General features: G+C 53.4%; 2 protein-coding genes across 5 annotated transcripts in view; both read left to right on the plus strand.

Annotated features, from left to right (window-relative positions):
* The first annotated feature begins 7,110 nt into the window (after positions 1-7,110).
* Positions 7,111-39,569, plus strand: CATSPER4 (cation channel sperm associated 4). Of its 4 annotated transcripts, none has more exons than XM_054012101.1 (12): positions 7,111-7,333; positions 15,552-15,613; positions 22,241-22,324; positions 24,164-24,307; positions 26,809-26,910; positions 28,754-28,851; positions 32,445-32,565; positions 33,438-33,571; positions 34,319-34,511; positions 36,254-36,468; positions 37,790-37,952; positions 38,242-39,569. In XM_054012101.1, exons 3-12 carry the CDS (start codon positions 22,256-22,258, stop codon positions 38,356-38,358), a joined length of 1,356 nt encoding a protein of 451 aa, XP_053868076.1. In that variant the 5' UTR covers positions 7,111-7,333; positions 15,552-15,613; positions 22,241-22,255; the 3' UTR covers positions 38,359-39,569. The 4 variants fall into 4 exon arrangements, with proteins under 4 accessions (XP_053868076.1, XP_053868075.1, XP_053868078.1 ...); XM_054012100.1 differs by lacking the exon at positions 7,111-7,333 and adding an exon at positions 7,356-7,779; XM_054012102.1 differs by lacking the exon at positions 7,111-7,333 and adding an exon at positions 12,212-12,248.
* Positions 39,570-47,338: 7,769 nt separating this feature from the next.
* E2F2 (E2F transcription factor 2) overlaps positions 47,339-69,732 on the plus strand; it is a 24,986-nt gene continuing 2,592 nt past the window's right edge. The window contains exons 1-5 of the mRNA XM_054011503.1: positions 47,339-48,287; positions 64,749-64,854; positions 65,520-65,739; positions 66,994-67,152; positions 67,891-68,005. Coding sequence (XP_053867478.1) covers positions 47,997-48,287; positions 64,749-64,854; positions 65,520-65,739; positions 66,994-67,152; positions 67,891-68,005 — 891 coding nt within the window. The 5' untranslated portion in view covers positions 47,339-47,996. The remainder of the gene's footprint in view (positions 48,288-64,748; positions 64,855-65,519; positions 65,740-66,993; positions 67,153-67,890; positions 68,006-69,732) is intronic.

The following is a 69,732-nucleotide window of genomic DNA, read 5'->3' on the forward strand; positions in this document are numbered from 1 at the left end:
TGATCTCTCAGATAAAACTAAACCATTTAGGGCAGTGTAACTGGAGATTTTGCTTTTCCTTACCTGACCACAGCTGTGTGCATGTACGGACTTAATGTGACTCCCTCGTCCCTGGTGTAACTCCATTGAAGTCAGGGTGCTGCAGTGGGTAGGGGATTGGACTTGGGTGCTAGCCTTGGCTTTACCACTAATGTGCTGGCCAGGTGCTTTTCTGTCTCAGTTTTACCCTCTATAAAATGGGTAGAATGACACTTACTGCCCTTTAGAAAGCACATTGCGATCCTCTGAGGAAAAGAGTATTATGGCATCAACGATGAGTTTTGCCTCACGATTGGTAACGTAAGCTCCATTTTCCGGGAGGGGCCGTTTAAATTGACACGTACCATCGCCTCACTGATGTTGCTACCAGGAACGTGTGTGTGTGTGAATACAAGCCCTAATAAATAGTGATGACGGGCTCCTTCCTGAGTGATTTATCATCACTTTAGGCTCCAATGGGCAGCATGGATTTCCTGCAGTCATACCAGGGACAGAGTAAGGCTTGGTTAAAAATTAGACCTATCTATGTCGCTCAGGGCTGTGAAAAATGTAACCCCCTGTGCGCTGTAGTTAGGTCGACCTAATCCCCAGGGGAGATGCAGCTAAGTGCACGGAAGAATTCTTCCATTGATCTCTACCAGCTGCCGCTCGGAGAGGTGGATTAATGGCAATAGCAAAATCCCTTTTGTCGAGGTAGGAACATGGCTGTAGCGACATGCTCTAAGACTGCGTATGGCCTGGATTGGTCAAAGAAGCCAGAGTTCTGTATCTGCTTGTGTGTTTCCTTTCTGCTTGAACCCAGAGTCTCCAGTCCTGGCATCCTAGTTCAGGGCTGCTTTATGCTACAAAGTTAGTCTGGCTTAACTGCCTTGCTGTGGAAAACCGGCATGCCCTGTGCGACGGAAGTAAGCCACCCCAAGCCCCAGAATTCTTCTGTCGACGTAGAGGTGGATTTACTCCAGTAACAGTGTGATACATGTCTACACTGCAGCGGTGCTGCTGTAGCAGTTCTAGTGTAGCCGTAGGCTCGGAGCATGACCGGGGTGTCCCTGTTACCAGTTCAACACATCCTCCTTATGAGCCACTCTACACGTGTACAGCATGTGCTCTGCATGGGCCAGGCGGTGAACCCTTCCCCCTGTCTCTGAGTCCCTGCTCTGCTCCTGTGAGTGACTTCTCACTAACGTGATGAAGAGGTTCGTGCTCTGTTTCTCTGTCTTTAAAGCATGCAATCACGGTGCCTGGCCAAAGGGAACATCCTGATGTTCAAAATGCACTTAAGGATCACTTCACCCACCACTGAAATGCAGCCACCTCCGGGTGGAACACAGCAGCTGCGGCAACCTCTAAGCAGCGACAGGAAGTGAAGAGACATCCAATTGAAACTGCCAGGGCAGAATTTTAGGGGGGCCTCATGTAACTCACTCTTGTGCTCTGGCCACATTCAAGCATCAAGTCTCCGGAGATCTTTAGTAAACGGGCCCAGTCTAAAGTATCTGAGCAGTGAGCTCCTTTGTTGTCTGTAACAGGGCTCCTCTATACTATGGTACTTCCCACAGCCCTAGCTCTGTGCTGGGGGACTAGCCCAGTACTTCTCAGAGGGAAGAATGCCACCTACTGAATGACCACAAGCCTTTTTTAGGAGGAGTGAGTGAGTGACTCTCTTGGTGAGTTTTGCACAAATCCTGCAGCCGGTCCAAGGTCATCCTTGGGGGTACATCACCCAGTATTCCCAGGATTTCCCTGCCGTGAGCAACGTGGGAGAACATGTGTTCTTGCATCAACGTGCTCTGACACACATCTCGCCCTGCACCTCCACTTCTCTGCGTCTTTGTGGCTTTCCCTCCCACGCCTTGGTTGCTATTGGCCTGAGTCACATGGGGAAGGCTGGGGGTGGGGTGGGGCTGGAAGAGGTTATGCACTGTTCCCTGTGCTGTGATGTCAGAGTCACAGTGGATGTAGTTGAAAGTGAGCTGCCCTCAGCTAATGCTAGGTTATTCGGTTGGTGGGAGTGTTGTGGTTAGAGCAGGATTCCTGGGTTCTAAGCCCAGTTCTGCCCTGAACTTGTTGTGTGACATTGGGCAAATTGTGTAGGTCAAATTCGGTGGCTAAGTTAGGGCACTGAAGGAGCAGCCATGTTTCCGGAAGGGCTGAAGACCTGCAGCTCCCATTGGCTTCAATGGGAAAAATCAGGGTTGTCCCGTATTGGTGCCGAATCTGGATTCAAGTGTCTGACTTCAGGCTGAACTGAACATTTTCTGCCATTACCTCTCTGTGCAGCAGGTTTCCCCCCATCTGTAAACCAGGAACCTTCCTGCTGACTGTGCCGCACAGAGCGCTGGGTGCGGGTTAATGTCATGGTTGTAAAGCCCATGGAAGGCACTAGAGAAATGGAAAGTGTTGTTTACACACAAAACACCCTTGTCTTCATTCTGATCAAAGTTACTGGCCCAAACTGCTCCGGCTCCTTTAGAATGAGGTTATGGTCATGAAAAATAAGCCTCTTCTTACATAGCACGTCTGCCCTGTGTGTCTTGGGAGGGGTGGCAAAGGTCCTAGCAATTCCTCAGTAGAATCAGACTCGTATCTGCTGATCTTCCGGGATGTCCGTAAATGGTTGCTCCTGTGATCCCCGCAGACCTAATACAGCTATAGGGAAGTGAGGGTGGGGTGGGGTGGGGGTCTAATCGACCACATCAGCACAGCCAGCTTCTGAGTACTGCCCCGGAGAGTCTTCATCCCCAGTGACCAAGCGAGAGCCAGGAAGAACCCAGATGGATTTCAGATCCTAGCCTTGAGTTTGTGGCACCCACAGGTGGAAAATCTTTTGACTTATAAAGTTATCGTGGCTGCTATGGAATTATTGCCCGAGAAGCAGTACAGAGACCAGGGTTGTCCTTTTATAGAGAGTTACTTAATAGCACTGTAACTGATATTTTTTAAAGCACTGGAGAGGGGGTGGGATGGGGTTAGAAAGGGAAGGGAGGATGGGGCTGGGAAAGACGTTGGAATTTCAGTTTCTCTGGCAATGCCAGGAGCCAGTCAGAATGGAGGAATCAGAGCCACGTGGTGATAGGGCCCAATCACACTGGCGGACAAAGGTGCCTACCAGCGAATTCATGGTCATGTCCATGTTACAGAAGGGTTTAATCTTGCTCTTTGGAGGGGCGCACAAGGACGTGAGTCCAAACTGCACCCTGTGTTGTTATTAATCATGTTTGTTATGCTAGTGCCTAAGAGCCAACCAAAATCAGGGCCCCGTTGTGCTCGGCAGTGTACAAACACAGGGCAGGTCTTCACTACGGGGGGGGGTCGATTTAAGATACGCAAATTCAGCTACGCAAATAGCGTAGCTGAATTGGACGTATCGGAGCCGACTTACCCCGCTGTGAGGACGGTGGCAAAATCGACCTCCGCGGCTCCCTGTCGACGGCGCTTACTCCTACCTCCGCTGGTGGAGTAGAAGCGTCGATTCGGGGATCGATTGTAGCATCCCGACGAGACGTGATAATTCGATCCCCGAGAGAGCGATTTCTACCCGCCGATTCAGGCGGGTAGTGTAGACCTAGCCACAGAGTAGGAGACAGTCCCTGTCCCCAAGAGCTGACCGTCTGACTAGCCAATGTAGATAGATGCAAACTCTTCTTTACCGTTATAACTAAACGGGCGGTGCCCAGGACGGAGAAAGCAGCCGTCTCTTCAGGACAGACTAGTGATTTGAAAGCACCTTGAGTTTTGCGCGTCGGACACAAGACACCTTAAAGGGGGGCTGATTTTTCAGCCAGGCCAGAGCACCCGCCCTCTGAAAATCAGGCTCCTGGGAGGTGTTTCAGATTGAACGCTGAGCCCCTCACCCCCCAAGCACTGGTCACTTTTGAACATCCCTGTGATAGGAAGCAAACCCTTCAAAGAACAACAAGCTCAGCAGATTTGGACCTGCAGATCCCAGGTCAGGTCAGAATTGGACCTGCAGATCCCAGGTCAGAATCCACAGAACAGACTTGGCCCCAGGACCTTGAACCCAGCTTCACTTTCCCCCCGGCTTGTTTTGCAGCTTCTTGTCTCCCAGGCAGCGAGTACTTTGGACCTGCAGAGGGAGCGACGGAAGGTGGGGTTAATTTACAAACTGGCTGGTAAGCTAGAGGGACAGCAGCCCTGTGGGTAAAGCCTCGGCTCTCTGCTCTGCCCCAGACGCTCCCTGGGTCCTGGGACATGGCCCTGAACGTCTTTAAGCCTCAGTTCTCCAGCCGCAAAACTGGGAATCCATCTCTTCTCTCTTGCCTGTTTAGGCCGTCAGCTCTTCCGGGCAGGGGCTGGATCTCACTCTGTGCTTGTACCCTGCCCTGCACAAGGGGGCCTGATCCCTGTCAGGACTTCTAGGGGGCACCGGAATGAAACTAACAATAATGTCCTGAACACAACAATCACTGTCAAATTGGTTTCTCCCCCTTGTTCTCAGGCCCACTGACACTGCTTGGACCAGATCCCAGGAACCAAGTGTCTGGTATTGGATTGAACTGGTGTTGCTGGCCCGTGGTGGTGGTCTTAGCATCTTGTCATGGAAAGGCTCAGAATGATAGGTGTGAATATAGGAGGGGCGGGAATTATTGCAATAGAAAAGACTGAGTTGAAGCAGTTGAAGTTGAAGGTCCTATTAAATCCAGAGACGTCTAGCAATGCAAGGTCAGGTCTGCATTCCCTATGCACCCATATCTCGTATTAAAGCCAGTGGGAGTTTTGGGGGTGGAAGGGATCTGGGATCTGGCTGTGTCTCCATTGATAACACTAGCTACTGGATGGCCACCGAATTCTAGCAGCCCAAGCTTCCTCTGAGCAGTGCCTGGACAGAGACAGGCGAAGCAATGCGGGTTAAGATTCCTCAGTGCTTCCCTTCTCCCTCTCGACTTCTGTTGGAGTGGGCTTGGTTTCCATGTTGCTCCTGCCATAAATATAAGGAATCCAGCTTCTCCTGGACACCCCCCAAGCTCCAGGTGCTGATCTGTGTGTGGAAACTGACTGTCACAGCAATTGTAGAACAACCTATTCCACAACAGCTACTCTGGAATAGCTCCCCATGTGGACACTCTGTTCTGGAATAATTCCTCCACTTTGGAAAGCCAAAAAGAGCCCCCGCCATTATTCCAAACGAGAGTCTCCACACAGGGGCTAAATCCGGTGGAATTAATTCATTTTAAATTCGCACCTTTAGTTCGTCTAGATCGAGTTACCTGTGCAGACAAGCCCTAAACCAACGGGGGTGAGGAATCTATCGGGGTGTCTCTGAAATCCTCGCATCCCACCGAAGAGGAGGCTGGCCCAGTGTGGGAGAAATGAACAGGCCCAAGAAGAAGGAGCTGGAGTGATGTGTTGGAGGAAATATGAGCAACAATCTTTTCAGGGCAATAACCGATCCCACACCTCCGTGTAAACAGCCCGTGGAGTGGCAGTGGGTTAAGCGGGTGATCGATGGCAACCGGTGGGAACGCTTCCTTCCAACCAGCTGCCAGGTGTGGGTCTAGCCAGTTTGCCAACCCGGGCAGAAAACATTTTCGGTGCCGCCTCTCAGTGGCCAAGCGAAGGCCAACAAAAAAACAGCCAATCAGTGATGCAAAAAACCTCAAACACAAAAACGCAGGGGCCCGGCGGCTCGGCGCTCCTGGAGGCACAGGGGCCCAGCGGTGTGGTACGGCGCTCCTGGAGGCGCAGGGGCCTGGTGGACCTCGCTGCATGCCGGCCACCTGGCTGGAAAGGCAAATTCCAGGTGCATCCAGGACACGGGGCCCAAGGCGTGAATTACCTTGGAGGGACAGACAGAAATGGCAGGTCAGTGTGGTTGTCTCTAGCCCTGGTGAGCTGAGGTGGGGAAGGGAAGCCAACAAGAGAGACCTCACCATGATATTGACCAGGCCTGCTGCTCTTTTCGCTGATGTAACTGCCCTGACATCCGCGGTGCAAGAGCAGACGTGGGCTAGGCCCTCGTCACCGGGTTTGATCCTCACTGCGCCCCTCGGAGGGCGGGGCATGCTGCTGCCCCAGACTGGGGACCTGAGGCACAGGGTGGATGAAGTATCTTGCCCAATGTCAGACAGGGAGCCAGAGCCAGACACTGACCCCAAGTCTCTTGAGTCCCCATCTCGTGCGGATCCACCCAGGCCCACTTGATCCCATGCCTCACAGCTCAGCCCTAACTCTTAGCTGATCGAGCTGCTTCTCCCCCATCCTGCCAAGCCCCCAGGTGCCGGGATTACACCACCTTGCAGACCAATTCAAGGCAGAGGCCGTGTGACACCCGACGAAGCCGCAACAGGCCGGAGTGCTGGATGTTCCCTGCTTGCCTGCAGCCCCCCCAGGTCAGCCTCCTCCGGCATTATCTCAGCCGGGGCGAGGCAGGACGTGACCCAGCTGCCTCCCGAACAGAGAGGAGAGGAGATTCCAGCCGGGGACAGCAGCTGAGAAGAACCAGATCCCAGAGGCGTGAGTGCAAAGAACAAAAGAAGCAGAGCTTCCACCGTTTATCCCTGCGTTGCCCCTGCTGCAATCATTCGTCCTGGGCCACATCACCCCTCCCTGGGACCGAAAGATGGGGCAGCCAGTGCTTCCAGACCAGGAACCCAGCGTTAGGGGCTGAGCCCTCCAGGCCAGGTTAGCGGAGAGCAGGCACCAGTAGGGACAGTTGCTGAATGCCTGAGGCATGAGTCAGGCTGGCAGAAATGTACCAGAGGGAGCTTGGGAGAGGAGGGGAGGAGAGGTCGGGGCTTTTAGGGCTAATGGGGAGCGGGGCGGGTGTTTAACAGGATATCGGGACGCAGCTGGAAAGCATTAAGCGAGGACTGGCAGAGAGCAACCAGCCAGGACTGCACCGTGCTCTCCCCCTGTGGCGCACAATGTCCTGCGTGTTGGCACACGGCTGTGCTGGCAGCTGGGCAGGGTCCCGATGGCGACACTGAGGGGTGAAGAGAGCAGCGGGCCCTGGCCATAGGTAGCAGACTGTGTGTGGTTCTGCCACAGGAGGCAGGATTGGTGGGGTTGGGGCCAGCTCCCCGTGGGACACAGGAAGGGAGAGACATCCACCACAGCCTCCCACACAGCACGTGGTGCCAGCCCTGCGTCCTGCCGCTGGCTTGGCACCCACAGACTTCTGCTGAGCCAGTGGCAGTGGGGCTATGGGATAGGTATTCAGCCCCGAGAAGTGCCCTGTGGGGGTGGTAGTGATGGACTCCTCCCCGCTCACTCCAGACCAGGGAGCCCCGTGGCCACGTGAGCTCCATTGTTAGCTGCTGGCAAACATTCCCAGGTAAATAACCTCTCGCCAGGCTGGCAGAGCCTCATAACTGGCCTCACAAGGCTGTTTGGGAAAGGGGCATCAGCGATCGTTCCACGGTGCCAGGAGGGCGTGCTCCCCGGCTGATTCCCAAAGCACTTGGCTAGCTAGGGACGATGCAGGCCCCCAAAGGAGGGGCCTGAGTGTGGGGATCCCAGCACCCGCTGCTCCTGACTGACTTGGGGGCGCTCAACACTGCTGAAGATCAGCTACTGCTGAGGTGGCCAAAATGTGGGTTTAGCTTCCTACCGTTAGGCCCCCAAGCGTTGTGGAACGTTGCTGATGCCTGTGAAAGAATCCGTTCATCCGCCAGTGAAGTGCAGTTGCGTCAGGGGTGGAACATGTTGGCTGTTTGGAACAGGAAGGAGGCCATACCCAGTGGGAACGGCGAGGGATTACCGATCCGCTTGTCGATGCAGGTGAGGCATTCCTAATGCACCGGGTACCACATCTACATTGGGGTTAGGTCGGAATAGCTCTGGCGCTCAGGGGTGTGGATTTTTCACTCCCCCCCCCGGTCGATTTAATGTTAAGTGTAGGCTGTCCAGGCTGGAGTATCCAGACACTAGATAGACTGAGCACAAAGAGCATTTATCACCTCCCACCCTGCACCCAGAGGGAACCCAGCCCTCCTCTGGTGCCCTCGGAGGTTCTGTTCTCGTTGGTTTTTCCATCGGTGTAGGAGCACCGTTTTCCCAAGCGACAGTAGCTTGGGCAACAGAAGTTGTGTCTATGCGAGGGGTTAGGTTGCTGTAGCTCCACTGCTCAGGAACAGGTGATTTGTCGCACTCCTGAGTGACGCAGCTCTGTCGGCCTAAATTTTAAGTGTAGACTAGGGCTGGCTTACTGTGTGACCTTAGGCAAGTCATTGCCCTCCATCCCCCTTGTCTGCGCCTCAGTTTCCCCATCTATAAAAAATAGACACGTACCTCACAGGTGCATTGTGAGAATTACGGTTTGTAAAGCACTTTGCGAGCCTCATTTGAAAGGCCCAATGTGAGAGCAACCTGCAGAAGGGTTATTATTTGACATGTGAGTTTCCTGGCTTCTGTCAGTTTACAGCACTTCCCGTGTCTGTAGCACCCTGACGGATCCCAACGAGCTTTGTAAACTATATACACGCACTACTGAAATGCAGCCACCTCTGGGGTGGAGAACATTAGCCCACCAACAGTGCACAGGATGCCACACAACGCTGGGGGTTGGGGAAGCCGAGTCCTTGTTTACGCCATGCACAGCAGCCAGGATCTAAAATATTCAGGACACCCAAGAATAAAAATTGGACGGCTTTTGGAACAATTTGTATAGTGGGGGTGCAGAGAGCCAATGAACCAAACTGCAAACCCTTATGTGATAGAAACCACTTGGAGCCTGGGGGTGCCGCAGCACCCCCAGTTCTAGAACCTATGGCTTTTGGAGGGGCACATTCTGTGTCCCTGCCACGGCCCCAGGGCCGGACGAGCTCGCTCTCACCCCACCGTCCTGGAGCTGGAGGAACTCATTCTCCCCGCCGAAGCCCTGGAGCTGGAGTTCTGTGCCCCTGCCAATTCCTGGGGGAGCCTGTGCCCCTGATTGTGCCCCCTTGTGCACACCCCTGAGGAATCCCTAAAGTGTCCCCCCCCCCCCCAGAGCAAATTGTAGTGGGATTAAGTGCGGTCACCTCTGGGGTGGCACATGGCAGCTGCTTAACAGCGCCACACAACAATTTAGGACTGGACACTGAAGAGGGATAGTCACTTGATGGGGGATATTCAATTGAAAATACTGTGGGGATGTTATTAACCAACCTGGAATTGGGACTCACATGGGAGGGATAGCCCAGCTAAGAGGGGACACGGGGGATTGAAAGATCACATTCCAATTGTGGAATAAACCCTAAGAGACAATTCTGGGTCCAAGCCCTAAAATCAGAACCCGGAGCTCAAATATTTGGGGGTGCCCACATCTTGGGGCAGTGGATTAAGACTCTTGTATGGGAATCACGCACTCCCAGGCAGACTTTCTGCAGGCCCTGTCTCCCGATCCACACACAGGGGAGAAGTCAGACCCCCAGAAAGAGGGCGCCCCCCCAAATTTGTCCCTTTCGGGGCGCTGGGTGTGTGGCCTGATGGGATCAAAGAAAAATTCTCCAGCTAGTGACTGTTTGAAAGTTCTTTGGAACAGAGCAACACAGAGATGATCCCCGTAAAAAAAAAATCCCTTTGTCCCCCTCCCCTTAAAAACCAGGAATTTGCCCCGGATTGCATTTCAAGCGTAATTGATGGGGCTTGGAGCAGGGCTGGAAAGTGTTACTCGTTGCTCTCGGGCCCTGGGCTTGTTTGCAGACGTGTGAATGGGAGAGGGAGGCGCTGAATGGACTTGGGATTGGAGGCGAGCCAGGGAGCAGGAGGGGGCGGGGTGGAGGGGAAGGAGCAGGGCCGGGGAGCTCAGACAACCCGGCGCCAGCAAACACCTGCAAGCAGCTAACAGGAACACAATGGCAAACACAGGTGGGGGAGTGCTGTCGTCCCCAGCCGCTCCCCTCTGTTAATCACAGCTGATTGCATCAGTTTCCAGGCCCTGCCAAGACCCACCACCAGCAGCAGGAGCACAGCCGCTGTTGTAGCCAGGCCGGGGTTATTCTCTGTGTCAGGAGTTTGCTAATTTAAAGCAACTTTGCATTACTTCCCCCCCAGCCCCCCTCCCGCAACACAAAGGGGAGTTAAAAACGGGGGGAGGCTAGAGCCAAGCCGCGCTTCACAGCCCAGATGGGCCTGGTGAGTGGGTTTTGCCCAGCCCCAGCGCCTAGGGAAATGCAATGGGGGAGCAAAATGCCAGGCCAGAAAAAGTCCAGGGCCTGATTCTGCTCCCGTGCTGGCGTAAATCCGGAGCAGCGCTATTGTTGTCCAGTCGGGCCCAGCGTAAGGGAGCGTAGGATCATGGCTCAGCGTTTCTGCCGTACCAGGGTCCAGGATTTTTTTTTTTTTTAAACGCGGAGTCCCCTGGTGTGTGCTAACCCCCACTCTCCTGAGGTGCGTGTGGGGCAGAGAGGAGCCATGAGGGACTGGGGAGTCGAACCGCTTGTTTTCCCATCGCCCAGTCCGAGGAGGAGGCAGCAGACGCAAATCAAAGCTGCACATGGCTGGAAAGATTTTCCATTTGTTCCGGGAAACTTTCTGGAGTCCCGATGACACAGAGGAAGAAGAGAGACAGGCTTCTGCCCTGGGACACTTAAGAGTACTTTACAGAGGATGAAGCAGGCTCCGTTCCAAAGGTTTGCTCTTCTGACCCAAGTACTGAGCCGTAGGGATCCAACACCCCTGGCTGGGATCGGTTAGGAGCCAAAAAAGGGTGACGCCCCGGCCGCAGATTGGAGTTCAGTCTACCCCAGCAGTGGGGTGGTATCACGGACCTGCCGTTGCTGAGCGAATGCCGTATTGGTAACGGTCACTTTTGCAGAATAGTCTCAGTTTCATCACCCTAACAATCTTGCATTTGTATAGGGGATCTTTTTAAATATGGCGGAGAGGCTGTTTCACCTACCGCTGAAATGCAGCCAACTCTGGAGTGGAGCATGGTCGCTGTTTAACAGCGCGACACAACAGGAAGTGAACAGGTGTGCTGTATCTAACTGAAAAAAACAGCAGGAGGGAACGTTGCTCTTAACCAAACTGGAATTTGGCCCCATTCTGGGGAGATCACCACAACTCTTGCAAAAGGAGCCTTGTGGTTTTGGAAAGACCCTCTGCGGTCAGGCCCTTGGTTTGATGTCTCACTGTATCCTCTGTGACCAGGCTGGGGCCCTTGGGCCGATCATTTTTCAGAGGGAAGAGTAACCTCTTCTCAGCCATTGTCTGCTGCTGGATTGGGTTTTATCTCAACCCACCAATATTGCTTAAGCTTATGAGATCTGACGAGATCACGGCCGGGGGCGGTACCAGTGCGGGAGCCAATAATTGTCATTTATGCCCCGTTTGATACAAAGGAAAGAAATGTCTCAGACAGCCTTTCCCACCCCCACAGTAGGCACAGGGAGTGGCTAGGGGTGTTTATAAAGCACACAATCGCTGGGTTGTTTATCTCTGCACAATCCTTCTGATTAAACACCTGGGCCCAAGGCTACATGGCTCTCCTCAATTCTAAGCAGTTCAGTCTCGGCAAGCCTGGATTTCCAAGCTCAAGAATAATTCTGGCTCCTTTCATGGGGGATCTCAAAGCACTTTTCAAGTACTAACGAGTATCACAACCGCCGTGTTGCGCTAGGTGGCGTTAGCCCCCTTTAACACATGGGGAAACTGAGGCACAGAAGTGGCCTGGCATGCCTGGAGACACCTATTAAGAATGGATTTTTGCGCGAGCTAGAGAAATGACCCATTGTTGAGCGGTGGGCAGCATGCCCGCCCCTTTCACCTGGTGTTCAAAGTGGTTGGGTTGATACTGCGGACGGGCCCCAGTTGTTTTCGGTGCAAACGCCAGGTGATCAGAGGTCCCTTTCCTGCTGCCCTCAATGCTGAAAACGCAGCTCAGACTGCGTCGCTGCTGTCGGGGCCCCAAGAGAGCCTGGGTTACTGGATAGCAGCTCCCGGGAGCTCCCGGATCAGGTCCCCATTGTGTAGCCACGTAGGAATAGCACCCCCAGTCTCCGCCCCAGAGGGCTTACAATATAACATGGGCTCACACTCTGTTGTGTTTATAGTGATTTCTGCCCTCCTGATTCTTTTTGGTTACATATATACACACACACGGTGCTTGCACATGGACGTCCCTCCCTAGATCAAAGGTTGTTACTGGATGGACTTGCCAGCCACTCAGGATAATTAAACTGGATTCTTTAGTCAGGCAAACTCAAATGCTGTCATCATGTCTTTCTCCTCCCTTCCCACTTTTGGGGGCCGTATAGTGTTGGCAGGTATGTACTGCATCCAGTCACCTCTCTATTCTATTATTATTTGATCCAAACCCCAGACATTTTAAGGCTCAGAAAGATATTTTTTGCAGCAGCTTTTGCCTTCTGGCCAGAACAGGCACAAGGGCTGAGATGTAATAATTACCTCTGATCAGCCACCTTGCTCAAAGCAATTTACGTAGGGAGGCGAGTATCATGACAGTATTCTGATTTTTGCAGATGGGGAAACTGAGGCAGGTACGGGTGGGGAAGCGATTTGCCCAAGGCAAGTGGCAGAGGGGGGGAATGGAACCCAGGTCTCTCAACTCGCAGGCCTGTGCCCCACCCACTAGACCACATTGCCTTTCAATACAGACAGGTATGGAGGAAAAGGGTGGTCTTTTCCTGGCCCTGCCCCTCTGTTGGTTCCTGTAATTCACCCTTCTGACCCTGTCACCGTGGCCTCCACCTACCGTTGCTAGACCCCACCTTAATGAGGAGCATCCCTGACTCACCAGCTGTCAAGCCCCCTTGCTACACTTGCCTCCATGTGCCATGCAGGCTACAGATTTCTTCCCCGGTCTCCTACACGCTGTAGTGCACGGCGTGTGTGGCCCTGGCTGTTTCCATCACGTGCGGCCCACGATCCATGCACAGCCGGGCCCCCGTGTGCGATGCTGGGCCAGAGCTGACAACGTGCAGTCACTGGCCTCCTGGGTGTTTCCTCTGTAACTCTAGATGAGAGCGAGTTTGAGCCCCTTGTGAAGTATTCCTGGGGGCAGGGAGTGTCCTCGCTCTGCCTGGGGTTACGGGCTAGTGAGCTGGTCCCGTCTCGCCCCCGGATCCCGTTTCCTAGCTCAGCAAGGCAGGAAACGCCAAGCTGGGTTTGGGCCACGGTCAGCCGGGGGCCTCGAGTGGATCCCAGGAGACGGCTGACTCGCCATTCTGTGCACATCCACCAGCTCTGAGCGGGGCTGGGGCGAGGGGGGTGATGGTTTCCATCCACTTGGCGCGGACACTTAGCCAGAGCTGGCCCCCTAGACAGGCTCCAGGACAGCCCATCTGCCTGCTTTATTCGTTCGGTAGGATTACAGATCCTTTGCGCCAGCACCTTCCACCTGAAGATCTCAATGCACCCAGCAGGTGATTTGGGTAGTGTTGCCAGGTGGGCACCCCATGAACGTCAGCTGGAGATGTGGGGGCTCAGCACCTTTGAAAGTCAGGCTTGTCGTCCGCGTAAGCGCCTTGGGGGGAGGGTGAGAATGGGGAAACTGAGGCGCGGAAAGGCAAAGTAACTTGCCCAAGGTCGCACACAACAGGACAGGGACAGAGGAGCCCATAGAACCCAGGAGTTCTGGCTCTCAGTTCCCCACGCTCCACTCTGGTCCCCTAGCCTGTCGCTTTGCCCACAGCATACACCCACCTGCCGCTCACTGTTAGCATCGCTGTCCGTGTCGTTCGTTTGCCTGCCCTTGGCTCCCTCGAGACGTCTCCGCCACCCCAGCGGGCAGAGCGGGGTGACAGGAGCCATGGGCAAAAGCACGGAGCAGATCGATCCACGCTCAGAGACTCTCGTCCCTTCCCTCTCCCCATTGCCTGAGGCCAGGCTAGGAGAACTGCGCTTCTGGGGCAGCCGCAGCCCCTCTGTAGGCTCCTCCGCAGGGCTCAGCATTCACCTCCGGCATGCTGGGGAGGAGCCTGCCGCTATACTGGCCAGCCCTGGTGGGGAGGGAGCAGGACTGGGGAGAGCTTGGCCGTGCCCAGGTGCGCTGATCCCGGCTAGTGGCTCTGCTGTGAGGAGACACCATTATATGCCTCATTGCTGCTCCCCTGACTTCACCCCCCCATCTGCTTCCTGCTAGCCTCCCTGGGCCCACCCACCCCGCCCCACTGCAAAACCTCTCTGACTCTGTCAAACCCCAGCCCTGCCCCCACCCATCCAGATTTACTTCCAAGCTGTCACTAAATTGCTGCTCAGCCTCCGTACATCCCTGCCCCTCCATGTGCCTCAGTTTCCCCCTCTCAAGCCGTGATGATGGTACTTCCCTGCCTGCCACGGGGAGGGGGGCTGCCAAGCTCCGCTCCTTACTATGCATAAAGTGCTTTGAGATCCAAAGTACCAGGAGCTCGGAGGAGGAGTCTCTGTTTGGGCCCAGCTCTGATATGGATCAAGGGTAAAAAGTTGCTGCCTCCACAGGTCAATGGGTCCCTGCTGCCGTAGGTGGGGAATATCTGCAGGGCTCCGCAGCGGGGTAAAGGCTCTGCTAAGGGCGCTCTCCCTGCTTTCCTGCACTCCCATCACTGGCTTGATGTATCCCCCTAGAGCGTAAGATCTTTGGGGCAGGGACCGTCTTTCTGCCACGTGTCTGTACAACTTCCCAGCATCACGGGCCCTGATCCCGCTATCCCCAGCATTGCCAGCTCTTGTGATTTTTTTCCCCCCTCCGCGAGACTCTCGATAGTTGCTCTTTTGATTAAAACCTTAGTTCCCGGATGCAAAGTTACGACACCGCCAGGAACTGCCTCGTGTGCCGTCCTCTAGCTGCCACAGATCTACTGCCGTCGGTATCCGCCACCTGTATCAATCTTGTAACCACGGTTACGTGGGCAAAGACAATTAATTGCCCCTTCAGCATGCAGCTGCGGGTCTTGTTAACGCAGCCGCGGCAGGGGAGGAATTAGATATAATTATATGCCTGGGTGGCGTCCCAGCTGCAGTGGTGGTGGGGGGGCCCTGCCGGAGCTAGCAGTCTGTCGGCATTTCCCGGCTTGTCGGGGATCAAACGTTGTCTGAAACATCTTTACCCTGGGCTGAAACTGGGGCAGCGTGGCTGTGTGGGGAGACCGGCTTCCTGGGGGAGCTGCAGCCACAGCCGGGGGAGGCACAAGCTCGGACCAGGGGGCAGAGCAGTGAGTGGAAAGGATATTGGGTAGGTTTGGCCAACCCAAAATCTACCAGAGCCTGACCCAAAGCACTTGGGAGTGAATAAGGATCATTCCATTGACCTGCATGGAGCAGGCCCATACGGAGGAGTTGAGACTTGGGGGTGGGGGTTCCCTTGTTGTTTGAGTTGTTTTAGGGCAGGTGAAAGGAGCTGGTTTGAACCCCCCCCAGGCCCACGGCCTTTGTGATTCCACAGCTTAGGTTAGACAAGAGCTAGTGTGACTCGGCCCTGCCCTCTAGAGGGGAGAGGAAGGAGTTCGATCGCCAAACCCGTTCAGTCCATCTGCCGGGACTGCCAACAGGCCGGCAAAATCGATGCTAACGATGTGGATGTCGTGTCTACCGGGATCCTGACTGAGACCCACCAAACTCTTTTCACACAGGCCGCCGATCCATCAGCAAAGAGCGAAATCTTTCCTGGGGTTGGCTTTGACTCAGCGATCAGGTAAGGAAAGATCTTTGTCGCTAATTTCCTGAGCCATCTTCCAATCTCTATGCATCCAATAGGCAATTCCTGGCTGGCTGAGACTAAAGGGAAAATGACCCCAGCATCAAAAGACATTGATGGCCTTTCTCCATCCAAAGGCTTAAAATGTGTCATGGTCTCTTCGTTATAGACCAATCATACTTTAGAGGGGGGACGACCCTGATCCCGAAAGCCCTGTTATTTGTACCAGCGTAAATGCGACTCCTTTGCCCAATCGAGATTGCTATGCAAAAATCTGTGCACGTGTCCAGTGAAGCCAGTTCCCTCACCCCAGCGGGAACTGGCTTGTATTGGGTATAGTAAATTCGGGCCACAGCACAAGACAAAAACCATCTGCAGTGCCTTCAGGCTGCTTTATGCTCTCCTTTACTGCCCCCTAGTGGAATTCTGGCTTGATACGGAATGTATTTTTGAAACAAATATATAATTGATAAAGGACCATCTTTTCTAACTGAAGTGGCTGGAAATAATTGTAGATAGGGAACTATTTGGAAGGGGTTTATCGAGTCAGGACAGATTTGCCTTTTCTTTCCTCATCTCTTCCCTGTGGTGGTGTTGGGAGGCCAGAACCTGAATAAGGGAAAATAAATGATGACAGCAGGACCCAACAGAGAACAGCGTCCCAGTGTGCCAGGTGCTGTACATGTGCATAGCAAGAGACGAGACCGATAAAGGAAGGATCGTGAGCTCCGTTTTATAGACTGGGAACTGTGGCATATAGAGATAAGCAACTTGTCTCAGGTCACGCATAGTCTGTGGCAGAGCCAGGAAATGAGCCCAGGTCCCCGGCAGTTGTCTAACCATGAGATCTTCCTTCCCATTTGGGCAAAATATGGCTTTGTGCCGTTGTGATGGGAAAAGTGCTTTCAAAGTTGGTTATGTGAGGAATAACAAGGCTGCTCTTTCTCACTGTGCTGCTGAAGGACTCATTGGAAGAGTCAGAGATGTGTGTTGGTGGTTCTTTCCTGCCCATAATTGTAGGGATGGGGATATTTTTTAACAAAAGCCTGTTTCTTCCAACTCTTTGGCAGGTGTTTGAGTGAACTGGATGCAGAGCAAAACACTCTGATTTCATCCAGACAAGCCCTTCCCCCTCTCGGCTAATCACGGTTCACATCCTGGGTATCCATGATGTCACAAGTCTAATAGTTTTCCAGTCCTGCATGGAGTGTTCCTGGAAGAAGAAAGGGGCAGTGTGGGAGGGTAACAGGGAGCTGGGCGTGTGAGAAAAGGGTGCCCACTCCTCCCTATCCTCAGGCTCATCCCTCCCTTTCTCTGGCCTCTGGGGATTTGACTCTCCATGCAGGCGGTGGCTGGTTCTAGGACTCATACAGAGGGGGCTCACTGGAGCATAAGAATGGCCATAGTGGGTCAGACCAGTGGTCCATCTATCCCATCTCCTGACACTGGCCAGTGCCAGATGCTTGAGAGAGAATGAAGAGAACAGGGCAATTATTGGAGTGATCCATCTCCTGTTGTCCAGTTCCAGCTTTGGACTGTTAGCAGTTTAGGGACACCCAAAGCATGGGGTTTGTGTCTCTGAACATCTTGGCTAATAGCCATGGAGGGATCTATCCTCCATGAACTTCTCTCATTCTTTTTTTGAACCCAGTTGGCCTTCACAACTTCTGGCCTTCACACCATCCTCTGGCAATGAGTTCCACAGGTTGACTGTGCGTTGTGTGAAGAAGTGCTTCCTTATGTTTGTTTTAAAGCTGCTGCCTATTCATTTCATTGGGTGATCCTTGGTTCTTGTGTTATGGGAAGGGGTAAATAACACTTCCCTGGGCACTTTCTCTGCACCATCTGGAGTGAGGAGGGCAGGAGCCATGCGGCCCCCATGTAGTGACTTAACTGAATCTAGGACCTTTTCCTTCTAAAAGGTTGAGCTTCTACAACATGAGGTCCAGGACCCATCTCTGTTAGCCAGGCTGTAGCAGGCTCATCCACCTCTGTCTCTGCCCTCCTGGCCACTAGAGGGAGACAGAGCGCCACATTGAGTGGGTGTGGCTTACACCAGCCTATGACTGGCTGGGGGCGGGTGGTCTCCGAGATACATACGGGATCCTGAGGTCGGTGTCACCAGCTTAGTTGAAAGGGGGCTGCTGGCGATGGCAGGCACTGGACGGGGACATGGGACAGGCCCTTTGCATAGAGATGCCCTTGGGCAAAAGATGCTACAAAATGCATCTCATCACATTGACCTGGTCACTAAGCATTTTATTGCACAGCCTGGGAGCCCAGGCATGGACCAGCCAGCACCCCATTGTGCTAGATCACAAATTCCCTGGGGCAGAGGATGTCCCTTGCTCTGTGTCTGTACAGCTCCCAGGACAATGGGGCTGGGTTAGAATCATAGAATATCAGGGTTGAAGGGACCTCAGGAGGTATCTAGTCCAACCCCCTGCTCAAAGCAGGACCAATCCCCAGACAGATTTTTGACCCCAGATCCGTAAATGGCCCCCTCAAGGATTGAACTCACAACCCTGGGTTTAGCAGGCCAATGCTCAAACCACTGAGCTATCCCCCTCGAGCCAGGCCTCTAGGTAGGGTTACCAGATAGCTACTGTGAAAAAACGGGACGGGGGTGGGGGGTAACAGGCGCCTATATAAGAAAAAGTCCCAAAAAACTGTCCCTTTAAAAATGGGAGATCTCGATCTCATCACCCTACCTCTCTAGACAATAATCACTAGTCTCCAAATGAGAAAACCACAAGAGAGCAGGCTTGCTGTGGCACTGAGGAATAGTCAGGTGGCCACTAGAGGGCAGCCTCACTTGCTCTCTTATTCACGCCAAACCGGCATGTTACCGTGAGCGAGGGAAATGGAGCGGGAATGAGTGCAGAAGCATGGCCATGATCCATCAGGGCTTGGCGGGCACCCCCCGAAGCTGCTGCTCGCGGCCTCGCGCCCATTGATGTTGTAGATTGTGAAAAGGGAGGGTGCTGGCAGGTGGCCGGCTCTGTAGCTCAGGGCTCGGCCCTGAGGGCAGGGGAGGACTGCGGGGCTGAGATGACTGAGCAAATACATCGGGCGGAGTATTTAGTTAGCAGTAGAGTAGCTGTCCCCGCTCAGGGCCAGTGCTACCATTTAGGCAAACTAGGCGGTTGCCTAGGGCGCCAAGATTTGGGGGCGCCAAAAAGCGGTGCCCCCAATTTTTTTTTTACAGCATTCCTACGCCCCCTCCCTGAGCGCGCGGTCGCCGCTCCACTTCTCCCGCCGCTCAGGCTTGCAGCGCCAATCAGCTGTTTGGCGCCGCAAGCCTGGGAGGGGAGGAGAATTAGAGCGGGGGCGGCGTGCTCGGGGAGGAGGCGGAGCAGAGGTGAGCTGGGGTGGGGAGCTGCCGCACGGCTCCCCGGGTGGGGAGCTGCTGCGGGGGGGGGACCCCCGATTTCCTTTGGCTGGGGAATCTCCGTTCTCTCTTACCCACTCAGCACATGAGCCAGTGCCACCAGGGGTCAAGTTCTTGGCAGACTCCCCTGCGCTTCACCATCCAGGACCAGACTCTTCGTCCGCCAGGTCGGAGCGCCGTTTTGCCCGGCCGCAACTCTGTCTGGATGGAAGGTGGCAGGGCCAAATCGGAGGGGCATTGTCAGCCCATGCACCAGGTCGTAAGACCACTCACCGCAGTGTGGCCTGGCCACCCTCCATCTGTACGGAGGGGAGGACGGGTGACATTCCAGTGGCATTGGGCCCATGCACACAGAGCAATGCTCTGGATTACTCTGGTAGCAGCTGGACGGAGTTACTACAGGAGCACGGCTGAAAAGTGGTTGGAGCAGGACCTCCCCCGGCTCCATGGCCAATGGAACTTTGAGCAAGTGTAAAGACCGGGGCAGGGGGGGAAGAGGGGACGTTTGTTCCCCCTAATTGGCACAACTACCCCCCACCTTCCCCTCCCTCTGCTGTTCCGTGGTGAACGCACTGGAAAAGAACTAGATAAGGTAATAACCCAGCGCGAGTGGGTCTCTATGCGGTCCCCTCTTTCCACCATGGCTGGGATGAGAACCGGCCGTGCCCCGTTCCTCAGCCTTCCGCTGGCCTCTGGTGGGACAAAAGTGCAATTGCAGGGCGTGATTACGGGCAGAACAATGAAAATGGAGGAAAATGACCTACTGGTAGAGGTTCGACCACCCCCAGGGGACCGGGTCCTGGCAGGGGTGTTGGAACAATTTGTATAGTGGGGGTGCTGATTCAGAGCCATTGAACCAAACTGTAAGCCATGTATATAATGGAAACCACTTCAAGCCAGGGGGTGTGGTAGCACCCCTAGTTCCAGCACCTATGGGTCCTGGGAGCGGAGTCTATGAACTGGAGGTCTAGCGGGCATGGGGTGAGGCGTGGATGCTGGTAGACCTGGAGGGGGGCAGGTTGGAGGGGGCTGGGTCAGCAGTGGAACCATCCTGGTATTCCTTGAGCCACATCTCTGGCCAGGCGTGAGGAATCTGGCACGGTCACATCCTAAAGGGGCAGGACCGCGGGCCCCAGCCCTTCTGTGGGGACCTCGTCAGTATGCTAAAGTGCCAAGTTTGGGGAAGCCACCCGTGTGCCACTGAATGCAAATTATGTCAGGAGACGATTTGCATATTTGCCAATAGTTTGCATATGACCCGTAACTTTATTATGATTATGTTTTGAATGGTGTGGGTTTATTGCTGGTGAAGTGCATTAGCTGACAGCTCTGGCGGGGGTACCCTCCCCTGTCACCCATTACCCCCTTCTCAGATCATTGTCAGACCCTGTCCTATGTGTCCTCCACTGAGTCTCCACCAGTCCCCCCACTCAGTCCCACAAGCCTCTGTCCCCTGTTCATTCCCCCTCCGACCCCCCTCCCCGTTCTGTCTCCCCATCAGCCTCCATCCCTTTCATTCACCAGAAGGCAAATCAGAAGAACCCCAATTATTATTTAAAAAAACCTCCTGATTTTTAAGCCAATCTCATGATTTTTTTTGGAGGGGGGAACATGACTCATGGTTTTTGGTTGCTTGGGGTTGGTGTTCATAAAACCAGGTAGAAGGAACAAAATCCTCCCTAATCACCTTGTATAATCCCATCCTAGAGCCGCCTCCTTCTAGACCTTGTAAATATCTTAGGACATGTGTGATGTTGCATGAAACAGTAGCCAGAAAAGTTACTCATGGCAGGAGAAGGATGGCCCAGTGGTCTAGGACTTGGAGACCTGAGTTCAAGTCCCAGTTGTACCACAGACTTCTTGTGTGACCTCGGGCAAGTCACTTAGCTGCTCTGTGCCTCAGTTTCCCCATCTCTACAATGGGGATAACAGCACCGCCCTACCTCCCAGGGCGCTGTGAGAATAAATACGTTACAGATTGTGAGGTGCTCCGATACTAGGGTAATGGCAGTAATACCTGGCAAGTTTCCCTTGTTTCAGTGGAGCAAATAAAAACCGGCATTGAGAGCGATTCAGGCTTGGGCCTCATTCTACCTGGTGTTACTATCCAAAGCAGCAGCATTTCTTACGGCCATGTCCACACACACACGCTGAGATCATTCTAGTGGTACAACGTCCCCTAGTGTGGACGCAGTCACGCTGGCATAAATGTGCTTATCCCAGAATCGCTATTCCTGGGCGGGAAGGGGGCTAAGCTGTACTGTCCTGAGGTGTCTTTATACCAGTGTAAACTCCACCCTAGGCCCTGGTAGTTCCTGCTCTAACTAGAACAGAAAAAGTCCCATCCCCTAACCGACAAAGTTATACCGGTCCACCCGTATGAAGTGCAGGCCTAAAATGCAGAGAGCAGTGCTAAAGTCTGCGGCCTCCAAGGAACCTAATTCTTCTCTCCTTTACTCTGGGGTCAATCAGGAGTGACTCCACTTGAGTCACTGAAGTTACTTTGGTTTAAAAGGCGGGGGATGAGACCAGATTCCGGCTCCCCCTGCCCAGCTCCCCTCTTCTCCAGACCTGCTCCTGGTTTCTGGCTCTTTTTTCCGGCTCTCTCTTTCTGTCTCCATCCCCAGCGTCTGACTGTTCTCCCTAGCCGGTTTGCTCCTCTCTCCCCTGCCGTGATGGGAGGGAGCGGTGACCGCAGAGAGAGCAGGCCGGTGATGACATGCTTGGCAGGAGGCTTTCATTGGGTTAGAACTGTGATGTCATAATGCCGGTGGCTGACATCAGGCAAGGAGGTGCAACTCCGAGGCGCTATGCTGGAGCTGAAATGGCTGCTTATCAGGGGTCCCGCCTGGTGAGAGAAAGGGGCCGGCGCCCTCAGCCTGGGGGACATAGGGGTTTGCAGCCCATCCCCCTTGGGGACCAGCACTTTGCCCTCACCCCCCATACCATCCCTCTTGTGCCTGGGACCACAGAGGCCCTGCTCCTCCAGATGTGTCTTCTTCCTGCACATTACAGATGTGCACAGCTGGAAGCCCATGCTGGACCCCGCCTCGCTGCCCCCCCGCCTTCTGGCCTGTCCCCCAGTGCATGGGAAGCCCATGATGGGGTGGGTGTGTAACCCCTGGCAAGCTAGGATGGGCTTGTGGGCATGAAGGATGACTGGGGCCCAAAGATGGGGTGGGGGTAAGCTGGGGGTGAGGGAAGGGCGTGTGTGACCACATGTCTCCTACCAGTGGAGGCGCCACACCATGCACAAGGAGAAGGAAGCCAAGAACGCAGAGGTGAAGATCAACTGCAGAGACATCATATGCGTCCAGGTACGTGCTGCCCCCTTCCCCTGCGGGACGCTGCCTGTGGCTGCCAGGCGGTTCTCTCAGGACTGGATCCAAAGCCGACTGCACTGGATTGGGCCCACAGGCGTGCGGGAGAGCAGGACTGGGAGATGGGGAGCAGCGAGAGCAGGCCATGTTAAGTGGCTCTGACAGCTCATGGTGATGGTTAATCATCTGTGTCTCTAGCCCCTTTTGCCTGCAGAGCTCCAACCCCCAATAGAGGTGGGACACCACCATTTTACTGATGGGGAAACTGAGGTCCAGTGGAGGGAAAGTGACTTGGCCGAGGTCACTTAGCACATCAGTTGCAGAGCTGGGAATGGAACCCAGGATTCCCAGCATCCGGGCCCTGCTCTAACCCCTACACCAGACTGCCTCCCGTTTCAGTACTCGATGTTGGCAGCAAGTTGAGCATCTCCATAGTTTACAAGGGCTGGGATGTGCCAAGGAGCCTGTTTGCGGGAGAAGACACTGTCCTTGGGTGCATCCGGGCCTTTATCCTGATCCTTTTCTCTTTAGAAGAGCGTCCTGTATTGGCACTGGCAAAGGGAGCTCACTCACCATGTGAGGCTACATCTTCACATGCCCACAGCTGGAGCCAGGTTTTCAAAGGGGCTCAGCACCCAACATCCTGGGCTCTTTGGGGAACCAGGCCATTGCCTTCCTGCTGTGATGTGAGGCCCCAGGATGAGACGCTGTCTGTGGGGATTGAACCCAGAACCTCTGGCTCGCAGCCCCTAGTGCCTGAGTAAACAGAGGCAGCTCCATTGAATGACACTCTATAGCCTGTATGTGGTCCAGCGACTTGAGGGCAGAGAAGAACCACAGTGTGTCAGCCTGGGGGTTATACTGTGCTGAGCTGGTGGGAGAAACTTAGCGAACCGTATTCCATCGGCACATGCAAGTCTGTCCACACTGGGACAGTTTTGCTGGAGTTTCAGACCGGAAGAAAACTGGGGGAGGTGAAGGAGGTGGGGCGGGGTGGGGGAGGTTCAGACCTTTTATGAAAAAAGTGTTTCAATTTGTTGTTTGGAAACGAATTTTCATTTTTTGTATCATATTACTATAACGTGGTGAGGCGTCATCCCTGAACTAGTGTCTGATTGAGCCTCATGTGGTGATGAGTCAGTCCTGTGCGAGGCTCCAGCCAATCCGCAAGCCAGGAGCTGGTCAGGTGACTCTCAGGGCAGGTATATAAGCCTCACAGGAGAGTGAGTTGCCCAGTCTGGCCAACGTCACTGTGTGGTGAGGAACTGTCCCCTGCCTGATAGTGGTGAGGGACTCCACAGGCCTCAGCCTGGTCTGGCACCAGCTCCAGCCTCGTTCCCAGTCCTGCCCTTGCGCCAATCCATCTCCCAGCCTTACTCTTGCCTTGTTCTGACCCCACTTTTGACTCTTGGTTCTGACCTCTGGCTCCAGTTCCCAGACCAACTACCAACGCACCAACCAGTAGGCCCATCTTTCACTGCTCTGACCGCTAAGCCTTGTCCCGCCACGTCTTGGTTTCTGACAAGGAGAGCTCTGCAATACAACATTTTAAAAAGGTTGAAATTGAAACAACAATGTTTTGATTGACCCAGAATGATTTTTCTTTTAATGGGGATTTTTCCCTTGTGGAGAATTTTGAAATTTTCAGGTTCCGTTGCTACTAGAAACCCTTGGTGAAATGGAATTTCCCTCCTCCACACACCCCTTTGCTCCCCACTTGCAACACAATAGAAAAGTGGAGGAGCTCAGAACTGAGGCTGGAATTTTTTTCCTGCAGACGGCTGGCTCGGCCCACTTCCACTCTGGCAGTGACGCAGCTCTCTGTTTTCTCCCTAGGATAATTGGGACGTGGAGGAGTTTGTCTCAAAGGTGTGCATGGGCAGGTTTCTCAACCATCCCGCCTTTAAAATCACGCTGGCCGTGCTCATCATCGGCAACGCGCTCATCATCGCCAGCCGGACGGAGACGAAGGTCGAAGAGGTACGTTGGCAATGTCTGAATCGGTCCCACACGCAGCAAACTACGAGCAAAGGGAAAGCCACAAGTTCAGACTCCGCCGCCTCGGGACTGAGATCGGGGCCCTGTTGCACTAGGTGCTGTACGTACACGTATTGAGAGCTGCTGCCCTAAAGAGCTATTTTCATTTCCACGCTTCCGCTCCCCCTTTTCCTTTTCTCCTATTCTTCTCCCCATGCTGGTTCTATTTAGTGCTTTGCTAAAGACCGTATGGGCCAGGCCAATTAGAGAGAGAAAAGACCCAGTGAGCCAATCCTTGCTCAGAAGGGGGCGAGAGGGTAAAGGCAGATCAGAGGTCCCTTAATCCTGGGATGGCTGGGTGCAAATCAGTGCCTCACTTTCAGGGTGCTTAAGATGAAGTCAGCAATTAACAGCCCAATACAGCGGCCTGACTCTGTCCTCTTTCCCCTGGCAGCCTGGAGGGAAGCTGCCACACTGGCTCTATGCCACAAGCGGATCTCCCCACAGGGGTGTGATTTACCCATGCCAGCTGTGTGGCACCGGAGGATCTGGGCCCCATGAGTTCATTCCCCAGCTAGTGCAGGATTGTTTCCTCCCAGTCATTGTCTCATGCATTACGCTTGTTGCTTTCCAAATTCCCGAGCAGTACGGCTCCCATTCGTTCATTAGTCTGGAAGCAGCAGTCGCTGTCCCCCAGTTAAGGCTGAGTGAGTTTTGCACTTCAAGCAAGGCCTCTGTGATGTAGGGAGAATGCAGCGTGTTCTCCCCACTCCCTCTTTGCAGGGCCGGCTCCAGGCACCAGCTGAGCAAGCTGGTGCTTGGGGCGGCAGATGGTTGGAGACGGCGTTCTGCCCAATCCTAGGGCGGCACGGCTGCTTTTTTGTTGTTGTTGTTGTTCCGCTCCGGCCGCCCTGTAGGGGGCGGTGGTGCGGAGAACCAGAGCGCTCTGCAGGGCAGTCCTCTTCCTTCCCTCCCCGCCGACCGGAGCAGAGCCCTCGCGGCAGGCGGCAGTGCGGCGGGAGGGGCCATGTGCCAGCGCCCCTGCTGTAGCCCTGGCCGCCCCCTTCTCTCTCTCTCCCGCCCGCTTCCGCCCCCTCCCCCCCCGCACCCGTGCTCCAGCCGCGCCGCAAGTTGTTGTTTTTTTCTTTGCCGTTCTGGCCGCCCCGTTTTTTTTTTTGCTTGGGGCGGCCAAAAAGCCAGAGCCGGCCCTGCCTCTTTGAGGACTGGATGAATTTTCTGAGCACCTGCAAGTAGATCGTTTAATTAGTTTATGAAAATGTATTTGTATTGAGGCAGCACCGAGGAACCCCCAATCCAGGGTCAGGGCCCCTTTGTGCTAGATGCGATACAGACATAGAATGGAAGATGATTCCACCGCTGAGTAGATTTCACTGTGAACGTTCCCTCCCCCCCCCCGCATATTCAGTTCTAGACAAATCCATGCTAATTGTTACTTGTCACCTTATTATCTTCTAGGTGTCTGCAAATTGTTTTCTTAATTATTTGCTTCATTATCTTTCTGGTTACTGAAGTTAAGCTGACTGGTCTGTAATTCCCCAGGTTGTCCTTATTCCCCTTTTTATAGATGGACACTATATTTGTCTTTTTCCAGTCCTCTGGAATCTCACCTGACTTCCATGAATCGCTAATGGCTCAGATATCTCCTCTGTCATCTCCTTGAGTATTCAGTTTCCTCATATCCGCATTCTTCTCTATAGGCCAAGCTCTCTCTGGCTGGACTACATCTCTCATGATGTATCATGGCCAGGCACTCCCATGATGCACTGCTTCCTCTCCCCAAGAGAGGAGACTGTGGTGCATCATGGGAGCTGTAGTCTGACCAAGGAACCTGTCCCATAGAGGAGAAATGGGAGCATGAGACACTGAAACTACAACTACCATGAGGCAACATAGCAGTATTTCCAAACACAAATATTTTAGTTTTCAGCCCAAATATTTCGGCATTTGAATTTCTGCCCCCCAAAAAATCAAAGTTTTTCACGGAAAAAAAAGTTGCTTTGACCCTCTTACTCGTTCTGTGATTTCTTTTCTTTTTTTAAAATTAATCTATTGTCTTTCCTATCCCCAGAGGTTTTTCCTCACCTGTATTTTTTTCTTGCCCCCTCCTTTTACTATTACTTTTTCTTCAGCAGACTGCAGCACTTTTCTTTGTCTCTCCATTATACCTTTTCTCCTTCTGTCCATTATCCCCACCCCTCTGTCCACGTCCCTCCTCCTAGCCCCGATTCAGCCAGCCACTTAAGCACGTAAGTAATCACCTCCCTATTCAGCAAAGCACTTACGTGTGTGCTGAAATTTCAGTATGGGGGTAAACCCCATTGAATTCACCCACCCCTAAGCGCTTTGCTGAACTGAAACTGCCCCCTCACCTAGAGCTAGGACTGATTTTGGTTTTGATCGCAGTTGAACAGTGTGAGCAAGACACAAGCAGAGTCCCCAGGGGACATGGCTGAGTTTGTTTTTTCTTCTATTTTCTATTGCAGAAATACTACGGGTTGTTCTCTGCCATAGATAACATTGTCTTGACTGTCCTTACCTGTGAGGTGCTTCTCAACTGGTACTATGGATTCTGGATGTACTGGAAGGTGAGCGCTAAGCACGGCCAGTTAGAGCCAATATTTCCTGGCCATTAGCCACATTCCTGTTATTCTATTGGTCCATTCCCATTCCCAGGGTCCCATTGCAACTCTTCCAGGCCCCTCTCCAAAGCCTACAATGTTGTTCCTCCAATTGTTCCTCTTATCCAAGCTGCCCCGCCAGGCTTTGCATAGGTCTCACTGTTTCGCAACGTGCAGGGCCGGTGTAACCACTAGGTGAACTAGGCGGCCGCTTAGGGTGCCAAGATTTGGGGGTGCCAAAAAGTGGTGCCCCCCAATTTTTTTTTACACTCTTCTCCCGGCGGGGGGACAGGCTGCTCACAGCCACGTTAGCACCTACCTCTGCGGGCGTCCTCTGCAACCGCGGGCCCCGCCGCCTCACTCCGCCGCACCCCACATCACTGCCCGCCCACGCCCCCCTGCCAGCCCAGAGCCGCCTCCTCCCCAAGCCCCCGGGCTGCCACATCGCTCCCTAGCCTGCTCCCTCCGGCTTTGGCAGTCCCGGACCCCCTGCCGCAGCAACGGCTGCTGCCCAAAGTCTGCCGGCTGCAGTCCATGATCATTGTTAAGAGGCCAAAAATAACCAACGCCCTATATTTGATTGGATCAGGTCTATCAATCAAAGTATCCAAAGCAGGGGACGTGCTGTCCAGAGGTTAAAGCAGCCAATTGGGAATGAGGACTCCTGGGTTCAACTCTTGGCTATCAAATCACTCGGACCTTGGACAAGTTACTTTGCCTCTCTGTGACTCAGTTTCCCTGTCTGGGTCTAATAATCCTTATCTATAACAAAGGGGCTTAATTATGCTTTGGGATGAAAGGAACAATATAAGCACTAAGTATATGCCAGATTATTACTTGATTATAATTGATAGCATATGTTTTAGATGCTTTGCAGAAAAACTAATACAGATTAAGGGCCTGCTCCTTCTCCTCTTAAAGTCAGTGGGAATGTTACCATTGATTTTCAGAGTTAAATGACTAAAAGCATACTTGACGGGCTATTCGTATCTGTGTGGAACCATGAATAACGTCTCTGGGCCATGCCAAGGGCCTTCTGGAATAGAATTGGCTTTAAAAGAAACAAAACCAGTCCAGGTTTCAAAGCTAGACACTTACTTACCTAGGGCCCAATTCTCCATGGTCCAGCACCTTGTGTAGTCGTTTGTGGAGTGCAAAGTGGGTGTGGCAGCACTATCACTCGGCGTCAGTGGTGTCGCACATCCACTTGGCACTGACGTAAAGGACTCCATCAGGTGGAGGACAGCAGAGAATCCGGCTCTGTATATTTTTCATCCATCACACCTCAGAATACTGAAAGGTGGGTAAGGAGCACTAACCTCATTTAACAACCGGGGAAACTGAGGCCCAGCGAGAGTAAGTGTCCTGTCCAACATCACGTAGTAAGACTACGACTGAGCTGGGAATAGAATGTAAAATCCTTCACATTCTTGATCTGGCGGTGAGTGGTAAAGTCAGATTTCAGAGATGTTTTTATGGGCCAGATCTTCAGCTGGTATAAGACAGAATTGTCCCATTGATTTCAATGGCGCGATGCTGATTCACACCCGCTAAGGATCTGGCCTTTCTTATTGGCAGGTTTCAAGCTGAGATGCACCCCCTCCCTCCGTTCTCTCATTATTAACGTGTATTATATGTATTACGGTAGCTCCTAGAGGCCCCAATCTGGGCTCAAGGCCCCGTTGTGTGAAGTGCTGTGCAAAAATACAGTCCCTGCCCCCGGAGCTTACAGTTTCATTGGCCTGTGCTGACCAGCCCTGCTTTGAACGCTTGTCCTCTGCTTCTCAGGGTGGGGTTTTCTCTTCCGCAGGACGGTTGGAACGTCGTCAATTTTTTTATCGTGGCATATCTCTGTGTGGGGCCTTTCATCCCTGTGCTGAACAACCAAAAAATTTTCTGGGTCCTCAGGTAGGGAAAGGGCTACTTTGTCTTAAAGCTTGTCATGCTGGTATTATTTGTTGGTTGACAAGCTCTTGGTAAAACACAGATCAGGCCCCCTTCCGTGACGCGCTGCACATATTCCTAGGGTGCGTCTACACTGCAGTTAGAGCAGGGGTCTCAAACTCAATTTACCTTCGGGCCAGGGCCAGTCCTCAAATCCTCCCAGTGGGCCAATAATGTCCCTGAAGATGGTGTTCAGAAAAGACAATGTGGATATTGTATTTTTTATTTCGAATGTCTTAGAAATAATAAAACGGTCCGACAACTTTATACAATTCTTCACCTGCCAGAGAGTGTTGAGTGTTGGCCAGACACCTGGCAACGCTTCAGTTCTGTCAGTTTGTTGATGTTTGGCCTCCGTGACTGAGCAGTTGAAACCTTCAGGATTGCAGCAAGGTGTGCATCAAATAGTTGTGTTCGGTATTTTGATTTGTTTATATTCATTGTGGGGGAAAAAAGTCATGCTTCCTCTATGCCCGCTCTGCCTGGCGACTAGTGATGGTATCTCTGTCCCTCTCTCCCGACCAATCGGAGCTGCAGGGGGCGGAGCCTGCAGCAGACATGGCTGGCAGCGGGTCTGCATGCGTCTCTCCTCCGCAGGCCTCAGTGGGGAGGTTCTCGGGCCGCAGATGGCCCGCGGGCCAGGACTTTGAGACCCCTGAGTTAGAGGTATCGCTGCAGCATGTGTAGATGTACCTATTGGCTCAAAGGTGGACTCAATTGTTTGACTACACACCCATTTTGTTCTTAAAAATGTTCAAGAGTTCAAACTTAGCCGAATTTCTTGTCTCAAGAAAAACAGTACAATATGGAAAGGAGAGACACGTGCCCTCCTGCCAGAAAGCAAATCCTTGCAGGGGAGGGAGGGATAGCTCAGTGGTTTGCGCATTGGCCTGCTAAAGACAGGGTTGTGAGTTCCCTCCTTGAGGGGGCCACCTAGGGATGTGGGGCAAAATCAGTACTTGGTCCTGCTAGTGAAGGCAGGGGGCTGGACTCAATGAACTTTCAGGGTCCGTTCCAGCTCTAGGAGATAGATATATCTCCATATATTTTTATTAAATGTTCACCTTCCACAGCCGGTGTGCTTCCAAGATATGCGTTTCAGCTAATAGCATTTAAAGGACGATTTTCCAAGTTGCAAAACTTTTTACACGTCACTAAAATCCAACCCACCCTGTTCCTTAACTTGCCGTTCTGTACTTTCCTTCTCTTTGCTTTGGCATTGGTCTGTGAAGGTACTTCCCCAGCTCAAACCAGGCAGAACATTAAAGCATTTTGCCTTTGACAGGTTTCCTATTTTCTAATGCCAAAGCGGACTTTAGCTTTGCAAAGTGTTGCGAGATACCTGACGTGGGTGAACAGCATTGTGGGAAGAGCAGAATACTTAACCTAACTTCCCCACACTTATATTCATTCCGTGTACATAATACTTACAAACCTGGTGTATACTACGCCTAACGTACATACATTGGCTAACATACCCCAGCTGGCTTAGATCTAGCTACCTCCAGTAACAACAGCAATGATGCTGCAGCAGGGGTTCTCAAACTGGGGGTCACCAGGTTATTACCTGGGGGGTTGCGAGCTGTCAGCCTCCACCCCAAACCCTGCTTTGACTCCAGCATTTATAATGGTGTTAAATATATAAAAAAGTGTTTTTAATTTATAAGGGGGGGGGGGTCGCACTCAGAGGCTTGCTGCGTGAAAGGGGTCACCAGTACAAAAGTTTGAGAACCACTGGTTTATACACTGCTACTCAGGACCTTGGAAATGTAGTCAAATGGCTAGCCCATAGTATTACCTGTGCTGTTGCCAATTCACTGCTATTGTTACTGAAGATAGCTAAATCAAAGCTAGCTCAGGTATGTCTACTATGCTGCAGTCACTCCTCTGACTGCAGCGAAGACATACTCTAGTAAGAGACAGTCCCTGCCCCAAAAAGCTTACAGTCTAAACAGACAAGTCAGACAAAAGGTGGGAAGGGAAACCGAGGCACACAGCGAGGAAGTAACTTGCCCAGAGTCGCACAGCCAGTCAGTGGCAAATTGTTTTTGAAAAATGGAAAACAGGCCAATTTGTCAGGACACAAACTGTTTGCAAAACAGGGCTGGGTTTGGCGAATCTCCTGACTTGATAAAACTGTTGAGGAAACGTTTCAGAATTGTCCAAATGTTTCGTTTCAATGTTTTCGGAAAGAAAACGCCCAGTTTTCTGGTTCAGAACAGCATTTTGTTTCAGAATTTAAGCTAATTAGACCGAAAAAAAAGTTTAAAAAGAGAGGAGGTGGAAAGAAAAGGTTGAAATCAAAACCAATTATTTCAAAATGATTGGAAAAAAAGGTTTTGATTGACCCAATGTGGGAAAAAAAATGTTTCTTCATTTTGCAAATATTGGTGAGTTTTCAACGTTTCATCCCGATTTGATATGGGACAAAGTTTGGAACTCTTGAAAATATTAGCCAGAGAGGAAAAACGTTTCCTGCCCAGTTCTAGCCGAATTCCAGTATTGGACCCTACGCTCCCTCCAGACCAAAGTGGGTCTCAAAAAGAAAATGATCACGGTGTCAAAGTCAGACTCAGGACTCACAATTTGTCAGACCTCTCTGTTTATTAGCAAAAGCGCTCTGCTAATACACCCAGATAATGTGAGTGCCATGCAAGGCCCAAACTATCTTATTTATACAGATAAAAAGGGCGCAAACTTAACAAGATGACAAAGGGAGCAGAACTGATACGTTTATGTGGGGCTAGACACACATATCTTATTTCCTTATTAACTCTTACCGATCTCCTGTTAATGTCCCACCATCAGCTTAAGTGGGTCCATTGTTCAATACCTTAACGTTTCTCTTCCTGTCAACTTTATCTCAACATTCCTCATTCCTGCTTAAAGGAACATACAGCTTTTCTTTAATCCATTTTACTTTTACAGTATAATTCATTCTACTTTCACAAAGGGCACAGCGACTCCAGCACCGCACTGCGAGCCCCGGTGTCTAAAGCAAACTTGGAGTCCCCTCGTGGAAATGTTGGCCTATTGACTTGTCACAGGTCCCACAGTAAATTCGGTTGAGGCTACACTTGAAACGCTACAACGGCCCAGCTGCAATGCTTCAGCATAGCCACTTGCTACCGTGACAGGAGGATTCATTACTGTCACTGGAATTAATCCACCTGCCTGAGGCGGTAGCTAGGTTAAGGGAAGAATTCTTCCATCCATCTAGCACTGTCTACACCAGGGGTTAGGTCGGCTTAACTGCGTCGCTCAGGGGTGTGGATTTTTCACACCCCTGAGCGACGTAGCAGGTCGACTTAACTTTTGAGTGTCGACCGGGCCTTAGTGGCAGAGCTGGGTGTGGAATCCAGAAATCCTGGCTAGCAGATTTCTGCTCTCACGCCGGTGTGGAGCTAGGCTGTCCTTGCTGGGCTGAGCAGTGGGAGGAGCTGCTTGGAGTCTGGGAGCCCCGAAAGATTCTTCAAACGGTTTTTCTTCCAAGTCACGTGGGCCTGGCATCATCTCCCTCCTGGCGCAAGCTGCTCATGCTCCTCTGTCTCTCTCAGGGTGATGAGGCTGATGCAGGTCTGCATGCTGGTCAGCGGGTTGGCCAGGATGATCCGGGTGATCCTACAGTCCATCCCAGACATGGCCAATATCATGGCCCTGCTCTTTGTCATCATGCTGGTGAGACAGTCAAGCCCTTTGGGTGGGGCCCGGTATAAAACTGGAGTTCTCCCTCCTTCCTTCCCTTTCCACTTCCCTTCTTCTCCTCTACGTCGTTCCTCTTCTCCTTTCGTTCCACTTCCCCCTGTTCCTTTCCCCTCCACAGTGGGCCTTCTCACAAACAGCAGTGGGAGCTGGTTCGTTTGTGAACGGCCTCAAAGAGCCTTCATCGTAACCTGGAGGAGTAAACGGGAGATCCACAGGCGCTGCCTTCCTCCTTGCCCCAGAGGTGCCCCGCCGCTGCTCCACCCCCAGGCCCCGCCCTTGCTCCACCCCATCCCACAAGCCCCGCCCCACCTCTTCCCACCCAGTTCCGTCCCATCCCCTCTTCCCTCCCAGCGCCTCCTGCATGCCCCGGAATAGCTGATCGCGGCAGGCGGGAGGTGCCGGGAGGGAGGGGGAGGAGTTGATTGGTGGGCGGCGAGCGGGAGGCCCTGGAGGGGAAGGGGGAGCTGACTGCCGGTGGGTGCTAAGCACCCACTAATTTTTTTCTGTGGGTGCTCCAGCCCTGGAGCACCCACGGAGTTGGCGCCTATGGGGAGATCTGGTTAGGGATCTCTGAGCTGCCTTTGGACTCTACCGGGTGTAGAGCAAGGTACCAGCTGGATGGTGAAAGGGTGTGGATCCTCCTAGAACAAGCACAGAGTTCAAGGAGAGAGAGAGAGAGGAACCTAGTTCCAGAAGCGCCCACCTGCTTCCAAGCCATAGTCTGCGAGGGTTTGTTTTATGGTAGATTTGGGGGGATGCGGCTGCTCATTTTAGCTGGCTGAGGCTGACCATGGGTCTTGGGCGGGAGCTGGCCAGAGCTTCTGACCAGCGCTGTCTCTTTGCAGGTCTTTTCAGTGTTCGGAGTGACACTCTTTGGAAATCTGGTCCCGATGCACTTTGGAAATCTAGGGATATCTTTGTATTCGCTCTTCATCTGCCTCACGCAGGACGGATGGATAAACATATATAAGATCTTTGAGTGAGTGAACCTGTTAGGTTTCAGACGCACCCCCACATCCAGCATAGGGAAACAAGCCCCTCCCAACAGCATACTCTTGCAAGAGGAGTGCACCCCAACTGACACACATGCACACGCAAACAGCACAATGCTCTCCTCCTCCCCGCAATGCACAGACACACCCAGAGATAGCTAATGCGTGCACACGAACACACCCACGAGCAGGTAATGTAATCCATGCTAGGAGAGCGAGTGTGGGTCTTTGGGCTCCTTCCATCTCGGAGGATAAGAGCCTACTACAAGTACCACTGAACAACTTCCCTCCTTTAGCTCAGGTGGTAGAAACTGATGCCGTTCATGCTAGAGATTTGGGGTTCAGGCTCTGCTGGTGACCCATGGCGGTGGATTGTTATGTAGACACAAGCACGCCTCTGCAGTCAAACCCTTTCCTTTGTCCTAATTATTTCAAGCCAATTTGAGAGGGTCTTTAATTGTGATCCGAGAAGTGGGAAGTCTGACCCCCATGCAGGACCTTGGATGGCCTGCTTTTCCTTCCATAAGGGGGGGTGAGAGGGAAATGGGGGAGGTTCCCCCTACTTGGGGCTCAGAGGGAGATTGACAGGACTGCTCCCCTTCTCCTGATTTGGGGCACAGAGGGGGGATGGGTGGGGTTCCCCTCTTCATAAGTCTCTGAAGACTTTACAGGAAGGTTTTGTAGAGTCTCCCTGCTGCTCATCCCCATGAATGAATTCCTTCTATCTCCATCAGGGAAGAGGGGATCGCCCTGAAAATAGGGGGTGCCCTTTACTTTTTCATCTTCATCACGGGCGGGGCCTTTATCTGCACCAACCTGCTGGTGGCCGTGGTGACGTCAAACCTGGAGCAGACAATGCTCGCCTACTCTGAGGAGAAGCAGAAAAGAGACCAGCTCCTCCACCCCGACAAGTTCGTGGACCGGGAGGTAAGTGCCCGGCGCAGCCAGTGTGATGGCTGAATCCTGAGGCTTTTGCTCAGGTTTTGCTCCCACTCGGAGTTATACCTGAGTAAGGACTGCGTGAACATTGATGAAGGAAGAACCTCAAGATCTGGCGCTAGAGTATTAAAGCAAAGCACTGTAGCTTCAAAAAATTCAAAGATCCTGTATTTTAGGGTGAGCTACAGACCAAAATACAAATGCCCCAAAATCAACATTTGGAAATGCTGCCATGGTGCCTCATGGGAGTTGTAGTTCCGTTGCTGTATGTTCCCATTCACTTCTATGGGTTGGGCTCTCCAGCCAGACTACATCTCCCATGACGCACTGCCTCTTCTCTCCAAAAGGGGAGCCTGTGGTGCATCATGGGAGGTGTAATCTGACCAGGGAGCCCCTTTTTTGACCAGCTGGACTACAGTCTCCTATTGGGGATGGCACTCCTGTGCTGAGAGCCAACAGGAGGTCTAGGCACTTCACTGAAGATCTGTTTTGGAGGCTTGAGGGTACGTCTACACTACAAGAAAAAACGATCAGCATCAGCGAATCTCAGAGCCCGGGTCACCTGACTCAGGCTCCTGGAGCTTGTGCCAGGGGGCTAAAAATAGCAGTATAGATGACCAGGTTTGGGTTTGAAACCCTCCCACCTCACTGGGTTTCAGAACCTGGAGTCCAGCCCGAGGGGGAAAGGTTACACACAGCTGTTTTTAGCCCTGTAGCACAAGCTTGAATCAGTTGACCCAGGCTCTGAGACTTGCTCCCCCAGGTCCTTATTTTTTTTTTAAGCGTAGACATACCCTTAGGGACATTCCTATGGTGCCTGGAACCTGCACAGGGGTTAATTTCAACCAGGAAGTGCCCTTATGACAGCATGGCAGTGGTTGAGCGCCACCCACTCCCTTCTCTGAGCTCATCAACAAAGGTACCAAGCAGAGCTGAGCCAAGTTCCGGAATTTCTGTCCCGGGGAAATGCAGAGATGCCAACATTTGCTTGATTCCCAAATTGCGAGGCCATGTCGAAACCCCGACGTTCTGCTCGGGGTGAAATGTTCTGAAAAATTACCGCTTGACATTGTCAATCGAAATTAAACACTTCAGCCGGCTGAAAGAGAAACGTCTAATTTTGGTTCGTTGAACTAACTCAAAACCCTTTATTTCGAGCCAGTTTGACATTAAACTGCTGTGCCCTATTGTGGCGCATTGCTTTGTGGGATTTATATTTCGGGCGCCTGATACCCGCATTCTTCACTACTGGCCAGATCCCTGGCTGAACTAAATGCCTGACGATGCACCATGTGATTCCTGTGATGCACCACACAGCTGGCTTAGAGGGGAGTCCATCTTATCATCCCTCAAAGAGCCCAGTCTGCTGGAGAGAATCCGCCACAATAGGGAGGTGCAGTTTAATGTTGCAGCTGGCTTGAAAAGAAAAATTTGGGGTCAGTTCAGTCAAATGAAATACTCTGATTTGGGTTGAACCAACTTGGATTTTTCCAGACAAAATCCAAAAAATTTCAGCAAAATTGACATTTTCCTGTGGAAAATGTTGATGTTTGTGGAAACTGCATTTTCTATTGGAAAATTCCATGGGCAACAGAGGATGGATCACTTGATGATTCCCTGTTCTGTTCATTCCCTCTGGGCACCTGGCATTGACCGCTGTCGGTAGACAGGATACTGGGCTAGATGGACCTTTGGTCTGACCCAGTCTGGCCGTTCTTATGTTCCTTCAGTTCGATGTTGGGGATGACAACTCATCTCCGGAGCTGAACTTGGTGCATTTGAAAGCAGTGATGCAGGATACTCCCATGACGCATCACCAGATGCCGCTGATCTCCGGCAACCTGGGCAACCTGACTGAAGCTACCTGTGACGATTTCTGTCTCATCTTGGAAGGGATCCAAGAGAACCTGAAACGATACAAAGAGATCCGGGATGAGCTTAGCACGTAGGTCCTTCCGCGCACGCCCCTTTCCTGTGCTGGCTTTGGGATCTCCCTGGTGGGCAGGGTCAGGGTCAATTTAGTTATATTTCACTTCATCAAAGCAACACAGGGCAGATGCAGCCACCCAGACTCCAGAGAGGGAGTCCTATGTGCCGTGGTGGGAGAGCTGAGTCCGTGATCCTGTGAGTGGCTGGGCGGGGCTCATGGCTCTCAGTTGACAGATCTTCAGGTATTAACGTTACACCCTTGAAAGTGCCATGGCTTGGGTTCTGTGGCAGGAGAGGACTGGTGGAAGAGCATGACTTTGAAACCCAGGGAAGAGAGTTGGTGGGTAAAGGGCAAAGCTCAGAGCCTTGCCCTAGGATGATTAGAGAATTGGAGGATGACAGCAGCTTGTGGTTTCGCTGTCTGTGTAAGAACAGGCTATCAGCGGTGGGGTATGGGCTATCGTAACCTGGGGGCAAGAATATAGTAACAGAACAGGTACAGCTTCCCCAAGCTGCCCTCTGCCATCATGCCTCAGCCTTACCTTGGGGATCACCTCTAGGGCATTCAGCCTCCACGGTCCATCAAGTCCTAGGCTCCTTCACTGAAACTACCAACAGGGGCCCACAGCATGCTGGTCACTGTTCGTTTTGGACCCTTCTCCACTAAACCTGTGCTGAGACCACCAAGTTCATGTCCGACAGGCATCCCTGTCACTCCTGACCTAGGACGGATGCAGACCTGCAAGGTAGAGGCGGTGGGCCCCACTGCTATCTCCTAAATTATCTAGCCCCCTGGCTGACTAGGACTTGATGAGGGGAGCTTGTAGGCTTGGGGCCTCTGGAGCAGAACTTCTTGGGTGACAGTTCTTGGTGTTAATAGCATGGAGGGGACAACACATCAGCGTCTGGCTTGGGAAATGAAGTTTGGAAGGAGATGGCCTGACCCAAAGCCCAGTGGAAAGACGCCCAGCAATTTCAGTGGGCTGTGATTCAGGACCATACTGCTTTAATGGTTGAACCTTACTTTCATGGGGTCCAGGAAAGAGAGCTGGGAGGCATGTGGTGGTGCAGTTTCCTGGGGAAGGAGAATCTGAAGTGGTGGTCTTAAAGCCCCACTCCCTACTGCCTGGAGGACGGGAGAATGGAAGGCCATTTGGGGGGTGAAAGACAAGGCCATTTGGGGGGTGGAAGCCCTACAGTGGAGACTTGGAGATGAGTGTGTTTGGTGGTGGAAGCAGATGTTCCCAGAGCTGCAGAAGAAGCACTGGGGGCGCGGGGGGGTGAATGTACTTGCTGGCAGAAGCTCACTGCTTACTTTCCTGACTTGGTCCCCACAGAATAGTCAAGGAGGTGAGGTCCATCGCGTTCAATAAAGAACAGGAGGAGGAGAGAGTGCTGCGAAACATCCAGAACACCAACATCTCTGACGGCCTGCTTAGCAACGAGGTGGCTGCTGGCAGGTCTGGAGATATCCTGTCCACGCTGATGACTCTGGAGAAGGTACAGTATAGAGCCTGAGCCTCAGCTGGTGTCAGTGGTGCCTGCGCCTTGTGCTGTCTCTCTGCCCCGGGGTGAATTTCACTCCCTGTTCAGGGGCTATGCGCCCCCAGCGCCGACGGATTTCAGCTGCCGTTGAAAGTACCTTGGCCCCTTTGCACTAAATGTGCAGCTAGCATGAGATCCCAAATCTCTTGGAGGAGGGCAAGGGGCTGCAGGTGTAAAAGCTGTTTTCTGCGCCGGGGTAGAACTGGCCCTTGCTCATCAGCCTTGTTCTTTCTCCCTTCGGTAGGCGAACATGATTGACCCACAGGATGTCACGTCATCAGGGTACCACAAGGGGGCAGTGAAGATGGCCTTCTTGAAAGCCCGACGCCAGTCTCTTCTTAACCAGTCAGTCCCTCCTTAGCCGTGCCAGAGCGGGACCATGGAGCTGTGAGTGGGAATCTTCCCCTGGACTGTGCAACCGTGAAGCTGCGGCGTAAATGCTTCCTTTGTAACAGAGGCGGATTTATTTGCTTGGCTGAGGAGACGCTTCTGTCTTTGGGATGCCGAGGAGCGAGTGTGGACGCGGGGTCGGAGCTCCAAGGAGCACGCGCCATGAACTACCAGCTTCTAGACGGACAAAGCCAGACCTGGAGGAGTGGCAGGAGACAGGGGTGGCTTGGATTAATGCCAGGTCTGTCATGTTTGCTGTGTGCATTGTGATGACTCTGATATGACCTGGACTGTCTCTTGGATGGAGACCATGTCAGAGTATTCATGGTTTGTTGCCTCCGAAGCACAAAGCAAAGAACATCAGGGAAAGAAGAGTTGCTGCACAGCCCGCGCCTGTGGTCAGAGCATCGGCTCCCACCCTCTGTCCCAGAGCCCCTGGGCATGTGTCTGTGCAAGTCTCAGGGGAAATCACCTTTGGGTACCTTTGCACAGGTGAGAACAGAGCTGTCCAGGTGGTAAGAGCAGGGATGCAGGATGAAGCACTGGGTGTTCATGCTTGTGCCCGTAAAAGGGGCTTCTCTTGCAGCGTCAGGACTGGATGCAATGTCTAAATCTGGAAAATGTGTGGTGGGCAGAAGATGTGTCCATCACGTTGTCCTGGCTGATGCCTCCTTGAGACTCTACCGACAGGCAGCTACCTGGAAGTCCAGGACTAGTTGCACAGGCCCTGCCCTGTGCAGTGAGTGGAAAAGGGCTGATGACATTATTTCCCACTTTTAATTCCCATTATCAAGTTCTGGACCATGTTCCCTACCTTGGCTGCTCATGAAGGTGAGTGACACAACCCAGTGAGGTGCTGACGTGTCTCCTGGATGGGATCGTTTGACTTCCCAAAGCCAGGAGGTGCTCCGTCTCACCTCTGCGTTTCCCATCCAGCGCTCTCCAGACTCCAGGGGTAGAAGGCGATTGCTGTGCTTCAGCTGTATCTGATCCCATGTTCGTTGGACTCCAGCACTCCTGTAGCCTCGCATTAAAATGAGCAGTGTCGGGGGAAAGCAGCTGTAGCGGCTGCCAGCGTATTTGAGACTAATACTCGTCAAGAAATACGTGGCTTGTGTCGATCAGCTGTGACGCTTGTGCTGGTCTCGGATGAATGATCATAATAAAGAGCATTGAGCTGTGTTTCTGAAGCCGTTGTGTTCCCATTTCACCTTGTTCAGTGTTTGAGTCTAAAGGATGTCTACACTGCAGTCACAGGGTATGTGTGACATTCTATAGCTTGGGGGAGCGTCCTGTAACCCCCATATTCCTCATGTTTATATAATCGTGATCTTACATATAAAACAGGCCGTGTGAGGTATCAGGGTAAAGGCTCTGATCTGCTGAAAGTCATTTCTCTATCCATAGATGTGTATCATTAATGCATACGAAGTGATGAGAATTGTGTTGTATGGTTGTCACTAAAACATGCTGTAAGTTGGGGAAGCAGCCAGATATTAGCTCCCCAGAGGGAACAGCAAGGAAAGTAACCAACGCCCGGGCAAGGTGATACAACCCATCACCAGCCATTGTCCACCAAGGGAGCTACAATTCAGTAACCCACCAGGGGGGCATTGCTGAGTCCCCAGGCAACGTTGAGCAATTCCCCTGGTGTGGCCTCACTTGAGGCCACACCAGGGGAATTGCTCAATGTTGCCTGGGGACTCAGCAATGCCCCCCAGACATGCCTGGACTTGTGCTCCCCAACTTCATGGGACTGAGGGTATAAAACAGAACACAGTTGCCACATGCTGGGCCTTTCTCCTTCACCCATCTATGCTGCAAGCAACAAGGACACTGAACAAGACTGGAGACTCCAACAGAGGAGACTGGCCCAGATTTAAAGGACAAATCTGTATACTAAGGACTGCAATGTCCAGGGGGTGAGAAAAACGGCTTAATCTACATGTTGCCAAGTCTAATAGGGTTGAGAGTTTAGACTGCGTGCTTATATTTTCTTTTGTTTTGGTAACTAACTCTGACTTTCTGTCTAACACTTATAGTCACTTCAAATCTATCTTTTGTAGTCAATACATTTGTTTAACTGTTTATCTTTACCAGTGAGTTTGTATGAAGTGTGTGGCAAATCTGTTCAGGTTTTGCGAAGGCTGGTGTATATCCACGTTCCAGTGATGAAGTGGTGAATCAATTAATAGATCTGCACTGCTCATCTTGAGTAGTGCAAGATGGTATATTCCTGAGGTACGGTGCTGGGAGCTGGGGGGATTTGGCTCTGGTGCCTTTCTCTGTGTGATTCATGAGTGGCTCTGGGAGCGTTCATGCAATCCAGCTGGGTGTGGGACTCCACATGGTGTTGTGCTGAGTGATCACAGCACCTGGAGGGGTTTGCTGCTGGTCACTAGCAAGGCATTGTGAGAGACAGCCCCGGCTGGAGAGAGTTCAGGGGACACAGCAGTCCCACGGTCCCGGGCTGCACCCCGGGGATCCCATCACAGTATGACCACAGCTTGTGTAGACGTATCTAAAATAGCTTTAATCTAGCAGAACCGGGGCAGCACGGGCTTTTGTGGGGGCTAGCCGTGTGAGTAATTACCCGGCTTCGGGTGGGTTTCGGACACGGCGTCACAGCTACTGGCGCTCATGCTAGCTAGATTAAAGCTAGTTTCTGTATGTCTAATGAGCTGCAATCAAGCACGGTAGCCTTAAGTCAAACACAGAGTTGTTCCAGGCGGGTGGGAGATTAGAGACATTGATCACTCCAGCCCCTGACCCTGAAAAGTTGAGAGCGCTCAGCACCTTGCAGGCCTCTGTGCGATGCGGCCGTCGACAGATGCACAATCTGCTAGTCTGCTTTGCACAGGTGTTGGGTGAGGAAGTCGGTGCTAACGTTACTCTGAAATACCCAGATCCACAACGAATGGCAGCGCACACGAATGTCTAACAAAGCCCCTAACCCCTAGGCCCCCTGCCTTTCAAGAGCTATTGCGCGGGATGGAAATCTTCTCCTCGTTTGTCCTGTAGCACTCCAGTGGGGAAAACAGTGAACAGAATGGTAACAAGCCTATGCACATCGGAGGCTAATGGTCCCAAGTGTAGACACTTTCCAGCCACATCAAACCATTCTCTACTTGCTTGGAGATGGACGGCCAGAGTGGGCGGGGTTAGTGAAGGATGAGAGAAGAGCTATCACATCTCGATGTCAAACCGGATGGACATTTGTCAGATTGACATGTGAGTATTAGAATTTTTACTTACATGTAATGAGTTTTATTCTGTAAGATGCCAATGGAGGAGGGAGATCTCCAGCCCAAAGACAATCACAGACCTCACTGAAGCCAGTGGGGATACCCTTTCTTTCAGGCTCCACACAAGGAGCAATCAAACCCCTTTGTGTAGTAAAAATAGCTGGGGTCGAAGGGGCTACTGCCCAAGGTAATAGGCCGCATGTTGGCAGGTCAGAGCTAAGCCATGTGGGCTGAAGGGTTTCCCTGGCTAGGGTATTGGATGCACGCTTGCATGTGTATTGGCAGGGAAAGCCAGGAGAAGGAGATGAGAGTATGAGAATGAGAAGAAACTGAGCGGGGACGGAAAAACTTGAGCACAGTACTTGCTGGAGCGGTAGACCTGGGGATTTCTGAGCAAGGAACGTGCCTGCAGTTGTTGGATTCAAGGAAACAAGGCTTTGGTTACAGTTTTGTTGTAGACGGACAAGATCACACCAAGAATAGACCTGATTCTTATCAGCCATTTTTCATCCTATTGGGAATGACCCTGCAAGGCATTGTGGGCCAAAGGGGCGACGTTATTATCCAGAATCTCGGCCCAGACTTGCTGTCTCAGGTGGATGGTGGCAGGGGCATTTTAATGTAGTTTAAAGTGAGGGCAAAATTATGGTTAAGCTTTTCAAAGAAACCTAGGGGAGTTAGACACTCAACTCCCCCCTGTTCCTTTGAAAATCTTGGCCTAACCATATAAGAGCAGTTCAGAATCAGAGAGACAAGGCGGGGGAAGGAATCTCTTTTATTGGACGGACTTCTGTTGGTGAGAGAGACAAGCTTTTGAGCTGACACTGAGCTCTTCTTCCATCCTGGGAAATGTACTCAGAAATACAAGGTGTTTCCCACCGATCTTGTCTCTCTAATATCCTGGAACCAACCCGATCACAACAACACTGCAAAGAGTTCAGCATCAGACCCACTGAAAACTGGAGAGTCAAAACGAGACACCCTGGCACAAAGCTATCAAGCAGGCTGCGGATAATACCTTTAGACAATCACAGCAGCAACATGATTATTATTTCTATTACATTAGTGTCTAGAGGTTCCAGGCGAGATCAGGGCCCTGTAATGGTGTATTGTCCCCTATAAAGGATCGTGGGGATCTTCTGGAATCTTGTGTTCTGGAAGTTCTAGAGCAGCTGAGGGGCCTAGGAAATGGCAAAAACAGATGCTGGGAGAGAGAAAGTGGTCCCAGGGTACTAGTGTCTGGGGGAAAATCCAAGTTTCTATTTCTTTAAGGGCCTGGGACCAGGAGACTTGTGCTGTAGGGTGGAACAAAGCTCTGCTCTCTCTCAGCCAACAGGACAAGTTCTGGGAAAGAGGACAGGTATAATCTGCCTCTTTCTTCATAGCGAGAGAGTTGCTAGCAGGAGAAGGACTTCCTACCTCTGCCAGCCCAGAGGGAAAAGGCCTGAGCTGGTTTGACTTTGGTCTCCAGTGGTGAGGATGGTTGGAAGACCTCACTCCAGCAGAGACATCATGGTGGAAAGGACTTGGTTATGAAGAATTAGACTCGCTACAAAGGGGACTGTTGTTTTAAGTACTCCGGACTGTGCAAAAATTGGTGGGAGACCTAGGAGGGAACTGAGGGTTCGGGGCCATAAGAGGGTGTGCTCTGAAGATGGCACCCTGCCACAGGCCTCATTGCAGTAGGTGCTCTACACACACAAAGGGCTTCCAACACAACAAGGGACGCTGTCGTCCTTCATTGTAGACACGACCTACAGTGATGGGAGGGGTTCTGCCGTTGGTGTAGGGAATCCATCTCCCTGAGAGCCAGGAGCTAGGATGATGGATTAATTTTTCCAATGACCCAGTGCTGGCTGCACAAGGACTTCGGTTTTTCATACCCCTGAGTGACATAGTTATGCCAACCTAATTTTCTTGTGTAGACGAGGCCAAAGAGACAGGCTGTGCCCCAAAGAGCTTACAGTCCAGGCAGGCGCGAAGAAGACCGCAGTCTGAAACTTGGGACAATCATGACACCTCGTAAGATAGTCAAATTTGAAATCTAGCTGCCTGTGGAAAAGTGGTCCATTCCCCCTACCTGAATGGGAATGAGAGTAATGACATTTGGCTTGATCACGGACAGAGAATGTCCCATTCGCTGGCCTGGTTCGGGGAGGGGACACAAGCCTTTTTCTCTTTGAACTAACCAAGACTCTCCATTTGCTACACTAGTTTATAGCCAAATTTGTCAAATCTAGCTGTCTCATAATGGGCAGAAGCTTTGATGGTGATCTAAACAGAAGCTTTGATGGTGATCTCCTGACCTCACTGCGGGGCTGGGACCTCTACAAATCAGTCTTCTGTTTAGGATTTAGGAGACCAGTTTTAGGCACTTGGGTTTGAAATGTTGCCTTTTGGCCCAGCCAGTACAGGGTGAAATGACTTCAAATGGGCAGATTTTTGAGTGCCAGCCGGTAGAGGGCAGTGGTGAGACATTGGCCCATACCTCAGTCACAGCTGATCCATCTGCCTGGGAAATTGGTGTCTCTAATGGCTAGGGCACAGGCTTAGGCAGCAAGAGACTTGGGATCTATTCCTCCATCTGCTGCTGACCTCAGGCAAGTCACTTCCCCCGCTGTTTGTGCTCCCAAACACTTTAAGGCAGGGCCTTTTTTTTTTTTTAGCATGTCTGTAGAGCTCCCAGTACATTAGGGCAGAGATGTCAGTTTGGGTCTCTAGGTGTTACTGTAATAGAAATAATATTTATTCCATCTTTACTGAAATGATACATAATAGAGGCTTTTTAGACACACACTTTGCCAAACCTTTATGTTCCCCTGAAGCTAAAACAACCCTAAAAATCCTTCCTGAAAGTTTTAAATAACAAAAAGAACGAGGAGTACTTGTGGCACCTTAGAGACTAACAAATTTATTTGAGCATAAGCTTTCGTGGGCTACAGCCCACTTCTTCGGATGCATAGAATGAAACCTATAGTAAGGAGATATATATACACATACAGAGAACATGAAAAGGTGGGAGGATACTTATCATGGGGAAATACATTCAATGTGTGTAATGGCTCAGCCATTCCTCACATCTTCTTGTCAAACTCTCTGAAATGGGCCATCTTGATTATCACTACAAAAGTTTTTTTCTCCTGCTCATCTTAATTAATTAGCCTCTTAGAGTTGGTAGGGCAACTCCCACCTTTTCATGTTCTCTGTATGTATATATATCTCCTTACTATATGTTCCATTCTATGCATCTGATGAAGTGGGCTGTAGCCCACGAAAGCTTATGCTCAAATAAATTTGTTAGTCTCTAAGGGCTGGTCCACACTAACCCCCCAGTTCGAACTAAGATACGCAACTTCAGCTACGTGAATAACGTAGCTGAAGTCGAAGTATCTCAGTTCGAACTACAAGGTACTTACCGCAGGTCCACACACGGCAGGCAGGCTCCCCCGTCGACTCCGTGTACTCCTCTCGTGGAGCAGGAGTACCGGTGTTGACGGCAAGCACTTCCAGGATCGATTTATCGTGTCTAGACAAGACACGATAAATCAATCCTAGAAGATCAATTGCTTACCGCCGAACCCGGAGGTAAGTATAGACGTACCCTAAGGTGCCACAAGTACTCCTGTTCTTTTTGAGGATACAGACTAACACGGCTGCTACTCTGAAACCTTAAATAACAAAGACTCCCCGAAGAAACAATCAATCAGACCGAAAACAGCAAATGGGAAAGATAGGGACCAAAGCATCACTTACATCACTAATGACCAGGGACAATTCCTAGCCTGCTCACTTGGGCACCCACAAGTAATTAGGAACCATCTCCTGTGGGGGGATAGAATATTTTATTCCTATGTTGTTTCCAGCAAAAATTAAAAGATCCATGTGACTTGTGTCTGCATGGAGAAGTGCATTAGCCAGACAGCATAGGAGACCTAGTACCTAAGCCAGGGCTTCTCAACCCAGGGGTCAGGAACAGGTGTCAGAAGTTGAAGACCACTCCACTCTACGTATATTGCTAAATGTGAGGGTTGTCTTGGCTATTTCTGTTTATATTGGATCAGCACCCCATTGTACTAGGAGCTGTACAAGCACAGAACAAAGAGGCTAAATGGGAGAGGATTGTGTGTGCGTGGGTGTCCTGGTGCAGAAAAGGGGAGCCCAGTGCAGGAGGCCTGGAACAATTTGTATAGTGGGGGTGTTGAGAGCCAATTCCAGCATCCCAAGTTCCAGCACTTATGGCCCAGTATGGAAAAGATTGAGACCCACTAATTTAAACTAGCCCACAACCAGGGCCGTCTCTAAGGGGGTGCGGGGCCCAGGGCGGAAGTGACGGGTTTGTCTCTTCCGGGACCGACTGCGCTGGCCAATCGCACTGGCCCACGGGGCCCCCCAAAGTGTGGGGCCTGGAGCGGTTGCCCTGATTTGCCCTACTCAAGGGACAGCTAGGGCTGTGCAGCATAAACTGTTCATCCCAGAATAACAATAAATAGGTGTTCGGGTCAAACCCAGTTGCCTTCCTTACCACATAAGGCCACATTAATCTGCTCTCCAGGGTTTCTGCTTTATGTTCTTGAGACATATGAGCTCACCATGGCATGCGACTGATTATTAGTTTCTATTTGCAGAGGCTTCTCAACACTTTGCTGATCTAGGCAACTCTTCAGTGGGCTGCCTCCAACTCGCTCAGATTTGGTCCGACTGCCCCTCCGTCACGACAAAGGGGTGGCTGGGCCAAATTTGAGGCAGTGGCATTGGGACCTGGTGCAGGGGGTTGCATTGCCACTCAACATTTGGTCTGGGTGCCCTAGGCAGCTGCCCAGTAATTGGCCAACCTAGGCAGCTACAGAGCTTGCCTATAATTAGAGCGGCCCCTGTCAATTTGCATTGCAATAGTTTCCTGAGCCCACAATCAGGATTGGGTGCCATCGTGTTAGGTGCTGTACGAGCGAGACAATCCCTACCCCAAAGAGTCTCGAAAGGCCACATTTGCCCATAGGGGCTGGAACTAAGGGTGCTGCACCCCCTGGCCTGACGTGGTTTCCATCCTATCCAGGGTTTACAGTTTGGTTCAATGGCTCTTAACCCCCCACTATACCCACTGTTCCAGCCCCCTGCATTTGCCTGTGGGAACCCAGTCCTGTCGGCCACGCTGCCCCGCCATTGTGAAACCCAGCTAACCCGTTGCTTTCTCTGGCTGACTGCCTCAGGGCTTTGTTTGCAACAACAGCAAGTCCCAGCGGGGTGCATGGGCGGAGCAGCCTTTGCATCAGCGCGCCCCCCCCCTAGCCACAGGTCTGACAGCTGGTCCCAGCCCAGGTCACTTTAACTGGGGGGGGGGGAGGGGAGGGATGGCTGCAGACGGTCCCTAGTTCTCTGTTTGCATGGACACGCCCCTTCCCGCCACTGCCACGCCCACTCGGCGCGTCGGGAGGGGGAGAGCCCGAGGCGGAGCCAGCCCCCGGGAGAAAGGCGCGCGCTGTGCGCGGCCCCTTTAAGACCCGCCCGCCCCGCCTCTTTCCTCGCCGAATGTATCGAATCCGGTGGGCGGGGCCCCGGCCCGCGTTGCCGCGACCAATCAGAGCGCGGCCTTTTCCGCGGGAGATCCGAATTTCGCGGCACGTCGTTTGGCGCTTAAAAAAAAAAAAAAAAAAAAAAAAAAAAACCCGAGGAGCGAGCGGAGCCGCGGGAGAAAGGGAAAGAGAAAGAACCGGGGCCGCTCCGCAGCCATCGCCCCCGCTCCAATCCGGCCCCATCCCGGCCCCGGCTCGCTGCAGCCCCGCCGGGAGGCAGCCACCAGCATTGCAAGGGGGAGCCGCTCCCTGCGAGCCAGTGGCGGGGCCTCGGCCGGATCCAGGGCCCGGGCTGGGGGCGCAGCTCCCCCGGGCTTGATGCTGCTCCACCCCCCCGCGCTGGGGGCCTCGGGACCAGGAGCCGCCAAAGCAGCGATTTAGGGGGGTGATTTTATTATTCCCTTTTCAAAATGCACCACGCTTGGGTGGGAGTCGATTCCCACTCTGGGAGCTGAGAGTCACCAGCCCCGGCAATCACCTGCACGTTACCAGGCTTGGGGGCAGTGAACGGGCGTTTGAGTGCTGCAAAGCCCCGGTCCCCTTGAGACAACCAGTAACTTCGACCTGTGTGTGTTGGTTTCAAAATAGCCAGCTGCAAATTCGGGCCGGTCAGCTACAGGATCTTCCACGAAGAAAGGAGGGGGCTAGACTGGGGCTGGCTTAGTGATTTCCTCCCCCCAATGCAGTCTTGCAAAAATTCCAGCTTGATTTTTTTCCCCAAGACAGCCTCAGACTGGAAACTGGGGGCCATTCACTGATCCTGCATGCTACGCCCTGTTTTAAATGGCTGAACAATGCTGAGAGTCAAGGGAGTGTCTTCAGCCCCAGAAAGGGGGGGCTGCGCCATTGCCGGCCTCCCCCAGCAACAGCAGCAAAAGAAAGTCATGCCTGTGATGAGCTCTGCAGACTTGGTGACTTCCAGCCTCAGCAGCCCCCAGATGCACTCCATCCCGGCCAGCTATTTCACGCAGCTGTACCCGCAGAGTGTGGCGGCTGCCCCCGCATCCAGGGGCAGCTGTCTCTACGCTACCCCTCATGGACCTGAAATCAAAACCATCCGATCCGCCTCTGCAGGAAGGCTGCCGGTAAAGTGTCTGACCCCTGTGCGCCCTTGTGCTTTCCCCCTGTCTGTCTGCCCTTTTCCAACCTGCTGTGTGTTGGGTCTGGTGTCACTTGGATGTAGCAGAGTCTGAATCCAGGTGAAATGTGTGATTCGATAATATCCTGGCAATGTGCTCTGATGCCACTGTGAGGGGGGACATTATTCAAACCAAACACTAGCTAGTGTATTGAGGATTGGGGTGTCTTTAATATGCAAAATGTTAATGGCTTGGTACTAGACCATAAGTCCCAGCACAGTGGCTCAGGCGTTTCTCAACTTCCCTTCGACTCCAGTTTACCCCCCACAAAAAGCTGCTGTCCTCTTCCTCTTTTCTGTTCTTGCAAATAGCTGTTACTGCCCATCAGAAACTCCAGCCCTGAGAGCTGAGGCTGTAGAAAATCTCTTGCATTAAGGAGATGAATCCTACATCACACGGCTTCCTGCAGAGTGCCTTTTGCCATCTGTTCCCTAGGCTCTGACCCAAAATCAGTGAGTGTCTTTCCACTGACTTCAGTGGAGGTGAGCTCGCTTCGGGGCAGGGCCCTTGCTCTGCCGTTGGCCAGTGGAGCCCTGTACAGAACTCCACTAAGTTGAACAGGACTCTGTGGAGACAAGATCCGAGCCTAGGATTGTAGTGGGGTGAAGTCAGTAGTGGGGTGTAACTTCCTTTTTTGTGTGTGTGTGGGGAGACTGAATTTGAATAGGATTCCATATTAATAGCAGGGATGCCCTGAAATATGACAGCTTAGGAAATCTGCAGGAGAGGGACCGTAAGGATTTGGACATTAACTGGACAAGAAAGACATGTGGAGGGAGGAACAACTGAGTTTGCTGGTGCCCTGCTACCGCACTGCTGTGCTAGGGTCAAAATCTGTCTAAAGGGCAGATCCAACCTTCGTAACTAGTGTTCTTAACCTATAGATCTTAAAGCGCTTTGTAAGAGTGTGTGTGTGTGTGTGTGTGTGTGTGAGAGAGAGAAATATTATTATACCCATTTCACAGAGAGAAACTGAGGCACGGAGAGGTGATATGACTTGTTTGAAGTTGCACAGTCAGCAAAGCTGGGAATAGAACCCAGGAGTCCTGATTCAAGTCCTCACTTGATCACATTGCCTCCATGAGTCACATGGGGATGTATAAATAAGGCCTAGAGACTCGTCTTACTTCTCCATGATGGTGGGATGTGGTGGAGGAAAAGGGTTACGGTTTGCTTTTTTTGAAGCATGTGATAGTGGCTTCTGTCAGAGTCAGGATATTGGACTATGGACCACTGGTCTGATGCGGTACGGCCTGTAGGAATTTAAAGTGCTTGTGCCCCCTGTGATGAGCGAAGCTATATATGAGAGCCCTGCCATCACAGGGCTACGTGGATTGCACTGTAAACCAAAAGCAGGGAAAGCTCTGGTGGTCGAGCTGCCATTGCTCAGGGCCAGATCCTAGAGGCACTGAGTGTCTTTGGCCCTGGCTGACCTGGGAAGAGTCAAGGGCATTGAGTGGCTGTGGTATCCTGGCCCTGCAGGTTTATCATTCACTTCCTCCGTGCTCCCCAGGCTCTGGCTCTGTGAAAGCAGAGCTCAGACGCTGGGTAGGGCAGGCAGTTTTAACCAGCTTTGCCTCCCCTTCTGTAGGCCCCTGCCGAGTGTCTTTGCCAGCTGTGCTAATTGGCAGAGAGGGCTGGCGTGTAACTGCTGCTTCTGAGGCAGGCCTGGGAGCGATTCCCTCTCTCCCTGCCTGTCTGGGCTGCTGCAGCGACCCCTGGGCTGCTGATGCCTCCTGACAGGTGCGGGCTCTGCCACGTTCCTCACTGAAGGCAGCCCGCGAGCGTGTCTCTTGGTTTCCCTTTCTCCACTTGATCCATAACGTTCCTGCTCTGCTCGGGCAGTGGACGCTGATCTGGCTCAGGACCCATTCTCTGCACAGCCCCCGTGCCTGCAGGCCCCAGCGGGCTCCAGTACCACCTGGCTCCAGTACCACCTGTCTCGTCGTCTTCGCTGCCTGTGTCCGGCTGCGTTTTTATTCAGCTGCAGAGCGGAACGTGAAATGTCTCCCCCGATGCCTCGTGTAGCTTCGAGGGCTGTTGTGTGCAGCGAGAGAGACCCAGGCTGCTAAAACCCTTCCTTGGGCTGAAGGCAGAGCATAGCCTTCGCAGAGATGGCTTTACAGCCACCCGCTAAGGGCCTGATCCTGCAACCTATGTGTGGGTCAACAGGGTTCCATGCAGGTGCAGGGTCTACCCGCACCAAACCACGTGCATGACAGTGGCCTAAAGAACAAATTTTCCTTCCAGAACACCCCACCCCCCCACCCCACCTGTTCCCCTGAGGATTTTAAAGCTCTTTACCAACTCCCAGTGATGAAGACCCACAATAGTCATGTAAGCCCTGGGCTGTTGTCCCTTTGTGGCAGATGGGCAGGAGCCGGGGTATGGAGAGGGCAAGTGACTTGGCCTAGGCCATGTTGTCAGTCGGTGGCAGAGGTGGGAAGTGATCCCTAAAGGCTGACTGGCTGCTCTGACCACTGGACTATACTGCCTCTTGTTAATCAAAGCATGCTTGGAGCCCGTCGAAACATCACATGACACCCCTGGCTAATCGGCCATAGCTTCCTTGCAGTGAGGTCACAGTGCTATGAAAGAGAGAGATTGAGCCCTGGAATGGTCTAAGTAAGACTGTTAGTGCTAAAGCCCTAAATCAGCTGTTATGCCCTCTCCCCACCCCCTGCCCTGTAGACAGCCTCCTAAGGACTCCTTTTTTCTGGCACTGTGGAAGGTGCTGGCCTTCTAATGGTTAATACCTCCTATTTTAGAGGAGAAACATTAGGCAATGAGCTGGTGGGTGGACAATCTGCGTGGAAATCGAAGCAGAACAGGAGGGTTTGATGCTCTGCATCCCTTGTGCATTTATTCCCCCTCTCGGTGGGACCCCACTGTTCCCAAAGGTCTCTTGCTTCCCCCCCTCTGCTGTTTTTTTCCATGCTTTAACTCCCCCCTTCCTTGGGGTCACGGCCTTGCAGTGCAGCCATCTGGCCTGGGGAAGGGGGTGTCTCCTGGCTGTAGAAGCAGGAGGAGGAAAAAAGGCCTTCATGGGCTTTCTCCCCCACACTGACCCATGAGCGTCTCCAAAAGGGGCATTTGCCTCCGGGGCATCAGGCTGCCTGGCCAATCCGTGCCGAATCCCCCCGCCTGCCTTCTCGTTCCTTGCTGCCATGTCAATTTCCGTGGGCGCCATCCTGCTGTCACATGGGTGCTGCTGACGGAGTCCTTGCTAAAACGTCCCCTTTCGCAAGATCAGGCTGTAGTCCCCTCTACCTTGCTCCAGTCCCTGGGGAAATCCTGCATGGGTCTCCCACGGGCAAGCTCATGTTTCCGGCCAAACCTGAGGGTGCCGAGCAGGGCAGCCAGCCCTTGGATTTTGTCTCTTGGCGGTAGTTCAGCAGGCAAGAGGAGGAGGGGTGGTCCGGTGGGTATGATGCTAGCCGGCAAGTTCGGAGACTTTGGTTCAATCTCTGACTTGGCCCTGGTTCCCTGTGTCACTCTGGGCATGTCACTCAAGGTATGGGGTGGTTCCCAGCTCAAGGAGACCTGCTCACGCTAACCCTGATGGAGCCTGTGCGCTACAAACCGCGTCGCTGCAGCAGTGCGAGCAGCGAACTGCCCAGCGTGGGATCCTGTCCAAGATGCCAGGCGCATACTCCGAGCCGCCGGCCCTTCCGGCTGCTACGCTAAATTTGTACACTAGCTTGATCAGAGCTAGCACAGGTATTCCTCCTTGGGCTGGGAATCTCACCCCCGGCTCGAAGTGTAGACATTCCTTTAGTCCAGACGTGGGCAAACTACGGCCTGCGGGCCATATCCGGCCCGCGGGACCGTCCTGCCCGGCTGGGGAGTCTAGTCCCCGGTCCCTTCCCCGTAGCCACGCAGGCCGTGCTCTGGGCAGCGTGGGGAGCGCAGCTGGCTCTGGACGGGTGTCGTGGCTGCGAGCTCCTGCTGCTGGTAAGGGGATGGGGACCAGGGGGGGTTGGGTAAGGGAGCGGGGAGTCCTGGGGGGCAGTCAGGGAGGAGGGGGCGGTTGGATGGGTTGGGAGTTCTGAGGGGGGCGGCAAGTGGGAGGGGGTGGATAGGGGGCGGGGGCCAGGCTGTTTGGGGAGGCACAGCCTTCCCTACCCGGCCCTCCATACAGTTGCGCAACCCCGATGTGGCCCTCGGGCCAAAAAGTTTGCCCACCCCTGCCTTAGGCTTGGTCTACACTAACCCCCCAAATCGAACTAAGGTACGCAACTTCAGCTACGTGAATAACGTAGCTGAAGTTCGGAGTACCTTAGTTCGATCTTACCTCGGTCCACACGCGGCAGGCAGGCTCCCCCGTCGACTCCGCGGTACTCCTCTCGTCTAGCTGGAGTACCGCAGTTGACGGCGAGCACTTCCGGGTTCGACTTATCGCGTCCAGACAAGACGCGATAAGTCGAACCCAGAACTTCGATTGCCAGCCGCCGAACTAGCGGCTGGGTATAGACGTACCCTTAGTCTCTCTCTGCCTCCGTCACCCCTGTGTAGCACCTCCCTTTTCCTTACAGGAGTTTGATGAGAGCATGTGGTGTATGACTCCTCTTGTAACAATCTGCCTTTGAACTCCAAGATGGAGGCAGGCAGGCAGATTCGGAGATTTTTAGGATCAGTTGCATGTAATGGACAAACTGGCTGGGTAGCGCTCTCTCGGGAACCTTTCTGAGTTTGAGTCCTGTTCAGCACCAAGACTCTAGAAGAAGGTCAGGATGTATTCTTTAAACAAATGCATCCGTGCCTCTCTGCATGTTTTTCATGGCTTTTTTTTTGCCCATTGTGACGGGTTGGATCACAGAAACCCCCTTGGGAGCTGCCACCCAATGTGCAAAGACTACCCCTGCTTCTGTTTTCCCTGCCAGCTCAGGACTCCAGCTCCCTGTCTTGCTGAGCCAGACACTCCCGTCTGGCTCCAGACACAGACCCAGGGTCTGAATCACTTGTCCCAAAGCTGCAAGTTTACCTGAAAACAGCTCGCAGTAGCGTGCTTGTCTTTAGCACTCAGATGCCCAACTCCCAATGGGGTCTAAACCCAGATAAATCCGTTTTGCCCTGCATAAAGTTTATGCAGGGCAAACTCATAAATTGTTCGCCCTCTATAACACTGATAGAGAGATATGCACAGTTGTTTGCTCCCCCAGGTATTAATACATACTCTGAGTGAATTACTAAATAGAAAGTGATTTTATTAAATACAGACAGTAGGATTTAAGTGGTTCAAAGTAGTAACAGACAGAACAAAGTAAGTCACCAAGCAAAATAAAATAAAATGCGCGAATCTATGCCTAATCAAACTGAATACAGATAATTTCCTCACCAGTTCCAGAGTGCTCCCTTTTACAGGCTAATCTCCTTTTAGCCTGGGTCCAGCAATCACTCACACCCCCTGCAGTTACTGTCCTTTGTTTCAGTCTCCTTCAAGTATCCTGGGGGGGGTGGAGAGGCTCCTTCTTTAGCCAGCTGAAGACAAAATGGAGGGGTCTCCCACAGGTTTAAATAGACTCTCTCTTGTGGGTGGAGACCCCCCTCCTCCCTCCTTTGCCAAGTCCAGCTCCAGGATGGAGTTTTGGAGTCACCTGGGCAAGTCACATGCCCCTGCATGACTCAGTCTTTGCAGGCCGATGCCATTGTCCACATGGCATCTTGCATGTCTCCAGGAAGACTTCTCATGTGGATTGGAGCATTCCAAGATGCATTGTTCCCTAAGTGTCTCCTGATCAGGTACTTAACCTGGCGAATTCCTTCCTAAAGAAGCTGACCAAATGCCTCACAAAGCTTACTTACAAGTTTCAGAGTAACAGCCGTGTTAGTCTGTATCCGCAAAAAGAAGAACAGGAGTACTTGTGGCACCTTAGAGACTAACAAATTTATTAGAGCATAAGCTTTCGTGGACTACAGCCCACTTCTTCGGATGCATATAGAATGGAACATATAATGAGGAGATATATATACACACATACAGAGAGCATAAACAGGTGGGAGTTGTCTTACTAACTCTGAGAGGCCAATTAATTAAGAGAAAAAGAAAAAAAACTTTTGAAGTGATAATCAAGCTAGCCAAGTACAGACAGTGTGATAAGAAGTGTGAGAGTACTCTGTATGTGTGTATATATATCTCCTCATTATATGTTCCATTCTATATGCATCCGAAGAAGTGGGCTGTAGTCCACGAAAGCTTATGCTCTAATAAATTTGTTAGTCTCTAAGGTGCCACAAGTACTCCTGTTCTTCTTAAAGCTTACTTAGAAATCAAGCAAGCATACCGCCCATATTCTTAACCTCGAGTAGAAAATGATATATATGTACAAATTGGATGAATAGATATAATAGACCAGAACCTTTACGGAGATATGTTACATGGTACAGGCAGCACAAAACATATTCCAGCTATGTCATCCATACATTTATAAGCACCCCCTCCCCATAAAGCCTTATAGGGTACACTGTCACACCCATCATCCTTGTTTCACGTGTCCTTCCAGACCTGTGGGTGAGCATAATGGGATTCTGGTAGGTTTGGAAGCATCGACCTCAAAGGAATTCCAGTGTCGCTTCCCTTCTGCCTATTAAAATTCTTGTCTTGACTCTTCTCTGTGGCTCCCCGAATCTCGTGGTTCGTCCCAGGCTTCTCTTGAGATGGCTGATTCAGAAACCTGGGAGTGCAGAGTCCACAGGAGAAGCTGTTTGGATTTGAACTTGAAACGCTGACCAGCTTTGTTCTTTGTACAAAGGGCAATTGGCGTGATGAGTGTGCGGGGTGGTGGGTAGGAGCACAACCCTATGGATTTCCTCCTATAAGGCTGATGTTGCTTTCTCCAATTGGCCAAGGAATTGGAACATGACCTGTTAAGTGCCACACCTGTAAATACCTATGAGACAGGTAGTGTGGGCATCGGTATTCAGCTACCTGTTTGAAGTGCTGGTCTGGTTGCTTCCTGGGTCTTGCAACAGAGAGGGCTTCTAAGGGGCAATGTGGAAGGCTTGTAAATTAATCACAGGTGGTCTAGGGATGCCTGGGTTCTGTTCCTGACTTTGTGACCAAGGGCAAATCTCTTTGAGCTAGTCCTCGGTTTTCCCATCTTTAAAATGCTGAATTCTGTAATGTTCATAATGTGCTTTGAGATCCTCCAGGTGCTGGAGTCGGGCTGTCGTGTGGGGAGATGGAGAGCCTCTTGCGTGTGCTGCGGTCACGTCTCCAGCTTCGCTAGCTTTGCTGAGCTCGGTGCATCGCAAAGAGCTGCCTCTGTTTGCCAGGCTGCTGGGTGTGGCCCGTGGGTGCATTGCTTGGCCAGCGGGTGGTGATATGGCCATGACTCCATTAGCTGAATTGGGGGCGGTGGGGGAAGGAGGTTCTCTCCCCATTGGCTTTACTTCCATGGCTGAACCCATGAGGGTCCCATCGGGGACTCTGGGTGGGTTGGTACAGCCCTGCAGAATGGGTGCTAACGGGCTCAGGAAGGTATACCTCCTCCCCACTCAATATCCAGCAAGACACAAACAGGCATGGGGGGGGGGAGGGAGGCAGTCCTGTCCTGCTCTGTGGGATCTGTCGCTGGTGGACTCAAGACCAGACCAGAAGAGCAGTGGTCTGTTCTAGCTTTGCAAATCTTCTCTTTGCAAAGTCAAGATCAAAGGTCAGGAGGGAAAGGCCCTGGCTTTGCCTAAACTGGGCTTATATAAAGGGTAAAGCCAGCACAGGGCTCTGTTCCCTCCCTTCCAGCCTCCCTAGGCTTAGGGGCACCTGCTAAAGACCCCTCTGCCTGGGCCTCCTTTAATCTCGCGTGGCACTGTCTGGGTCCTGGGGCTGTTGCTGATGGATGCCAGGGAAGGTGCTAAACACCAGGGTCTCCCCAGCCCAGGACACTGCAGCCTTGTGCTGTAGTTAGGGTTGGGTGGGTCACAGTCTCTCGCTGGGGTTTTGGCCCCATGCTCTTTAAGGGAGGGGTTGGCATCAGTGTTTGCTGGCTGGGCTGGGCCATGGCCGGCTAACATGGCTTCAGACTTGTTGGCCTGTGTCCTAATGGGGCTTTTCTATCATGTTCGGCTAATTTGGTTGGGGGAGGGATGACCCCTCTTCTTGCCTCGAGCCAGGCTCCGCGGCGGGGCACGGAACTGGGCTTCTGACTGTGCAATGGGGTTGGGGGTGTCCTGGGGGCAGGGGTTTGAATGTTCAGCTGGGAATCCCCCCCCCCCCCGTTGCATGGAGGGAGAATTTTAAGCCCCGGCCACTGGGGCTCCATCCCTTGGGCTTGAGCCAAGCTTTGCCCCTTGATGGGGCAGGGAGCGTAGAGCTGGTTTTGCTCTGAGGACTTTAAACATGGCTGGGGGTGAGTGGCGCCAGGCTCCCGGGCGCTGATCCAGGAAAGGCTCTGGCTTCTCTTCCAGCGTGTCTCTGTGACTCACGGGCGGGGCCCAAGGAGTGTGTGAGATTGCTGGAGAGTTGTGGTGAATGAGCATGGGGAGGGGGGGAAATCCCTACCCTGTTGTGCTAGCCCAGGTTTCTCAGCTGATCCTCTTTACCTGGGGCTGCCGCAGATGCGGTCCTGGGCTAGAATTCTGGGCATGCTTCCGCTGCACCCTAAACCCCCTTCCCCACCCTGCTGGAGCAGAGAGCCGAAGGCCGGATCAGCGCCAGGGTGGAGCAGCGAGTTCGAGTCACTCTTGCATGCAGCTGACTGCTGGTCAATTGCTGCCCCAGGAGTAGAGTCTGGGAGGAAACTCTTCTGTGGGCCAGAGACACCAGTCATGGATCTGCTGCCAGCGCGGAGGGAGGTTCACGGTACCGGTCAGGCCAGCATCCGAGCTGATCAACACCCAGAGCATTAGCCGGGCCCCACCCACAATGGGCAGAGCCTGCCTTGTCTGGGCAGAGCCCTGCTGCGCCCAGCCCCCGGGGGGGCCAACAAACTGCATAGCCCAGGCCAAACCAGAGACCGGGCAGCAAACCCCAGCACCTTGTGATCTTGTGACCTAGCTGCACCTGTCTGTCCACAGACGGGACCTCAGTCCAACTGGGGCCTTTCGCCAGCCCTCAGTTATTGTCACGCTGCTGCTACCACGATCCTTCCTCTTGGGTCACAGCTGGGTGCCCCGACATGCCCTGCGAGCCTGGCAGTGCTGCTGCTGTCTGTCCTGCTGTGGCGGTTCTGACGGCCCCTCCCGCGTGGGCTGTTTTCGTCCCTTCTAGCCCTTGCTCCCTGGGCAGGGAGGGTCCGAACTCGCATCTGACCTCTGGTGCAGGTGTATTTGGCTCGTCTTTCATTTCATTGCCGCTCTCTCTCTCTCTCTCTCTCTCTTGCCTCCATCATTCGCCCAGGTGCGGCTGTTGCTTTTCCCTGGAGGAAAGAGCTGAGCAAGGCCACTGAAGATGGCTTTTTCTGGTGAATGCCTCTACTGACCCCTCCAGGATTGGTGGGGGCGAGGGGGGTGGGGTGGAAGGCTGCAGCATGCAGGGAGAACCCTCCCTGGATTTCCAGGAGGGCAGGGGGGGATTGGAAGAGGCGTCGGTCTTCCCTTTTATGCACAGGCTCGCTGCCAGCTTTCCCTCCCTGGTGTGTGCGTAGAGGGTGTGCGCTCTGGAGCTGCGGGCTGTGGGACTCTGTGATAACCCAGAGGCATGGTTCCCACGCCCTGCGGTGGAGGGTGTGGGGTGAGGGCAGGCCTCGGAGCTGCCCAGACGGGCCTGGCGAGCCCAGCCCCGTGCTGCTGAGACGAAGCGCCCCCGGAAATAAAGGGCAAAGGCGCCGGGGCTGCAGTGGGTGCAGACACTGCCTTTATAGGTGTTTCCCCATCTCCTACCCTCCTCTTGCTTCTGGGCCTGGGTGGGGCAGGCTCCCATCCACCTGCATCCCATCCTTGCAGCCTTCTAGCCACTTCCTGCCAGGCTGTGACGTTCCCCTCCCTCAGCTGCGTGGAGCTCTGCGGCTTGTCCTGATGCCCCCGCCCCCCATGAAGCTGGCAAGGAGCAGCCGGGTTGAGAGGCGTTGGAGGATGCAGGCTTCCTATGCTGGTTTCTCTTCAGAGCAGTGTGGCCTAGTGCCTAGAGCACTGGACTGGGATTCATGGGACCTGGTGTCTTTCCCCAGCTGTGCCACTGGCCTGCTGGGTAACCTTGGGTAAGTCGCGTCATCAACCGGTGCCTCGGTTTCCCCATCTGCAAAATGCGGGAGAGTGACGCTGCCCTCCTTTGGTAAAGCACTTGGCGATCTAGAGAAGAGCCGGGTATTATAATTATTAAATGCCCCTCAGCAGAAATACAGGGGGGGGTTGAGGAAGTTTCCCCAGGCATCCTCTCCATCCCCCTTCTCCTCCCAAATTCCTGTGGCCTGGAAGCCAGGCTGCTGAGCAGAAGCAGTGTCCGGGACGGACGGGGGCTGGAGTCTGGGGCACAATGGGGCCCTTGGGCTTTTCTCTTTTTGATTCTTCCAGTGTTCACCCTGCTGCTGGTGCCCCCACCCCGGAGCCCCAGCCTAGCTGCTCCCCACCCTCTGTGCCATGGCTGTGTAGGAGTATGAGCAGGGGCTGGCCAGCTGTTGTGTGGCTAATCCAGCCCCTGCTGGGGAGGGGAGACTGTGCCAGCGCCGGCCCAGGCCAGCAGCTGGCAGGAGATCTGCCCTGGGCTTCCCTTTGTCCTTTCCCACCATCTCCACAACCCTGGGGCTTCTCAAGCATCCCTCAGTTACCACACGCTCGGCCTGGGGAAGGCAGGCGATGACTGTCGCCCTCCTACCCCAACACAAAGGTTGGCAGGGAGGGTGCGACCCCCGCCCCCCAGGCCGAATGGGAGGCACTGTAAACCCTACTCTGTTCCGATCACCTGCCCCCAAATGTGGGACAGCAGGGACTGCAAATCCGCCTCCTCTCTGTCCCCTTCCCTGCCATTTGGAAAAAAGCAGCGCTCCCCACATGCTCGCTCTCAGCCCGGCAGGCTGGGGTGGGGGGAACACTTGACCCAGAGACCTGGGGACTTGCTCACTAGCAGAGAAACCATCTATTTGCTCCTGTTCTTCCTGGACTGGAGCGCCTGCCTTTCGAAGCTTTTCAGGAGCTGGGCGATAGCTCCCAGCCCAGCTCTTAGCTCCCAGTTCAGTTGCACCCTCGGACCTGGCGGGCCCCCAAATGCTCTGTGCGTTGCGGTGTCTACTGGGGAGGGCTTCACCCAGTGCTGAAATGCAGCCACTTCTGGGGTGGACTGTGACAGCTGTGTAACAGGGCTGGTCAGGCAGCAGAATGCAGGGAGAGGGCCTAAGGAGGGGGAACGTCGTTCCCGGAGTGTGGATTTGGGCAGGGCCCCTGGCCAAAGGATCTTTGCTGGTACCCACTGCCTCAGCCAAAGGGTGGGCCCCCTTCCAGCCGCACAGCGTCCCCCAGCGGCATTGGGTAGGTGCAGTACTGCCATGGGGACAGCGCCCCCTACTGCATCTCTGATACCACCTCTGCAGCAGCGAGATTGCCCTGGGGTGTCTCCGTTCCACGTCTTAACCAGTCCCCAATCCTGCAAGATCTTTCTAGAGGCCAGGGTGCAGCGCTGGTGTATCGCCAGCGGGATTCGTTCGTCCGCGTGCCCTGGATGGGGCGCGACAGATCTCCTCCGTTCTCGGGAGCTCCATTGGTCCGCTGTAGTGCTGAGTCGCGTCTGCCTTCTGCAGTCGCTTCACGGGGGCTCTAGTTGCGGGAGGATGCAGGTATGCAGCCAGGAACGGGCCTGGCCCAAGGCAAAGGGGTGTCAGGACAGTGCCTCGGGGAGCAGAAGCGGATTCTGAGCTCCTCCCATCATATCTCATCTGGGAGCCTTTTTGCAGTGTGGCTAGGACCCCGAACTGGGATTTGAGAGTCTTTGGGACTATTTCCAGCTCTGCCACTGGCCTGCAAGGTGACCTTGGGCAAGTCACTTTTCCCCTCCTCCGTGCCTCAGTTTCCCCATCTGGAAAATGGTGCTAGTGATACTGACCTCTTTTGTAAAGTGCTTTGAGATCTGTTGATGAGCCGTGCAAGATATGAGCTGGGGGTTACCATCTGAATGTACCCTGTGCTCTCCCCTTCCCAGTCATCCAGGCTGGTCCCAGAACTCCCTTTCTTGGGGGTAGGGGCGAGGCAGCGTCCCAGCTGGCATCTTTAGCGCAGGGGAAGTGTGTCTAGACAGGGAGGGAGGGAATTTAGCCCTTTCTTGACCTTGAGAGTCCCTGGCATGGGCCCCTCCTCACATCACTTGGAAACCAGTTGTGGAGCGGTATCCGGAACTCCCAAGCCTCTTCTGCACAGTGCAGCCGAACATCCAGAGGAGGGCGCTGTGGGGTGGCCTGGGGGCGGGCGTGGCCCGTGGCCTATCACAGGGGGCCGTGATGCCACCAGTGCATTGGTAGCTCTGCGGTGGTGACGGACTTTAAGGAGGCATCTCTGGGCGAGGGAGACGCAAAGGGGACTGTGGCCTCCTCCCCAGGCGCTGCTGTTAGTGAAAAGTAAGCACCTGACCGGCTCCCAAAATCCTCCTTCCCGACACCTGGTGCATTGGCACAGGGGGCTGGCCCTGCTGGCAGCCGGGCCGCTCCCTGCCTGGCCACGCCAGCCATGCACTGTCACAGCCACCTGTTGCTGGCCCTCGCTAACTAATTTGTTGCCAACAGATGCCCTGTGGGCAGAGGGGAGGGGGAGAAACCAAGAAGATCCCCCCTCCCCCTCCCCCACCGCTGTCTCTGGTTTCCGGGCCTAAATGGGGGGCAGCCTGGCGGAGCAGATGTGCTTGTGGTATTATTACTTTGGCAGGTGTTTCCCATGTGCTTGGGTTTAACCATTCGGCTGCCAGGGGCTTCTGTGGGTAGAGCTCGACTGGGGGGGTCAGGGTGAGACTGCGGAAGCATCGCCCACAGGAACGAAGGGCCGTCCCAGACCACCACGCCGAGGGCTGGACCCGTTTCTATGATCTGCCTTCTCTGATATAATGGCAGAGCTGCATGGACGTAGAACTGCTTCCCTCCCGTCCTGCCCCCAAAAAGGACAGCCTGGCAAGAACGCTCCACGTGCAGTTCTCCCCGGGGAGAGGGTGAACCGCCCGTGACTGACGTTATGTTGCTTAATGCATGACTAGAAGGTGCTCCAATACTAGAGGCATGAAAAGCTGTGCAGGGACATAAGTAGAACAGACTGGCCTGAGAACCACTCGTGCAGAAAAGAGGGGATGGGCATTCAGGGGGATCCCTCTTCCCATGGCTTTCTGATCGGCTGCTCCAACGCTCCTGAGGTATGGTTCTGTTAACCGCTCAATTGCTGTGTTTGGGGATTGGGACCTTCCCCAGTGTGGGCTCGATCCAGCAGACTTCGTGTGCCGTTCCTCTCTCTACTCATCTCGGTTTCCTCCCCTTGTCTGGCGCCAGCCTCCTTCATGAGCCCGTCACGCTGTCTTGCCCCGGCTGGTTCAAGAGCCTTCTCCTCTGCAGCTCCTGCCCTCTGAAGCAGCCTCCCTGCCGTCACCTCTCAGATCTTGTCTCGACAAATCTCTCTCCGGCACGGCTTCGCTTCCCTCTCCCTCGGCATCTATCTGAGCTGGGCTGAACCGGCTACCAATTCCCTGATCAGAACTTGCCACTGGATATTTTCGTTACTGATGCAAAACTTGAACGGAGCCTTGTGTGTCGGCTCAGATGAGGCGGGGACATTTCGCTGATGGCTGATGTCAGCACGGTCCAACCCAAGCCCAACTTTGACACCTACCCTGGAGCCTAAGGCTAGTCATGGTCCAGACCCAAAGAGCCCTCGCTTGATCCATCTCTAGTTGTTTCTCTCTGTAGAGTTTTGGGGGAGGGGAAAAGACGCACCGTGTCTGGAAGATGCTGCGCTGGGAACAAATAGCTCCTAGAGAATAAGGAACCCAGTAGAGCTTTGTTCAAAGCTGGGTTTTCACCTATTGCAGGTGTGTGTGATCGCTAAGAGATGGAGAGGGGGGATGGTGTTATCATAGAATCTCAGGGCTGGAAGGGACCTCAGGAGGTCATCTAGTCCAACCCCCTGCTCAAAGCAGGACCAATCCCCAATTATTTTTTTTTGCCCCAGATCCCTAAGTGGCCTCCTCAAGGATTGAACTCACAACCCTGGGTTTAGCAGGCCAATGCTCAAACCACTGAGCTATCCCGTGTTGTCTGTCTCTTGCTTCTTACACCCTTCTGTGGCCGTTCCTGGTGGGAGCGGAGCTGGTGTGTGGTTCCAGATATGACTGAGCAGTGTTGGTGTGATCTCAGGCAAGGCGTTTCACAGCGTGGGGCTGGAAGTGGCCCTCCCCCAAGGCCCAAGAGGCACAGTGGGGGTCTCCCGGTTGGGTTGCCCCAGGCTAGCTCGGGGGCTCACGGATGGTGAGGCTGTCTCTGAGGACCAGGCTCCTGGCAATGAATGGGGAGCTGGTGGAGTCGCTGGAGGGCTCGTATGACGTGCTCCTGTCGACCTCTAGCTTCAGCGCACTGGGTGTGTTGTAGCAGCCTCGCAGGGACCCGGGATGAAGGTGTGGATGGTGGATCACAGCGTCCGGTCCCCTCGCCAGCTGGCAGCGCGGGAGCCCTGCCCACTAACACTACCTGCTGCCTTGATTGCATGGTGTCCGTATCCTGACAACTGCTAGCCCGGCCTTCCCTGGGTGCGGACTGTGCCAGCTGCTCTCTGGGCATCAGGGGAGGGAGCTTTCCCCATCTTCCTTCTTTCTGGTTTGGCGCGGTGCCCGGCAATACGGCTCCAAGGGTCTGCCACCCGGCCTGGAGGAGCCGGTGCCAAAAGGGAAGCACTTGTGGGAATGGCAGGCAGCGCCCGAGCCAGCCTCCAGTGCCGCTCAGGAAGTGGGCAGGAAGCGATCTGGCAGCTGCTGGGAGCCGGCCGCCCGGCCTTGCCATGTGCTGCTTCCCCTTCCCAACCCGCCGGGGGTCGCTCGCCCCTTCTGTTGTGCAATTGGAAGGGTTCAGGGTGGGCCCCCAAGCTCCTCATGGGACAGGGCAATGCCCCCAGCGAGCCCCTCTGCCCCCACCCGGGGCTGAGCTGCAGCCGGTTCCCAGAATCCGCTGTTGTAACCGGACACGTCTCACGCAAGCGCTTTCCTGTGGCCGGGCTCTCTGATAGCGCGCTCAGCGCCAGGGAAAGGCCTCTGGGCACGGAGCAGCGGCCGGGCTCAGATCAGTGCACTCAGCCCTGCCCTGGGGCTTCAGAGCTAGAGACCGGGCCCATCAGTTCTCTGCGTCTGCCAGCAGCAGGGCCCAATCCTGATGGAGGCTCAGTGACATGGATGCCCGGGCTTCAGTGTGTGGGACTGTGACCCAGCAGTGAATGCCCCATAGGCCGCGGAGCAGCCGTCCATGGTAACTCCCTGAGGCCGCTCCCAGAGGGCTGCGTGTGCTGGGTTTGTACCAGGGCCCCAAACAGCGCCAGGCTTGGCCCAGCTCTGAGCTGGGGGATGAGCTCCTGGTTCATGGCAGGCGGTGGGGGTTGTGGCTGGCTCAGCAGGGCTGGAGGCTGCTTACTGCAGGTGTTGGGTTAAGCAGGGTGCCCGGGGGGGCTGGGCTGGCGTTCCCAGAAAGCATTAAAAGACAATCTGGACGCCTATTCCTGGGACTATCCCAACCTGGGGCTGGATCCAGTTGTGTTGAAAGCGTCTGTTCTAATCAGCCCCCCCCGGGGGTGGGGGAGAAGCAAGGTTGGGCTGTCTCCTTCCAAGGTACATGTACCCCTCCAGGCTTCTGCACTGGCAACTGGCTTAACATCCCTACCGATCTGACCTCAAAGGCAGCTCCAGCTCCCCATATCCCGGCCGCCGGTGCCAAGGACCTGGCAGGATCGGGCCCCTGTTGCTCCGCAGAGAGGCTGGGCCGTGATGGAGTTCCTGGTGGGAGGGGGGAAGGGAGCTGCAGGGATCTGACCCGGTGGGGTAACCGCTCCCTGGGGATTTGAGCCCCCCTGGTGCAGCTGCGCTGATACAATCCCCTGGTGTTCCCAGGACAGCCCTGCTCCAAGCTGTGATTTGCACAGGTGCAGTTTCCACCTGTTTGGAGCCAGGCTCCATACGCTAGAGACCAACACGAGCACTGGACACCCCGGGCTGCAGCTGCGACAAACCCCTGCTGTAGACCGGGCCCGAGTTCTGGTTACGATTTCATTTATTTGCTTTACAATAGCGGCAGCCAAGATCAGGGCCTCGTTGCGCTAGGCGCTGTACAAAGGCTCCCTGCCCCAGAGAGCTTACAGTCCTCGATTCCGAGGCCAGAAGGGACCAGTGTGATCAAAGGGTGATAGATGAGACGACGGTGGGCCTTGGTCGTGGGTGCTGTGTGGGCCTCCAGAGGGCAAAATGGGGTCGTGGGTGTTACTGTTGGTGGTCCGTCTCTTGAACTAACTGGAATTCTCTCTCCTGCCCATCAGGCCAAAAGGAAGCTGGATCTGGAAGGGACTGGCCAGCCGGGCATCCCAGAATTCCGGACACCCAAGGGGAAGGGCAGGACAGTCACTCGAATCCCCAGCCCCAAAAGTAAGTGGTGCTGAGCTGGTGGGATGTGAGGGAGGGGAGATGTATGCCTGTGTGGGGGGCTCCCATGCAAAGGACCTGCATTGCCCCACTTTCTGAAGCAGCTGGGTCCTGGAGACGTTTCTCACCAGGAAAGTGCTGTGTAGTGACGCTGGGATATTCCACACAGGGCTGGGGGAAGCCAGCCCTGTAGGGGTGGGGCTGCCATGTGGCCTTCAGGCAGCCGAGTGTGCGTTGTAGTTAGGAACAGTCCGTGCCGTCCTCCTGTGGGGAAGGACAGGCTTGGAGCGAACAGGCACCCATGAGCATCTGCTTCCAGTATACCCCCACCCGGCTTAGTGCTGCCATAAATACAGGAGCACCTGTGACTGACCCTGCTTGGACCCGCCGTGGGGTTTGAACCCAGGCCCGTCGGCACTGAAAGCATGAGCCTCCGCTGCTTGAGCTAAAGGGGAGGGACCCAGCCTCCCTCTGCGCTAGGCTGTTGAAACCCATTGCAGGCTGCAATCCCGGCAGCCCCCGTGGGTGGAGCCCTGCGTGCCTCTAGCCAGCAGCTGTTGAATCTTGAATCAGCCTGGCCCGTTCTCTGGGCGGCGTTGTGACTTTTCTCGGCTCCTCTCCCCGGCTCAGCCCACCTGACCCGTCTCCTCTCTCCCCGCCCATGACAGCTCCCAAGTCGCCCGGGGAGAAGACACGGTACGACACCTCCCTGGGGTTGCTGACCAAGAAGTTTATCCACCTGCTGAGCGAGTCGGAGGACGGGGTGCTGGACCTGAACCGGGCGGCCGAGGTGCTGGAGGTGCAGAAGCGCCGGATCTACGACATCACCAACGTGCTGGAGGGGATTCAGCTCATCCGGAAGAAATCTAAGAACAACATCCAGTGGATGTAAGGGGCTCTGTGCGGAGGGGGCAGAGATCCGGGTTCCCAGCAGGGCTCCGGGGCTGGGACCGGCTATGCTGGGACCGTCTGCTCTAAAGGGCCTTGTTTGTTCAAGTGCAGAGTCTTGTCTGGGGGTGGAGTGACCTTCCCTGCGTCTATCCGGGGGGCTTGCAGGGATCTGGGTCTTTGTCCCCAAGCCAGCGCAGGAAGGAGTATGAGTTAAGATCCAGGGTCAAACACGGTCCCAACTCGGCTGGTTTCTAACCGGTTTGGCCCGGGAGTCTGGATGGGAAGGGCCTCCATGAGAACAGAGTTTAAACCCAGCACCGTAGGCGAGACCAGAACGTAGCTCTTCCAATGATGGGACACGACCCCATTTGAGCTGTCTGGCTGAACAGTCCTGAAATAGCTTGCCAGCCCTGCTCCCACGCCAGCCTGGATCAGGTGGTAGGACAGAGCAGAGTTTGGACTCTTATCACACCTTAAGCACAATGGTCTTGTTCTCTCCCCACTTGCCCCCCCACCCTCCCCCCACACACTACCACAAAGGAGAATACAGGGAATACTTTTACATGATCCATAAGGTAACCTGTGGAACTCCCCACCACAAGATCACACTGAGGTCAATAGCTCAGCAGGGTCCAAGGCCACCGGCTGTTACAAACCCTGATGCTTCCGGGTACGAGCAAAGCACTGGCTGCCTGGGGTTAGGAGACACTTCCCCTGTGGCACGCCACTCTAATTGTCCACTGTAGGATTCTTGCACCGCGCTCTGTTGCGTCAGCTGCTGGCTGTTGTCAGAGACGTGTGGTGAGCTGGCAGGAGTACGGGATCTCCTCCAATGGAGATTCCTATGTTCCCAGCCTTGCTGGCAGCGAGTGGGGCACGTGTGCCAGGTTATTTTACGATGGAATGAACATAGTTGGAAGCAGCTGTCACCGAATCCAGTTTGCAGAGACGGGCCCAAGCTCCCCCCAGCGTGGCTCTGTCTTTGAACGGTTCTGAATTCCTGGCTCGGGCGGGGGCTCTGCTTTCAGGCCGATCTCTAGCCCTTCTCGTTGCCTTTCACAGAGCCGTTTAGCTGCAAGTATTTACGATGCTGCCTTGCAGAGCGCTCGGAGCTGCGCATCTTGTGAAAGCGACATGCTCCCTCGCAGGAGACCTTGTGCTGTCCCTGCTGAGGCGGGTGATGCTGTCGCCCTACCCCCAGTGCGCTGCTTTCCACTGATCCTCAGTGGCCGGCTCTGCTTGTCTTCCCAGGGGCACAGGAATTTTCGAGGATACCTCTGTGACGGTGAAGCAGCAGTCCCTGCGCCAAGAGCTGGCCGAGCTGGCCAAGACCGAGAGAACGTTGGATGAGCGCATCCAGGACTGCACCCTCCAGCTGAAGCACCTGACAGAGGACGAAACTAACCAGAGATATCCTTCATGGGGAGGCAAAGGGTTACGGAGGAAGGGGGTTGCGGGGTGTCTCTGCATCATGAGCCAACCCAGTCTGAAAATGACCTTCAGAGGGATATTGGGTCTGAGGGAGGATCTAGGGTGAGGGCTGAGCAGCCTGGAGGGAGGAGCCGAGGAGCAGCCCAACCTGGGGGAGAGATTTGGGCTGAACTCCTGCCTCATTGTTGATAAAGCCGCCATCCGTGTCGTCTGTCGTTACCCCCCCCACACTCCACCCCCGGGTGGGGGCTGAGTTTTGACAGGTCAGCATGTGGGCTCTGTTTCAGAGCAGTCTGGGGAAAGCGCCTGCTCCCAGTGGGCCTTGCCTTCCTGTCTGAGCAGAGTTTGGCTTGGATTCTGTCTCCTCTCCTCTGCCAGCGAGCCCCACGGCTTGGGTTCTGCAGCCAAGAAAGCTTTACCTCCAGCAGCTGTCTTATCCAGGGCCTTTCCCAGCTGTGCTGCCCCTGGGGGGACGGAGCAGACGTGGAGGTGGCCGCATGCCAATCCTCACAGGCCCAGGACTCTGGGATTGGCTCAGTAACAAACGGAGCCAGCGGCGTTCTTGGAGCCATGGGCTGATGGCCTGGCACCAGCCTGTGGACTTGGAGCTGGGAGCTGGGGAGGGTCCGGCACATGAGGTCTGCAGAGAACCGACTGTTGTCATTTGTGGGCTGAGAAGATTGTCTGTGGTCGGTATTTCCTTAATTCCACCCCCACGTTAGCATATGTCACCTACCAGGACATCCGCGCCATCAGCAACTTCCAGGAGCAGACGGTGATAGCGGTCAAGGCCCCCCCGGAAACCAAGCTGGAGGTGCCGGACTTCAATGAGGTGAGTGCACCGGAGGAGGGCTCTGCGTGCAGGGAAAGCCCACCCTCCTGGCCCGCAGCGGAGACCCCAGCGGAGCTCCGTACCCCGTTGTGTGAGACTAGAGGAGCCTAGATAGGAAGGGCAACTATCCCCATTTTACAGCTGGGGAAACTGAGGCCCAGCGAGATACAGCAACTTCCCCAAGATCACACAGGAAATCAGTGTCTGGGAGTTGACCTCAGATCTCCTGAGTCTCACCCTGGTGCCTTAGCCCCAGGACCACTGAATTCTAAGCATGTCCCGTGGGGCTAGGGGGACCACCTGAGGAGCCAGCCTTGGCTCAGCTGCCCCTTAACATAGGTGCCCAGAGGGGCTAGAACTGCCTGCTTGGCAGGGAGAACATAAGAACGGCCAGACTGGGTCAGACCGAAGGTCCATCTAACCCAGTATCCTGTCTTCCAACAGTGGCCCATGCCAGGTGCCCCAGAGGGAATGAACAGAACAGGGAATCATCAAGTGATCCATCCCCTGTCGCCCATTCCCAGCTTCTGGCAAACAGAGGCTAGGGACACCATCCCTGCCCATCCTGGCTAATAGCCATTGATGGACCTATCCTCCATGAATTTATCTAGTTCTTTTTTGAACCCTGTTATAGTCTTGGCCTTCACAACATCCTCCTCCTTTTGTTTGTTTTAAACCTGCTGCCTATTAATTTTATTTGGTGACCCAGAGTTCTTGTGCTATGAGGAGGAGTAAATGACACTTCCTTATTTACTGTCTCCGCACCAGTCATGATTTTATAGACCTCTATCTAATCCCCCCTTAGTTGTCTCTTTTCCAAGCTGAAAAGTCCCAGTCTTATTAATTTCTCCTCATATTGCATCCGTTCCATATCCCTAATCATTTTTGTTGCCCTTTTCTGAACCTTTTCCAATTCCAATATATCTTTTTTGAGATGGGGCGACCACATCTGCACGCAATATTCAAGATGTGGGCGTACCATGGATTTATATAGAGGCAATATGATATTTTCTGTCCTATTATCTATCCCTTTCTTAATGATTCCCAACATTCTGTTCGCTTTTTTGATGCCGCTGCACATTGAGTGGATGGTTTCAGAGAACTATCCACAATGACTCCAAGATCTCTCTCTTGAGTGGTAACAGCTAATTCAGACCCCATCATTTTACATGTATAGTTGGGATTATGTTTCCAGTGTGCAATACTTTGCATTTATCAACTCTGAATTTCATTTGCCATTTTGTTGCCCAGTCACCCAGTTTTGAGAGATCCTTTTGTAGCTCTTCACAGTCTGCCTGGGACTTAACTATCTTGAGCAGTTTTGTATCATGTGCAAATTTTGCCACCTCACTGTTTACCCCTTTTTCTAGATCATTTATGAATATTGTATGTTGAATAGGACTGGTCTCAGTACAGACCCCTGGGGGACACCACTATTTACCTCTCTCCATTTTGAAAACTGACCATTTATTCCTACCCTTTGTTTCCTATCTTTTAACCAGTTACCAATCCATGAGAGGACCTTCCCTCTTATCCCATGACAGTGTATTTTGCTTAAGAGCCTTTGGTGAGGGACCTTGTCAAAGGCTTTCTGAAAATCTAAGTACACTATATCCACTGGATCCTCCTTGTCCACATGCTTGTTGACCTGACCTCCTCTAGAATTCTAGTAGATTGGTGAGGCATGATTTCCCTTTACAAAAACCATGTTGACTCTTCCCCAACAA

Source organism: Malaclemys terrapin, chromosome 22 (assembly GCF_027887155.1).
Source record: "Malaclemys terrapin pileata isolate rMalTer1 chromosome 22, rMalTer1.hap1, whole genome shotgun sequence".
Lineage (NCBI taxonomy): Eukaryota > Metazoa > Chordata > Testudines > Emydidae > Malaclemys > Malaclemys terrapin.

Bases quoted from the DNA above. Each gene is read 5' to 3' on its own strand.
- CATSPER4 (XM_054012101.1), top strand. From the start codon at position 22,256: ATGCACAAGGAGAAGGAAGCCAAGAACGCAGAGGTGAAGATCAACTGC. The intron at 24,308-26,808 runs GTACGTTGGCAA...TTTCTATTGCAG, and splicing joins CGGAGACGAAGGTCGAAGAG to AAATACTACGGGTTGTTCTC. The intron at 34,512-36,253 runs GTAAGTGCCCGG...ATGTTCCTTCAG, and splicing joins ACAAGTTCGTGGACCGGGAG to TTCGATGTTGGGGATGACAA.